Genomic DNA, 72089 nt, shown 5'->3' with positions numbered 1-72089 from the left:
TCTTATAGCCCTCCAGATCTGAGTCAGGGGCATGAGCGATCCATTTATAAGCTTGAGATGTGGTTTTAAAGCAAAGTCTTTTTTCCCCGCAGATTTTCTCAAAAGCAGTTGCCGGTTTTGAAAAAAGGGACCTGCGCCTGTTATTCTGAATAAAATTGTGTAGTTGTATGTAGTTCCAGTGTGAAATTGTGTAACCCTTAGGTTTGATCTCATTGAACTCCTGCAGGGATAGCAATCTCGAGTTCGTCATGCAATCTTTCACCCTCAACGTGGTGCTGATCTGTTGTGTATTTGTTAAATGTGCTTTAAACTCCAAACCAGGGGGAAAGTCTGGGTTTCCGGTGATTGGGGTCATAGGGCCAGGGTTGGTAACCAATTGGTGTCCCGGGGCTATTTTATTGAAAATTGACAAGGTGGTAGAGACTAGGGGATGTTTCTTGACCTCAGCTGGATAGTTCGAGGGATCTGTCCATATTAATTGGTGGGCTGGGTACCTCGCTAAGCCTATCTCTAGATCTACCCAATCTTTGTGATGGGAATGGCAGTGCCAATCAACCACCCTAGTTATGTGGGATGCTTGGTGATATTTGATGAAGTCGGGTAGGCCTATTCCACCCTTGATCTTAGGTAGCTGTAAGAATTTCAGCTTGATTCTGGGTTTTCTAAGGGCCCAGATAAATTGTCTCTGTATGGAGAGAAGGTTGCGGAAGAAAGCGTTCGGGATTTTAATCGGAAGAGCGTGAAACAAATAAAGTAACCTTGGTAGAATAACCATTTTCAAGATGGCCGCTCTTCCGAACCAGGAGAAATTCTTAGTGTTCCAGCTACGTAGATCTTTCTTTATGTTTCTTAAGAGTGGAATAAAATTTGCTTCAAAGAGAGATTCTATTTTAGGGGTGAGCTGGATGCCTAGGTAAGTGAGGGACTTAGTTTCCCATTTATAGGGGCAATTGCGTTGGGTTAGTGACTTTAGATCTGTGGGCAATGATACATCTAGGGCCTCTGATTTAGAATGATTTATTTTAAAATTAGATAAAAATCTGAATGTTTGAAATTTCAAATTAAGGTTTGGTATCGAAATGTGTGGCTGTGTAATATAGAAAAGTAGGTCGTCTGCGTATGCAGAAACTTTATAATCTCTGGACCCAATCCGGAAGCCATGAATTGCCGGTTCTGCGTTGACATGTCTTATTAGCGGTTCTAAGGCCAAAATAAAGAGTATTGGTGATAGGGGGCACCCTTGCCTTGTTCCATTTTTCAAATGTAAGGGCGTGGAGAAAGTGTTATTAACCTTCACTTTGGCAATGGGGTCTGCATATAGTGCTCCTATCCAGCCCATCATGTTGGAGCCAAGGCCTACATGGCGACATGTGGCCTGGAGATAATCCCAGGCCACTCTGTCAAAAGCCTTTTCGGCATCCGTTGACAGAAGTAGCCCTTCTAAATTGTTTTTGCGTGTTTCATGTATCAGATTCAGTGTTTTTATGATGTTGTCTCTGGCTTCCCGGCCCGGCATAAAGCCCACCTGTTCTGGCCCAATGATGAGGTGTAACAGGGGTCTAAGTCTATTTGCTAATATTTTTGCCAGCAGCTTGACATCCAGATTGAGTAGAGAGATGGGCCTGTAGTTGGCACATAAAGTTGGGTCTTTATCCTTTTTGGGGATCACTGTTATGTGTGCAGTTAGAAATTCAGGGGATGGTTTACCGTTTTTGGCGAGGACGTTCAAAGCTTTAGTTAAGGGGGTAGTTAAGGCAGATTCAAACGTTTTAAAGTATTGGGAGGTCAGTCCATCAGGCCCAGGGCTTTTGCCACTTTTCATGGAACTGATAGCTTGATGAACCTCGTCAGTAGAGATGTTTTTTTCAAGATTGGCAATATCCGACTCGGGTAAATTAGGGAGACCGCTTTGTTGGATATATTGGTAAATGAGGGAGGATCTCGAACCTTTAAGATCTGCAGGGCGCGTTTGCTGTGGCAAATTATATAAATTCTCGTAAAATGAGCGGAAGGATTCTGCAATGAACCTGGAATCGTGTATCTTATTATTTTGTTTGTCTCTCAGGCAGGAGATGGTAGAGGCAGATTGGAGATCCTTGAGGGCTCTAGCAAGATATTTGCCACCCTTATCCCCATGCTCATAGTAAATTGCCCTATTGAAGTAGAGGGCTCTTTTAGTTTTATTGTTGAGAATATTTGCCAACTCTTTTCTAGCATCCGTCAGCTCCCGCCTGAGAGATTCTGCAAGTGAGAGTTTGTGTTGGGTCTCTAGCCGTGTGATTTTGGCAATAAGGTCATTTATTTGTTTTTCCTTCTCTCTTTTTTTCCTTGCTCCATACTTGATAAACTCACCCCTTATTACGGTTTTATGGGCTTCCCAGGTAATTATTGGGGAAACGTCCGCCGTGGAGTTTTCATTGAAATAATTTATTATGGAATCTGAGATTTTCTCTTTGACTGTAGGATCAGTTAGCAGGGAGGGATTTAATCTCCAGTTAAATATTGGTTTACTGACTTTATCTGTAGCAATTGTTATTGAAACAGGAGCATGATCAGATAACGCCGCTACCCCAATCTCGGCTTCTGTTAGTTCTGGTATATCTCTCTGAGAAATAAAAAGAAGATCAATCCTGGCGTATTTGTTGTGTGGTGCGGAGAAGTGTGTAAAATCCCTGTCTGTAGGATGTAGCGAGCGCCAAGTGTCTACTAGGGTCAATGATCTCAGTAAGGTCCTAATTTTTTTGATCTTTTTGAATGTCACACTGGATTTACCAGTAGAAGAGTCCTGAAGCGGGTCCAGTGGTATATTGAAATCTCCCCTCAGCACTATGCATCCCACTGCAAAACTCTTCAGATCCTCAATGAGCCTAGTGCAAAAGGACACATGGGCCTTATTTGGGAAATAGGCATTAGCTAAAGTTATCGGACGACCTTTTAGGGTCCCTGCCAAGAAGATATATCTACCCTCAGGATCCGCATAATGCTTATCTATATTAAAGGGGGCATTTTTACTAATTAAAATGGCGACTCCTTTTGTTTTTGCAAGTGGATTTGACGCGGTGTAAATCGTGGGGAAATGCTTGTCCGTTAATTTTGGTGTTTTGTTCCCATGAAAGTGAGTTTCCTGCACGAAAACAAATTGAGCTCTACTTTTTCTAAGTTCGTTTAGTAACTTCCTCCTTTTTTCGGGGATGTTGAGTCCCAAAATATATTATGCTACCTGTGGATGTTTTCCATTGGTTGCATAATTGAATACATACTTGTAACATATGTGTCTGCTCCTGGAACCTTGCGTCTGATCTATTAAGTTAATCACACAGGAATTGATAAGGATGCTGCTTCTGTGGTGTATAACATAGTGAATATGCGATAGCAGCTATTTACAAATACAGACAGTAGTAGTCAGAAGACCCCTACAAATAACATTTTTTAAATATACTCTTGGGCTTTCAGCACATATGATCCAAAGCAGGACTGAACATAGTGATCATTATAGTAATTTACTAACAGTATTAAAGACAGTGTTAAAGTGTTCTTTATTAGTAAACTTCTATAATGATGACAGACAGGGAGCAGTGGAGTGTGTCCCATAATCAGTGCCCATTCACAATTTGTAATGTAATATAGTAATACTGAAGTTCTTTCCTACTGGCTGGGAACTCTGCTCTTTCTCCTTCCTCTCTCTTTTAAACAAAAGGCTGCTGTCTTTCAAAGTCTGACAGACTGTAACTCGTAAGGCGCTGTACTGAACTGTTAAAGCAGAACTCCAGCCAAAACTAACAGGATAAAATAACAAAACCACTTTTAGCTGCAATATTTACTTTCAATCTGAAGATCCCCTCCCCGTATATCTTTTTTCTGCCACTAGATGTCCTCAGTCTGAAGGCCAACATCATTCAACCCACTTCCTCTAAGATCAAGTCATCCAGCACCACCCCCAGTCTGTGATTAGATAGTAAAAGGAGAAGCAGCCCAGTGATGATTTTATCTCTCTGTAACTCAGCTGTAGAGTTGGGCCGAACACCCCCCCTGTTCGGTTTGCACCAGAACTCTCGAACATTGCAAAAACTTGCACCCGAACCCCATTGAAGGCTATGGGACCTGAATTTTAAAAATCCAAAGTCCTCATTTTGAAGGCTTATGTGCTGGATACTGCCGTGGGGGACATGTATCAATGCAAAAATGTTTTTTAAAAAAGTTAGTTTTTACAGAAGCACTGATTTTAACCACTTTAGCTCCGGAAGGTTTTACCCCCTTAATGACCAGGCCATTCTTTAAGATTCGGCACTGCATTAGTTTAATTAAAAATTGCGCGTTCGTGCAATGCTGTACCCAAATAAAATTGATGTCTTTTTTTCCCTCACAAATAGAGCTTTCTTTTGGTGGTATTTGATCACGTCTGAACATTCCCAAAAAATGTAAAAGATCACATTTTTTTATAAGTTTAGGCCAATTTGTATTCTGCTACATATTTTTGGTAAAAAAATATCCCAAAAAGCGTATTTTAATTAGTTTGCGCAAAAGTTATAGCGTTTACAAACTACGGAATAGATTTTTGGACTTTTTATTTATGTTTTTGTTTTTATTAGTAATGGCGGCGATCAGCGATTTTTGGCGGGACTTAGACATTGCGGCGGACAGTTTAGACCCCTAAATTACATTTTTGACACTTACTCCCTCAGGACTCAGTAAGGAGATTACACAGGTGCAGGCCATGCTTCAGCTGATTGGCAGCTCTTCCATTCTCTGACTTGCACTATGTGAAGTGGCTGTTTGAGCCGGACACTCTGCATCTGGTACCGCCTCTGAATCCTGGGAACGCTCTCTGGGTCCACTTTACACATTGATTTGACCGAGATCTATCAGGTGTTTTGTCTGGTGGATGTCGTTTTCCTGTGGAGATCCGATGATCGATTTTCAGCCGGAGATTGGCTTATGTTGTGGGCTCGTTTTGACCAGATTTCTAGTGAGTGCATTTCCTTAAGGGTGAGCACCTTGGTGAGGTGGAGGGTCCGGTGTGGTGTATATCAAAAGCATTTCCTGTTCGTGTAGGACTGCCGTCAGTGGACACCATTTGGGCACTGTGCATGAACTCGATTGACTCTATTCCCTATCCCAGTGGACTGCACTTTATTTGAGCGCTGCTAGTGCGTTTTAGTCTGCCACAATTGATGATTGCAATCTTTATATGCACCTTTATTTACATTTACTCATGTATTTATGATTACAAAGATGCAATATTTTGTATCTGCCAAGAGTTTAGGTTAGGGGGTTCTATCAACTCCATTACTACTTCACTAGTAGGGTCTTTTTTTAGTTCATTATCTCTTTTACTGGAAACCTTTACTAAGGAAGCATGAAGATTGTTACTGTTGACCTTCTAAAAATACCAATGCTTGGATTTAATGTCCATACTGTTTAGCTGTACATGTTTGTTCTGAGACGCTGACCAGAGGCCAGAGTCAGAGGCAGCTAAGCAAAATAACATTTATAAAAAAAAATCAACAATGGCAGCCCCCATATTTCTCGCGGTACATGTGTAATGTTTAGAATTTAGGAATGAAAGCAACGCTGTCACTAAAATAAAATAATCAACAAAGAGTAACAGAAATCTAAAATACTTACCTTTTCTAATGCTCCTCCATACTCCCATCTGTTCTAGCAACACAACCAAAAACAAAAGCTACCAATCATGAGATCTCTGCTAAATGGGAGGATAAAATTTGGTTGATCTTCTACAGCAGAGACCATAGTGCCAAACATTTTGGTTTTTGTGGACAGTACTTAGGGGACGGGGGAACAGCATTTTAACAAGGAAAGTTGTGTTATTACTTTAATTACTCTTTATTTATCCATCCAAATAGACTGTAGGCATTTAAGAATCAGGATGCTTTAACTGCCTAAATGAAATGTGTTAGCAGATTTGTCTTCTCGTCTTTTAAGGTGCAGAGGTTAACTTACCCTTTAAAGTGAACTGGCACCCTATGGCTCACAGTGTGCAACTGTCTACAGGTCGTGCTGACAAGAGGAGAGGCATATGCTTTGAACTGTGGGATGCATGGTGCATATCAAGATCATAACATCCAACTGGAAGCAATTATTCATCGCGTTTAATATTCTGCCTAAGCACGTCAGCTGTCACATGGAGAGAGAGTAGCAGTGACCGCTCTTTATTGTAGGATGCTTCTGAACAAAGGCAAAATTTCACTCAGGTTACTGTACAGCTATTATTGTAAAGATCTGGAGGCTATAGTACACCAAGATTTAAATAATAATACACATGACTCTTATATTTAGACAATATTTGCTTATCCCAAAGTTCAGCTTTGAGTGAGGCAGTATAACAATGGTTGTATGCGTCATACTGGTTCATTAACAGATCCACTAAAATTACAACCAAAATATATTTTGTTTGTGATATGAATACATTTTGTATTTATAGTGTAGCACGTAAAGTGTAATTTTAATAGAAAATATAAAAAAGCACTCACAAAGATAAAATAGAGCTCAGCATGACAGTCAGGTAGTCTCTAAGACAGAGATTAGACACACAACCCGGATGCCTTGTCTTGGCCACTGGCTAAGGAGCGGAGATGGAATGGAAACAGGGAACCGCTGTCACTGGAAAGCCAAAGCCATGGATGGAACACAGGGCCCAGGGTATGAAGCCACCTTATCTAGTAAGAAAATGCTGGAGCTGGAACCAGGACACGTTTCAAAGCAACCCTGCTTCTCCTTCAGCCTCAGAGGCATTCTCAATGCATCCTGGTTGGATGTCTGATCTCTGTCCCAGAGGCTACCTGACTGCCATGCTGAGCTCTATTTTATCTTTGTGAGTGCTTTTTTAATACTTTCTATTAAAATTACACTTTACATGCTACCCTATGATTGTTGCGCTTCTATCCACCTCCCATGCTGGAACGAAGCAGCACTTCCAGAGTTAGATGCGTATTGTGTTACTCAGGGCTACCCACAGCATCTAGCTTACATAAGCTTCATCTGTCATTTTGTTTCATATTGTATCATACAGCTTTATATTGTTTCACATTGTTTTACATTGCTTCCCACATCTAGCTCATCAGGGCACCGATTTCTGACTGGCGCCCATCTGTGTATGGGGGTGGTTTCAGTTCAAGGGGTTGGTGCGCTGTGATTGATCTTGTCCCTCATTTTGGTCTAATCTATATAGTTGTATATAAAATGCACTATTTATCTTTCAAAAAGTTTCCCATTGCTAAACTATTCATCCAATTTCTAAATTGCCACATTTGTAATGGTCAAAAGCCAATATAAAGGAATAATAGTGGTTGAAAAAAAGCACTTGTGGGTTTAATGAATACTTTTTTTGTAGAATTCTCTTTTAAGGGGGTGTGGTAGGGGGTGTGTCATATGCCTACATATTTTTACTAATAGGTGTCTCTCATTCCCATCTCATAATGTTGAGAGGTATTGTTTTTATTTGAGAACAATTTTGGATTTGGTTTGGACCAAATTTTGCTTGTTCTGAGGTTCGGCAAAAGACCAAACTAAATTGTCAAACCTCTGGCGGCAGCAGGAAGTGATACATTTAGCAGCAGTTTTATTACTGCTGCTAAATGTGACAGCCTTCCCTAAGGTTGGCTGTTAGGAAGCCTACAGCTGCTGGCATCCAAACAACCATGACTCATCTCCATTCAGCTGTCAGCAGACTGTAAACACAGGATTGTGTAAATTTCAGTTTTGAAATATAGGAAAGGATTTGAGGAAAGAGTCCTCAATCCCCTTCTTTATTGCACTCACACACTGAACAGGAAGTGCTCTGTACAAAGTGCTTCCTGTTCATTCATAGAAGAGGAGATAGTAAACAATGAATTGCCAATCCTCTGCTCATCTTGAACATTTGATTTGCTGGTACTCTTTTCCTTGCACAGCACACTATCTTTGCCGCTACAAGCAGGAAGAGCAGCTGGGGGATCGTGGGGAAAAGTGGAGACAGTGGGCTGTGCAGGGGAAACAAACTGATGTTGTATGTTGGCACCCAGGGGAGGACTGGGCCAGGGAGCAGGGGGGGGCAATTGCCCCCTGGGCCGCTTTGAAGCCCCAAAAAAAGGCTGCACCACTTTTGCCACAGACATACCTAAAGGATTCCTAAAGGATACCGGTTCCGACCAGCCCCACCTGAGCTGCCCCAGCTCCCCCCAACCGCCCCTGCTGGCCAGGTCAGAAACCTAAATTCAGCCGGTGAGTACAGAGTACCTGGAGCAGAGCTTCAGCCAAGAATAGGGGAAAGGAGGAGGGCGGGAAGAGGGAGAGTGGGAGGGGGGCCGAGCTGCTGCACCATGGGCCTCTGGTTTGTACTTGTCACTTGGGTCAAAAGTTGCCAGTCAGCCCAACAAGCCAAATCCCCTCATTTCACTGGTCTCTGTTTAGTGTTGAATATAAGCAACCACTGCCCTGCTGACCAACTGTACAGGGACTGGTTTTCCCCTGATTTTGTGTAGCAAGGTTGAAAAGTGCTAAAAAGGTTGCTTAAACTTCCAGCACATTTGAGACCATTCCCCTTGGTTGGAAATCTCCACTTGCCTTGACCGACAGTCCTTCATGGTGCGCCTTCCAGTCTTTCTTGCTGACATGATCTGTAACAGTGATCTAGTCTAATGACTCTAACGGGATGTGACTTCGTCAAGGTCTTTCTCTTTGGCCACCACAGCAGACTCCTACTCATATTGAGTGACACTGATTTTAACTGTGCTAGATTCTGTTTCCTCCATTGAGCTAAGGATTCCAGCTGAAACTTGCACCGCCAGTGCACCCAGGGGATGACGACATTGTGCTCAAAAGATTGAGGCACTGAGAAGCCGTCAAAAAGCGGAGGCTACTGTCCTTAGAATTCCCTTACTGACTTTCCCCGTTTTCTCTGGAGGAGGCAAAAACCGAGGAATTGGCAGAGCGCCCCCAGGTACACCAACTGTTGAGTCGGAGAGAGTTGGCTTTTTTTTTTTGAGTTAATGATCCGGCCATATCTGAAGATGTGTCTCAATGATTGCAACGCTTACATATTTTGGAGAGAAGGAAAAAGCTTGAGCTGTAAAGATAGGATCCTGAGGGTCCAGTAATAGCATCTAGTCATCTGGCTGCACTCTTTGAATGGACTCTGTCTTCAAGTTCCCTAAGTGGATAAAACAGTTCAACTTCTTCGGATCTGTAATTGGACACCAGCCACCATCCTTTGCGAACCACAAACAGTGTAGAATAGAAACCTGTAAATTTTCTGTGAATAGAACTGGGATGATGCCCTCTGAAGTGTCTGTGTGTATTGTACCTGCCCACCTGATTTTGTGGTGAATCTGGCCGCCTAGTGGTAGAGAACTGGTCTGGAGAAGGAGCAGTTAGGAATCTCACAAAATGATCATATTTGACTGATGCCTTCACCCAAGAATTTGCACAACTTGCTGTCCAGGTACCCGTGCAGCATGCCAATCTGGCACCTACCACGAGAGTTGGGGCGTGCACTCATCAAAGGGCTTAGTGGGTTTGTCAGAATATTTATACTGCTCTGAATATAACAGTGTCTATTGATGTCAATAAGCAAAGATCTGTGAGGTAGGAGAATCTCCACTTATTTCCACAAATCAATATGTAGCGAATTCTTTTTATCGATTAATTTCTTTTTAAAAGCATATTCCAATCTTAGTGAAAACAGTCTACAGTAGGGAATATATAAGAATATTTATTCACAAGACATGTATTCACAATAAATGATCAGACTTGAGATGACACAAAAAGATAACTTTACATAAAATACAAACTTCAAACAATAAATGCAATGTGATGTGTAGCTCAATAATGAAAGTAAAAATAAAGCAAGATTACGTTTTCTCTAGGTATAGTATAAACCATAAATGAATGTTCTATATAATCAGACCACAGTTGTCTGCGCAATGCACAGCCGATAGTCACTTCACTGCAGATGAAGCGAGAATAGGCCATGCAAAACGTGAGACTAATACGCTAATATGCGCTAAATCTGACATTAATAAAAATGTATAAAAAGCAAAAATCAGCTCTTAGAGAAAAATCTACATATGGTTAATACGACTGGGACTGTAATCTTGTTACCCTTAAATATGAAATGTAAAACATGTAAGGAAGGAAATAAATGATAGTAAATAATATCAAATAAACGGCAAGTATATTTACCATATTTAAAATGGCTGCTAGCTTAAAATGGTCGTTACCAGAGTGCTTAAGATGGCTACCTTCCCAAGATTGTGGCCAGTTAGGGAGGAGTTTAGTTTGACGTCCTTCCAAGTTTCAGATACATGATGGAGCAAAATGGAGTATGTATAGATTAGTCTATGCATGGCTGTAGTAGCGTGTGTGTTGTATGTGTAATGTATGTTGTGTAATGTCCTGTCTCACATCTGGGTTCTCCTTTTTATATGGTATTGAACAAAGGACTATTAAAATTACCATAAGTTGAACCCAGAGGGAGTAACATTATCCCCATTGGTTGGGACATATTATTCATTAACTGGTGAGGTCATTGGGTGACACCTCTTGGTTGACCAGTATATTAAAATTAAATGATGATTTCTCCATTTAAGACTATCATAAAACAACATAATCATTTATCCATACTCTTATCTATTACATGTCCATTTAATGTATCCATCATGTATCTAAATAAAGGATTAAATCTGGTAACACCATAATATAATTAATATATCTTATTTAATATATATATCTATATATATTGGAAATGACTGTCTAAACCTAAGACTTCAATTAGTAGTAGTCAGTCACCAGAGATGGCAGTATTGTATTGCTCTTAGCTTCAGTACACAGAATATAGCAGCATTATTTATCTTCAAATAAACTTTGCACCTTATATTGACAAAGAGCTTACAATCTCAGACCTTCTAGAGTCTGGCAAGGTTAGAAAAGTTTTATGATGCTTCTTACAAAGGATTAACATGAAGTCTTTCTTGACATACAGAGATGAGTCATCAATATCAGTTAAAACTTTTCTTTAGCAAGAATATGAAACAACTTTAATATAGAAGGTTTTCTTACATATCTATGTATGTTATTCATATATATCTTTAAATGTTAATATTCTTTTACACATAGGATTATAATATATCTGTAAATCTTATTTTTAAATGGGTCTAAACACAGAAAATACTGACTTGTGTTTTATGGTCCCACACACGGATAAGATTACCTTGGTATAACGTCCTAGACTTTAACTAAAGAAAGTTAAACAGACTATTTATTTATTACCTTAGGTCAACACAGCATGTTTGGGTAAACCTGTTTAAAAATCTCCTGAATAGACACTTTTTGTTAAAGGAGATTTAACCTTTCAGCAACCTTAACAAAAATGGATGTCACTGCTTAATATTTCTATATAGAACAAAATATGGCATTTCCATTTTTTTTTTATTTTTTTTAAATGTAATCTCCCCCAATAATTCTGACAGGTTCCTGTGGCATATTCAGGGTTTTTGACTTATGGGCCTTGAGAAAGGTTGTCTGTTTCCTTCCATTCTCTATCTGGGACCCTGGCTTGACAACAGGCTCTAGGCTCCCTGGACCTAGGGGAGTGTATCCTGCTGGGAGAAACATGTTTTGATTCCTTTTGATTACCGTCTTGTGGGAGCAGACTGGACTTGCTACCTGTCACTCCTGATATGGCTGTCTCCAATTTACTACAGAACAGAGATTTTCTGTCATACATTATCTTACGCAAATTTTGCTTTGAAGAAGCAAACACAGTCCGAGGTTTCAACCATAGGGCCCTCTTAGCCATGACCTGACTGAACACCTGATTGAGTCCATTTCCACCTCTCCAATAGAGTTCGCTGACACATTCATTTCGGCCAAGGCCTGAATGATATCAGCTTTAGGGATTCCCTCTTCAAATGCTGCCTTTATGTCCTGGGTCCAGAACTCTTGACCACCAGCCGCCGAGGTAGAGGTCACTGCCTAATGGCCGCCCCCCCTAGCCACCTCTTTACTAGACTACTGCCGCATCTACTGTAGGCAGAGATTCAAGCAATGCTATATCCAATTCCTGACAAGGATAAGATTGAATAGACTGTTGTCCCTTTTGCAACTCCTGCTTTTCTTTTTTTAATTAACGGAAAAAGAATTGCCATTTTGAAGAAAGGAGAAATACAACCTTGTTTTTTAAAGCCTTGCTTGACTGCCTGGGTATATGGTTCCCAGGCAACTGAAACCAAGCAACTCCGGGTCTTCCTCTGAAGAAGAGGAGCTACTATTGTCTGCAGGCTGCCCTCTTGGCAGGGTAGCAGAACTAAGTGAGTAAGGGCTACCTGCCTAGGTGCCGGGTTGCTTTTCCAGTGGCCTGACTGACATCTCAAGGGACTGCCTGGCCGGGATTATTGATGTATTCAACATTCGCTTTGCTAAGTTGTCAGGTATCAGGCTGGAGGCTGAGGTGACGAGAGGGCTCCCCTTGCAGAGGAAAAAGAGTGCCTCCTTATGCGGATTGGCTGAAAGAGTGCAGAGTACCACTGGAGATGGTGACAGAGGTTGCTATGCCCAAAGGTGCACGGGTTGCCTGCAAGTGAAGCTGCTTAAAGAATCAGATCCGCAGTGGAGAAGGTGGTCACAACCAATGGATCTCTGGAAGTGAAGGCGAGTTTAAGGCAAAAGCAAGGTCAGAAGCCAGGCCGAGGGTCAAACACTGGAGGTCAATAAGGGAACTGAGGCAAGTAGAGTAGTCGGGGTCAAGCCAGGGTCAAACACGGGAAGGCAATCAGAAATAGGCTGGAGCAAGTCCGTAAAGCAAGTCGGGTTCAGAGCCAGGAGAGAAGCCAGAGCAGATCAGGGTTAAGCCGGGGTCGGTAACAGGTAATCAAGCTGAAGTTCAAGGCACAGGGAACACAGGATACTAGCTGAAGATAATCCAGCAATGAGTGATAGCCAGTACTGACTTTGTATAGGCCAGTGAATGCTGGTAATTAGGATGCACCGCAGCGTATGCCAATGTGCCGTTGCGTACTGCGATTCGCCATAGCGTACTTTTCACTAACGCGCATGCGCGCATTAGCGCGGCCATTTTGGGCATTAGCGTATCTGCCTGTTTTCCTCAAACATCTTTCCTGACTAAGTGAATAGCAGTGCCAGGAATTGAATGCCTGGATCTTGAACTTGGGTCCTCCACAGACTGGATCATGACTTACCAGGTCTGCCACTGCAGCCTTTCCACCCTCTTTAATAATTATGACATTTTGGGCGTTGCATGTTGACTGCGAACTCTATCAATCTGTTGGGCATAGGTACTGTGCCACAGGCCCGCAGAACTTTTGTAGGATTCAGACTCGCATTCACTTGAAAGATGCATTTGTCCACTCAGCCATAGCCAGAGCTGCTTCTATCGGGGCTCTGGCGTTGCTCTGGGGAAGAGGAGGTAAGATGTCTTCCTTGGAATTTTTCCCTTGAGTTGGAGCGGCATCTAGGGCTACGCTCCACTGAAGAACGTCTGTCCTCTCTGGTTCTTGATCTTTTAGAGCGTCAGCATGTGGGGCTGAAACTAATCAAAGCAATCCGCATAAGGAGGCACTCTTTTTCCTTAAAACTTACTAACGCGGTGGTCCCCTACCTTTGAGCTTGAGGGTTTTTTTTGCATTAGTGGTGACCGACTCGTGGTTGAGGAAAATAGGACAGCCAGCTGAAATGAGGATAACTGAAAGGAAAACAGTAACAGAGAGTGGATTTTAGACAAAAAAAAAAAAGAAAAACATTTTTTTGTTTGGGTGCTATACAGCCAGGAGCCAAATCTAGGAGGCTGTGCATTATCCAACCAACAATGGCAGTCTGGGCCTTCTGAATTGTCCAGGCAGAGTGAGAAACTCCCCAGGACTCCTCCATCCACAAGAAAGCGGCAGAGCTCTATCACTAGTATGCTGCCATGTTGGCGTCAGGAAATTACATTTTCAAAAGACTCACTTTGCCTTTCAGAAAATACCTTTGAGCGTTTGCTTTCCAAAATAGGGTTATTTTGTGGGTGTTTCCACCGTCTTGGTGCTCCTGGGCCTCCAAAAATTTGATAGGAATTTGAAAGGAAATTACAGTGCATTCGGAAAGTATTCACAGCACTTTACTTTTTCCACATTTTGTTATGTTACAGCCTTATTTCAAAATGGATTAAATTCATTATTTTCCTCAAAATTTTACAAACAATCCCCCATAATAACATTGTGAAAGAAGTTTGTTTGAAATCTTTGCAAATTTATTAAAAATAAAAAATCACACATACATACTGTAAGTATTCACAGCTTTTGCCATGACACTCAAAACTGAGCTTAGGTGCATTCTGTTTCCACTGATCATCCTTGAGATGTTTCTACAACTTGATTGGAGTCTACTTGTGGTAAATTCAGTTGATTGTACATGATTTGAAAAGGCACACACCTGTCAATTAAGGTTTCCACAGTTAACAGTGCATGTCAGCGCACAAACCAAGCCATGAAGTTTAAGGAATTGTCTGAAGACCTCCGAGACAGGATTGTATAGAGGCACAGATCTGGGGAAGGGTACAGAAAAATTTCTGCAGCACTGAAGGTCCCAATGAGCACAGTGGCCTCCATCATCTGTTAATGAAAGACGTTTGGAACCACCAGGTCTCTTCCTAGAGCTGGCCGCCTGGCCAAACTAAGCGTTCGGGGGAGAAGTGCCTCAGTCAGGGAGGTGACCAACAACCCGGTGGTCACTCTGACAAAGCTCCAGCGTTTCTCTGTGGAGAGAGGAGAACCTTCCAGAAGAATAACCATCTCTGCAGCACTCCACCAATCAGGCCTGTATGGTAGAATGGCCAGACAGAAGCCACTCCTCAGTAAAAGGCACATGACAGCCTGCCTGGAGTTTGCCAAAAGGCACCTGAAGGACTCTCAGACCATGAGAAACAAAATTCTCTGGTCTGATGAAACAAAGATTGAACTCTTTGGCCTGAATGGCAAGAAGTAATGTCTGAAGGAATCCAGGCACTGCTCATCACCTGGCCAATACCTTGCCTACATTGAAGCATGGTGGTGGCAGCATCATGCTGTGGGGATGTTTTTTAGCGGAAGGAACTGGGAGACTAGTCAGGATCGAGGGAAAGATAAATGCAGCAATGTACAGAGACATCATCGATGAAAACCTGTTCCAGAGAGTTCTGAACCTCAGACTGGGGCGAAGGTTCATCTTTTAACAGGACAATGACACTAAGTACACAGCTAAGATAACAAAAGAGTGGCTACGGGACAACTCAGTGAATGTCCTTATGTGGCCCAGCCAGAGCCCAGACTCGAACCTGATTGAACATCTTTGAAGAGATCTGAAAATGGCTGTGCACCGACGCTCCCCATTCAACCTGATGGAGCTTAAGTGGTCCTGCAAAGAAGAATGGGAGAAACTGCCCAAAAAATAGGCATGCCAAGCTTGTAGCATAATACTCAAAAAGACTTGAGGCTGTAATTGGTGCCAATGGTGCTTCAACAAAGTATTGAACAAAGACTGTGAATACTTATCCACATGTGATTTATTTTTTTTGTTTTTTTGTGTTTTTTTTTTTTTAAATTTGCAAAGATTTCCATCAAATTTCATTAATGTTGTCAATATGGGGTATTGTTTGTAGGATTTTGAGGAAAATAATGAATTGAATCAATTTTGGAATAAGGCTGTAACGTAACAAAATGTGGAAAAAGTGAAGCGCTGTAAAGTGCTGTAAATACTTTAATAAAAAAATGTTTAAAGGATAAGTTCACCTTTGTACAAAACATAATAAATGCACATCTTTTTGCAGGTAAAAAAATGTGCATTTATTATTTTTTTGTATTAGGAGCCTGTAAAGCATTGCACCAGCGATCAGGAGATCGCTGATGCCATACAGGTCTCCTCTACACTATCAGTGTATCTGCTTACCGGTATATCCCGTACAGGGAAGCCGATACTCATTGACAGGAAGATTCAATGAACTACCACAGTGCTCTACAGTGCCGTGGTGGTTCATTGGGAATGATGCAGCCGTGTGAGTGGAGCCGCGCTGCTTTCAAAAACTATACATCAAAGTGTACGTGCACTATGCGTGTACATGAAATCCCACAAATGAACATGTGCAGTATTCTATCTAAAAACCAAATATAACCAACATATTGTCCAATTATACAAATAATGCAACACCAGTGCTTGTGAAATATGAATAATAAGTGAACAAATGTCCAACACAATAATCCAAATAAGTCCACCGCCATGTATATATCCTCCACCAAGACAGGATGTCTACTTACCAGAATGATAGACCTTAACAGGTCAACAGTGCTTGCGGCTTACACCCAGCCAGGACCTTGGTCACCAAAAGGATTAACGGACTGGTTGAATCCCATAAGCTTTGGTCAAATCAGTAGTCCAAATCCAAAGTTGTTAGAGGTAACACTCCCCATAAAAGCAATACAAATTCGTCATAGTGTAAAATGTATTAGGCTTTAATAAAGTTAAAAATTCCAATACATTTACAATGCCGCGGATTAAAACCGCATATACAAACAGCTGGCTGGCAGTACCATGTTTGCCCATCTTTCCGGGATCACAGTAGCACGGTAACATCAGCATGTTGCTTAACCGATGCGTTTCGTCACAAGCTGATGTCGTCCTGGGGCACGGGCCCCGTGCTTACTCACCACAATAAATATTACATCCATAACAACCATGCCTCGGTCTGAGCCTAGGGCAGTCCTTTCTTGATCCACCATTTTGAATATGGGAAGTAATACTATCCAAATTGGTTAATTGGTGGAGGATATATACGTGGTGGTGGACTTTCTTACCGCCAAGGGGAGGACTCACTTGGGTTATTGTGTTGGACATTTGTTCACTTATTATTCATATTTCACAAGCACTGGTGTTCAACTATTAGTATAAATAAACTATATGTTGATTATATTTAGTTTTTAGATAGAATATTGCAAATGTTCATTTGTGCGATTTCAAATACATGCACAGCGCAACTACACTTTGATGTATTATTTGTTTTGTGTCTATCTCACAATTTAGTTGCTGCACTTTTGATTATTGTACATAGTGCAGTTTTCTTCCCTCCTTTTTGATGCTTTCAAAAACTGGCAGCTAGTAAGGGGAACTTCCCCGTACTGCTGCCACGGGGGGGGGGGGAGGATTCAGCGCTCGGTGGCTGCAGCACTGGGATGATGTTACATGTTCCACCCTAATATCGTGTGGAACATGTAACACATTCCCAAAGGCAGTGGCGGCTGATAATACGGGCCTGCCCTCCCTCATCCATGCGTCCGGCCCCCTAATCTACATGCGGGGCGCCGGACACATGGAGTTCAATGGGGCTTTTTTTGTGATTAGAGCCAGAGGTTCTCACATGCTAAAAAAAAGGTGGGCTCGGGGCGTAGAGCAGTGCGCCCCGAGCCCATCCAGTTGTGTTACAATAGCAAATGAAAATTCGCTATTGTCACATGGATCCTCTTCCTGGCCAATCAGGAAGCAGGTATTGAGACCCGTTTCCCGATTGGACGAAAGGAGAAGGAGGGAGGAGACGCAGAAGAGGGAGGAAGAAGCCGAAGCCGCTGCCACCTGCTGCTGCATCCAGGCAGGGTGAGGGGGGGGGGTCCTGCCTGTCCTGTCTGTTCTCTCCTCTCCTGTGTCTCCTGTCACCAGCCGCCACTGGCCAAAGGTGGCTCTTATGTTTACATTCTGCTGTCAGCCCGAATGCCCCGCTGACAGCAGGGATGTCTCGCTGTTAGGATGCGGCTGGATGCTGGCTCCTTAACAACTGATGACTCATCCCTGCTGCTGACAGCAGAGATGAGTCGCTGGCTGTTAGGATGCCAATGGGTGCCTTCTCCTAACAACCAGCATTAATTGCAGACAAAAACACATCAAGAAATGCATGTAGATGCGATTTTGATGCATTTCCAGTGAAGGTTATAAACCACAAAATCGTACTGCATCACACCAAAATAGCACAGGAACTTTCCGCAGTATCGCAGCTGCACTACTTTGATTTCAACAAGTACCATTGTAAGCAATGTTATTTCCATTGTCATGTGATTCAGTGTGACCCAAGTCACATCTGAAATCACATCTGTGTGAGCCAGGCCTAAAGGTGAACTTCTCTGCAACTCAATTTATAAACTGGTTAGATTTTACAGATCGCTACTGTGACAGCTCATCTGTCTTGTGCTGGGAAATGGCTTGACTTTGATTAATTTAAAGGAAATCTAAACTAAAAAAAAGGCAGAAAGCTGCCTTTGCTGACCTCTTTCTGAAAATGCCAGTTCCCTGGCTGCCACTGCCTTTAATAACTTTCAAGTCTCTGAGCTGTCTGACTTGTTAAGTCACTGAAGTCAGATTTTCTGATCTGCATACTTGTTCTGGGCAATAAACTGAAGGTACCGAAGGCAATGGGCCAGCATGACAACAAGGCAGCTAGCATTTTCAGAAAGAGGTGAGCAATGGCAGCCTCAACCTATCACTAAAAATTTTCTTTAAAACAACCCAAACAAATCAGAGATTGTGAAAAAATTAGGTTGATACCTACCTGCCTGATTTGCTGAAACATGTTTTCTCTTTTTTTTTTTTTGCTGATTCCTGTATGCCAATACTATCCAATGGACCGCCCCCCCCCCCCCCCCCCTCCAGCCACTCTGGTTCTTTCTGCTGTCATTGCAGGACACCATAGAGATGTAGAAAAATTAGCACCCCAGGAAGGAAGCCTGTACTGAGGATGGTGGATGTCATTACTGTCACTCCTAAAAATGCTCATATCGAAAGCCAATAGGTTACTAAAGGTCCGAAAATTCTAGTAGGACAGAATACAACTTCGGAAGTAATGTAATGTATTGTTTTGTACTGTAATGCAATATGTCTTTAACCACTTAAGGCCTGGAAGGTTTTACCCCCTTAATGACCAGGGCATATATTTTTTACATTCTGCTATAAAACTTTCCCAATAAAAAAAAAAAAAATTAAAAATCAAAATTTTTCATCAATTTAAGCCAATATGTATTCTGCTACATATTTTTGGCAAAAATCCAATAAGTGTATATTGATTGGTTTGCGCAAAAGTTATCGTGTCTACAAACTAGGGAAAAGATTTATGTTATTTTTATTTATTTAGTTATTTTTTTACTAGTAATGGCAGCTATCAGCGATTTTTAGCAGGACTGCGACATTGCAGCGGACAGATCGGACCCCTAACTGACACTTTTGAGGGGACCAGTGACATTACTACAGCTGTACACCTTTGCATTTTATTTTTATATGGTCTGATCTTACCCATGTACTGGCTGCCTTTATTTGACTAAGCACGGTTATTTCTGGCTTACATTACTACAGTAATCAGTGCTAAAAATATGCACTGTTACTGTACTGGCAGGGAAGGGGTTAACACCAGGGGCGATCAAAGGGGTAAATGTGTGCCTAGGGCAGCCGTCACTAAATGGCGGCCGCGGTCCATTGGCAGACCGCACGATGCTTTCGTCCGGACCGCGAGGCCGCTACCTGTATTCAGTCATTGGTTTGCTAGGACCGCGGGTGTCCCAGCAACCAGTGACGTGCTGTGTGTGCGCCACGCCCCCTCCTTACTGCGGCTCCCGGCCGGTGTCCTGTCGGGCCACAAGTAGGGGCGTGACGTCACACGAGCACCCCGCCCCCTGCTCCTGACTGCGGCTCCCATTCAGCCAGGCAGCGAGTTGGGGCGTGATATTATGTGCGCGCCCCGCCCCCCTGCTCGTGGCTTCTGGCTCGGCTCCTGGCTCCAGGTATGCGGAGCACATTTTTAAGGGGAGAAAGCAATGTGGTCCCCAATGTAATAGCTGCACTTTAAAAAAACCTCTCATTATCTTTAACAAGCGTGCAGACTGATGGGCATATTTTGTTGTGCTCATTAGAGTGCCCCATAAAAAAAAAAAATGTGCCCATCAGAGTGCCCCTAACATAAAATACGCCCATCAGCATGCCCCTTTTTTTATGCTAAGGGACACGCTGATGGGCATATTTTATGTTAAGGGGCACTCTAATGGGCATATTTTATGTTAAACGTAACGCTGATTTACACGTTTATTTTTGCCCATCAGCGTGCCCCCTAACATAAAATGTGCCCATCAGCGTGCCCCCTAACATAAAATGTGCCCATCAGCATGCCCCCTAACATAAAATATGCCCATCATCGTGCACCTTTTTTTATGTTAAGGGTCACTCTGATGGGTATATTTTATGTTAAGGGGCACTCTAATGGGCATATTTTATGTTAAGAGCAACGCTGATTTACACATTTTGTTTTGCCCATCAGCGTGCTCCCTAACATAAATGTGCCCATCAGCGTGACCCTTATTTTATGTTAAGGGGCATGCTGATGGGCATATTTTATGTTAGGGGTCACGCTGGTGGACACATTTTGTTCTGCCCATCAGAGTGCCCCTAACATAAAACGTACCCATCAGCTTGCCCCTTATTTTATGTTAAGGGTCACACTGATGGGAATATTTTATGTTAAGGGGCATGCTGATGTGCATATTTATGCTGTGGTACACACTGATGGGCATATTTTATGTTAAGGGGCACTCTGATGGGCATATGTATGCTATGGGGCACACAGATGGGCATATTTTATGTTAAGGGGCACTCTAATGGGCATATTTTATGTTAAGAGCAACGCTGATTTACACGTTTTGTTTTGCCCATCAGCGTGCCCCCTAACATAAAATGTGCCCATCAGAGTGTCCCATAACATAAAATGTGCCTATCAGCGTGCCCCTTATTTTATGTTAAGGGTCATGCTGATGGGCAAATTTGATGCTAAGGGTCACGCTGATGGGCATATTTTATATTAAGGGTCACACTGGTGGACACATTTTGTTCTGCCCATCAGAGTGCCCCCTAACATAAAATGTGCTTGCCCCTTATTTTATGTTAAGGGTCACGCTGATGGGCATATTTTATGTTAAGGGTCATGCTGATGGGCATATTTTATGTTAAGGGGCAATCTAATGGGCATATTTTATGTTAAGAGCAACGCTGATGGACACGTTTTGTTTTGCCCATCATCAGCGTGCCCCTTAACATAAAATGTGCCCATCAGAGTGCCCCCTAACATAAAATATGCCCATCAGAGTGCCCCCTAACATAAAATGTGTCCACCTGAGTGGCCCCTAACATAAAATGTGCCCATCAGCGTGCCCCTTATTTTATGTTAAGGGTCACGCTGATGGGCAAATTTTATGCTAAGGGTCACGCTGATGAGCACATTTTATGTTAAGGGGCACTGTAATGGGCATATTTTATGTTAGGGGGCACTCTGATGGGCATATTTTATGTTAGGGGCACTCTATTGGGCATATTTTATGTTAAGAGCAACGCTGATGGACACGTTTTGTTTTGCCCATCTTTCTGATTCATAGCACAGACTTCAGATACGGTCCTCGGCCCAAAGAAAATTTTAGCCACCGGACCTCCTTGAATTTTAATTCATTACCCCTTGCCTAGGGGATGCTTTCTAATTGTGTGGGGGTTTTACTCCCTGGATAAACACAGAGACCCGTGTTCCTAAATAGGAGGAACACAGGATCCCTGTGTTCATCACTGACAGAGCAGCGGTGTGCTTTGTTTACTTTGTTCAGTCTCCACAGCGAAGGATTGCGGGTGTCCAGGGGACATCGCATCGGCCGGACTCGCTGATTGGCTCCCCCACTAGCTAGTAGGTGTGTGCGCGTGCGCGCCCCCACTATCTGCTACACGAAACGACGTACAGGTTGGTCGTTTCACTTAACAGAGCCAACCTGCCACTGTATAACTACGGTGGCTGGTCGGCAAGTGGTTCATTTCCAAGCACGAGTGGTCTTGATCACACCATTTTTTTTCAAACAAATACCATACTAATTACAGGAAAATCATCCGTTCTGTTATCGAGAAAAATTTTAATGCGTGTCCCTTCGGGTACTTTCGCATGAACTGTCATGATCGGTTCTCGAAAACTGTGTACTAATGATCAGATTACCAGACGATTGCTCCGAAAGAGTTATTTTTCTTCCAATTTTCTCATTGTGTGCACTAAGCATTAGGCTGCAGAGAATTTTTTTTTACATTTTTAGCTAGACTTCACCTTAATATGTATAATATTGAGGAAGGAAGGGAAAGGAGGGGCATAATTAAAACCTTTAAATGCATTAAAGCTGATCTCCAGCTTTTAGCCAAATGTAAAGTTTATATATATAGTTTATTTGGACCAAGCTGCGGCTCTTAGCTACATACAGTATACAGTACAGTATACAGTGCTGTGATCCGATAGCGAGATGGGAACGTCCCACCCCATACCTGTAACAAATCTGAGTCTGTAAAAAAAAAATCAGGAACAATACTGGGTAAAGCAATAGGTAAGACTCTACAGGAGGGACCATATGCAGTACACACTTTTTTACCTAGCCTATCGTATCTGATTTCCTCTATGTCCCCCATGTGACTTAATTTGGGCCTGTCAATTATCTGCTCTGGCAATAGGCACTGCATTGTAGGGGGAAAACTGCATAACCTGATAGTTATTTATTAACTCATTTATTTATTTTAGTGGTCTGGCAGTGGGAATATTTGTCTAAACATGTATATTAGTTATGAGCTACATGTATCTGGGTCAGCCCAGGGCAGGTTCAGAGAACAGTACTAAAGTTCGAGTGTTCAATCTGAACCCCATTGAAGTCAATAGGTGCTAAAATGTTCAAAAATAGTAATGGCTTTTTCTAGGCTAACAAACAAGGATTGTCAAACTAATGGTATGGGTGCTGAGCACTACCATTGGGAACATGTACCAAATGAAAAAAAATGTAAAAATTCAGATTGATAGGAAAAAGCTGTTATATTATTTAGGGCCGGAATAACATAGGGGCTGTTGGAGCAGCAGCTCCAGGCTCCTTTCTTAAGATAGGCCCAGCCCAGTGGTGTGAGTGAGTCACTAATGCTGCCCAGACCTGCTCTATATGCAGTGTGAACTTGATTGATATGTTTATCGCAGGGGCATTGATATGTAAATCGCCTGTTACATAGTTAGTAAGTGAAAGGGTCTATTCACATCATGCAGATGTGACACAGCGCACACATTCCCATGCATCGCACGTAGAGCAGCCCCTCCCATTCACAATGTTTTTATCTGCTCCTTGTTTCTCAACAGATCTCACCTTTATGGTAAAGCTCAAATGCAAAACTATATAAATACCTTTAACTTACTGTGTGGACATATTGTAAATTATAATGTGTTCTCTCTAGACAAAACAGTCCCCCTGAGGAAGACCTCTCACAGGTCGAAACGCGTTGGGGTGTGTGCTCCCCCAGCATTTGTTCTGGTGTTGAAGTGATTAACCATCATGTCATCATGTTATTTTATGTTATGAGTCATTGAGATCGATTGATATTGAAGTTACTGGAGCCTTCATGTCTCCCCTTGTTGAGGTTTTAATGTTTGTACATGTAATTTGTCAATAAAGTACATTTTTATCATATATTTTTTTCATTCACTTACTACTTACTGTGCTGCCTAAAAACCCACTGGGGGTAGATACTTCGGTATCAATTGTTTTCCAGCCCCTCCCACTCTTACCACAATGTGGCTCTACCCACAGTTTGCCATGGTGCACAATGCACACCACATTACTACCCTATTAGGACTACCCAAAGGCACCCTCCCTTTCTATCTCACCCTCTCTTTCTCCCACCCCCACCCTCTCCAATCTTTCTCTAACCCCCTCTCTCTCTCACTCCCTCTCTCTTTCACCCCCCTCTCTTTCACAATTCCCTCTCTCTCTCAATCCCTCTCTTTCTCTCTCTCACACCCCCCTCTCACCCTATTTTATTTCTCTCACCCCCACCACAACCCCCTATCCCCTCTCTCCCTCATTCCCCCATTTCCTCTCTCTCTCTCACCCCCGCTCTCTCTCTCTCCCTTCCTCTTTCTCTTTCCCTTCCTCTTTCTCTCACCCCTCTCTCTCACCCTCCCTCTTTTTCTCACCCCTCTCTCTCACCCCCATCCCCCCTCTCTCTCACCCCTCTCTCACCCTTCCTCTCTCTCTAACCCTTCCTCTTTCTCCCACCCCTCTCTCTCTCTCTCTCTCTCTCTCTCTCTCTCTCCCTTCCTCTTTCTCTTTCTCTCACCCCTCTCTCTCACCCTCCCTCTTTTTCTCACCCCTCTCTCTCACCCCCCATCCCCTCTTTCTCTCACCACTCTTTCACCCTCTCTCCCCCTTCCTCTCTCTCTGACCCTTCCTCTTTCTCCCACCCCTCTCTCTCTCTCTCTCTCTCTCTCTTACCCTCCATCTCTCACTCCCATCTCCCTCTCACCCCCCTCTCTCTCTCTCTCTCTCTCACCTCCCCTCTCTCTCACCTCCGCTCTATTTAATTTAATTTGTTTAAATATTTACTTTGTTTTAACAAAAATTGTTTGCATTTTCATTTTATTTATTTCCATTTCCATTTATTTATTTCCATAAAAAGTCCCACCAAAATCCTCAGCTCCAGGCTTAATCCGGCCCTGGTATTAATGCTTAATGTGGAACATTAAAAATTCACAATAGCATTTAATAACATGCCTGGAGGTTGCTCTGACCCTTCTTGTGAAGTTGTGCATCTGTGATATGTATACAACCTAATACAACAAAACTGACATTTACAAAGGATAAAATGTTTAAATTGGTAGCAGATTGACAGCTCCCAGCCACATACTTCTGCTTGTATATAGAGCAGCTGAGGATTCCCTTCATCTATACCAGACCCTTATTCTAGATGAGAGTCTGATATAGACGTTAATGGGGGTCACTCACAAAAATAAAAACAGCATGAGGTCCCCCCCTCCTCCTCCACCAATTTATACCAGGCTCAAGGGGGACCCCGCACAAGAGAAAAAAAAAAACAGTGTGAAGTTCCCCTCCATGTTTCCATTTTGTCACTATGTTGATGAGGACAAAAGCCTTTTCCCCACAACCCTTGTATGTTGGTCAATGATGTCCAAGAAACCCCACCTCTTTCTCTTTTTTTATCCACTGTCATCCACCAGTGATTATTCAAAGGAAGTAGAGCGATAGGAACAGACTTTTGTTAGCTTTTTTTTTTAAATTTCGGCAGGCATTGGGCATCATGATTGACATGTATCTCCACCATTGATCAACAAAAGACTTCCTGGCAAGGCATCCTTTCCATGTTAAGGGCATGTGGCCTGGTACGGTTTAGTAGGTGTATCCCTCCCCCCTTTCCTGACCTGCCAGGCTGCATGTTCAGATAAGGGTCTAGTGTGGAGTCTTGGTGAGACCTTACACTTTTTTCTTCTGCATTTTTGCATGGGATTCCCTCTTAAAATCCATACCAGATGCTAAGGATCTGGTATAGAATTTTGGGATTTCACACCGACACCCCCACAGCCATGTAAGCGAGTGAAGCTGGTGACATCATTGGTTGACATGGACATGGCAGGAGGCTGTCATGTATAATAGCAGTAGTAATATCATTTTAAGGTTATGTCAACTCCTGTTGGATGGGTAAATGTTTGGGCTTTCTTCTAAACACCTGAACAGAAGATTCAGTCCTAACTTGTATTTGGACCAAACCTTGAGCTCATCACTAATATGTATACTATAGAAGTATTCATCAAGCAACAATTGGGCTGATTTATACTCATATTTAGCTTCACCACCAATTAGAAAAGGGGGACTTTTCCTCTTTTGTTGTTTCCTCTTTTGACATCCTGCGCAGGGGCGACCTACGGGGCACATTTTTTTTAAACATTGTGGTAACATGGAAGATAAGTATTCATTCAAATAAGAACATGAAAGTGTATTTTCTAGGTGTGACTATATGTGGTCTTAATACTGTTTCCTACCTACATGCTTAAAATCAGGTTATCAGAGACAGGCCAACAAACCTTACTACCAATGGAAGGTGTGTAGGTGACATAAAAACTCCTTTCCCCTTTGAGTTACTGACTCAGTACTAGGAACCGGCTATTTTTTCTTTTTTCGGTAACTTCAGCCCCTGCTACTAGGGCCTCTGTTAGAAACCACAGGGGCCAACTGGCTTCTCTGCCGTCCCCCCTTCTTCAGGTGATCGACAGCCCTGATTTCTCAACGGGGATTGACCGCCCGGGATTTCGGTCTTTGAAGGATGCCGGACTCAGCCAGGCTCGCCATTTTGTGCGGAATAGAGAGTGGGTCGCTAGATCCCTCCTTCATTCCGATGCTACCTTTTCTGCGCTGTCCTTTTGGCAGCAGGTCCAACTTTTCCACTTTTTGCGGTCCCTGCCTTCGGCACATCTGTTCACCAGACGTCTCACCTACTTTGAGGAGCTCTGCTCAGACCCATCTCCTCTGCGACACACTATCTCCATGGTGTACAGAGCTCTGGTAACGCCTGAGGCACCATTCCGTCCTCCGTACATTGCGCGTTGGGAGAGAGATCTCGGCCTGACCTTCACGGATCACCAAGTCGACCGCCTACTGTTCTTCACATACAAAACCTCAATATGCTCTCGTTACCAGGAGGTGGGATACAAATGCTTAACCCGGTGGCATTACACCCCGACGCGGCTACGTCGGATGTTCCCGACCTGTACTGGAGTGTGCTGGAGATGCGGTGAGGAGGAGGGGACGTACCTTCACGTCTTTTGGTCCTGTGAACGGCTGCAGCCCTTCTGGACTTCGGTGCTTCGCATCGCTCAAAAATTCACAGATCACCCCCTTGTGATGGACCCGGCCCTCTTCCTTCTTCACCATCACGAGTTTCCGAGGGCGTCTTACCGGAAATCAATCCTGCCGCTTCTGTTTACGGCGGCGAAAAGCTGCATCCCCCCTCTTTGGAAACAGACTCAGCCCCCCACTGTGGCCATGTGGCTCCATAAAGTGAAATGCATTAATGAAATGGAAGACCTGATGGCGACGGAACACGGAGATAGAGAGAAATTTTTGAAGCGCTGGTACTACTGGCATGAATTCACGTTCACGGCGGAATACCGTGATCTATTGATCTGATGGCGTGGGTGGTGTCGGGCTGGGCGATTCCCCCCCCCCTCCTTCTCCTCCCCTTCTCCGTCTAGTCACCCTTCTGCTCCCCCCCTTTCTGTTCCCCCCTCCCGTTTCTTTCCTCTCTCCCCTCTATTCTACTGATTCTAATCTGTTTTGTCTCTGGATGAAGCAGATTGGACTTTCTCCCTTTGTTTCCTTGCTCACTTCTGGATTTACCTTCTAGGTGTGTTTATTTAGTTCTCTGTTCGCTCCTCTTCCTGAAGAGAATACCTACATAGTTCCCCTCGGAGGCCGCTGAGCAGTCGAGTGACTGTCTGGGCGATGCCCCCCACGCACCTGTATCCGGCCAGGTGATAGATGCCGGTGGGTGCTGGGAGTTGCTTACGGATGGTCCCTACACCAAATGTCATACCTTGCACTATGTTCCTCTCTGTGGCGGGCTCTCAGGGGTTCACTCAGGCATATTAAGTTATTTTTATGATATCCATGCTCGTGTTCCAGTTCCTTATCAGCACGATATCTTATTTCATGCTCTTCAACTGTTGGATATGTACTTTCTATTTTCTCTCGATGTCATTCAATGTATTCCTCTGTGGAATTTGTTACATGCCTTTTCTATTTTCTTCAATAAACGAATTTATAAAAAAGAAACCACAGGGGGGTGGCCTATATATACAGGCAACCTGACAGGGCCCCCCTCCCAAATAAATAAAATTTACTATGCTTCAGTTATGAACGAACACAATGTTCATTCAGGAAAGGAAGGGGCTGGTAAATGTGACACATTTATTGGACTCTTCCCCAACTCTCCATCCTGAAGTATCCTATTGTGTCCTTGCAGCTGCGGGTGGAAAAGGAAGGGAGGGAAGCTGGCAGCATGGTGGAAAGGGGGGAGGGGCACACATGGAGGCCTGTGCAGCAGGGAAAAACATATGGTGCACAAGGAGCGTGAGTGGTACGGCAGGAGGGCAATTACTGGAATCAATCCCCTGTGTGGCTCTCTGCAGCAGCTGAAAGCCGGTGGGAGAGAGAAGAGAAGAAGCCAGTTTTTGGCTGCTGCAGCTAGAGCCATACAGGGAATCGGCTCCAGTAATTGCCCCCCCCCCCCCGCAACCCACTATATAAATTACCCTCTCTACCTGCTTTTGATTCACCCAGCTGCCTGAGCCCCCCTACTGGCTTGGGCCCAGTACAGGAGACCTGGTGGTACCTTCTTATCCACGGCCCTGCCTGCTACTATGCAATTCAATTTCAATTTTAAATGTAATAACAGCCATTCAAAGTACTTATGTCATTTAAAACTATCATGGCTACATGTCTACATGTCCCTAGTGGTGAGCCAATGGCAGCCTGCAGTGGGTTAGATGACACTGGCCACCAGTTATAGTGGAGACAAGACACAAATTTGTAAAACCATTTTACTTTTGTCTGTGTTTTTTTTTTGTTTTTTTGTAGCAGGATGAACCTCATGGAAATAAATATAATCTTCCATAAAATGTTGGGACTGTAACAGGAAATGAAGCCTATATAGCCTATATTTCATTTCAATGTGAAGAAGCTAGCCTCACCAGGGCTGTGCAGTTTATAGAGAAGAAGCTTGGTCAAGCTGAGAGGACTGAGCTGGATGCTCACTTTGAGAACCTATTGACAAGAGCTGACGGTACAAAGAACTGGACTGAGAAGATCCTGTGCCCGACAGAGGTCTCTTACATCCCAATCCTAGTGCACGAGTTGAAGAGTTTTTGTATGAGAAGTTGGACAGAAAAATCCCCTCTTGAGTGACCAATGGAGAATTGCTGGGCCAGCACATGACAGAGGCTGCCAATGGCTTTGAACCAAGCTCCCATTATGCCTGACAACATGGACACTCCAGTCGGAAGACTCTATCTGTGGCCCAGTGAAATTTTGTAGGAACACCTTCTAAAGGCCCTGGCAGGGTATTCAGCCAAAAACGTTATTGGCCTTTTGTAAAAAAGAGGTCAATTACTGCCAGTAAGCAGGCATTTTTTCCATCTAAGATGGCGGTGTCTTGTGGTTAGCTGCACACGGGGATCGATGCAGGCTGCATTAAATTCTGATCATGTGTGGCGAAGTGTCTCTGAGCTAAACCTTTGATTTCCTCCTAAATCACCCATTGAGAACTCTCACCTATATGACATCTCTTTGGACTCCACATTTGGACCTCTTACGTTTAAGCAGTTATTTACTGATTGTGTTCAATTGTAACTGCTATTGCGACTCTGTTTTCTATATATGCTTATTTACTGTGTCTGTATCACGCAGTGGAGTTGCAGCTTACCATTTTGTCGTTTCTATTTGTATTCATCATCTTAAGTGCAGTTTTTCCCCTTGAGAAAGAAAATTAAGCCTGTCTTTCACAATGTTATGTTTCTGTGATGAGATGTCATTATAAGAAATGCACTCTAATCAAGCAATGAATTCTCCCCAATCCAAGAACACACAACTTGATTATTACCTACACTAACTTCACTAACTTGTAAATTGGGTTCTGAAATTTCTTCTTGAAGTAAACCTGAGAGGCTGCTGCCATTGCTGACGTCCTATTAGAAATGCTAGTTTCTTAGGTATTATGCTGACCTACTGGCCTTAATAAATTATTATGTTTATGTTGGGGTTGGAGGTGTATGCTTCTCAGCTGGTCGTTTTCAGTTTGTACCATCGCAATAACATCGCTATTTAGAGTTTTGAGATACTAGACCAGTCATGGATGGGGGTGGGTTGGAGGAGGTTTGGGCTGCTCCCTCCCACGTGCCTCCTATCCATCGATTAGCAGCCATGTGCTTCCATTGTGGAGACACTCAAATTAAAAGTGTTAGGACTGCAGATAAAACAGGGTGCCGTGTAGTGGCCCTGCAGCTTACACATGCGTTTGCAAATGCGTGTCAACTAAACCCCTGTTCTTTATTTATATCATGAGACAGGTCTACTTGGTTGGTGGCAGACTGGAGGGTGAGTACATCAGACTGGGGGCTGGCTGGCTTCCATGCACCTCTTTTAATCCTTTTCAACCTTTGTTTTTTCTGATACAGGGATGGAGACGCTGGGCATTACCTGCTGGTGTCTCACCTAAAGTCCCACATAGCCTACATTGTTTATGTTTATGTTATGAATCTTTCCCAAGAACAACTGTTGTTCTGGATGAGTGATTAAGAGCCGGTTCACACTACCGCGACCAGAAAGTCGCCCCATGAAGGAGCGACTTAAAGGAATGAAGAGACTTGTTTAGAGACTTGGAAGAGACATGTGCACTACTTTGAAGAGACTTACATGATAGGCGACTTTGTCTGTGGGGAATGCCTGGGTAATCTCTTTCTTCTTCCTGGAAAGTCTGATAACAAGGATCCGACTTAGAGGCGACTCCCATTGAAGTCTATGTGCACAAGTCGGATAGAGGTCGCCTTGAAGTAGTACAGGAACCTTTTCTGAAGTCGGAGCGACTTCAGTAGTGCATGTTAAGACGGCTCTCATTCATTTACATTGAATTTGTGATGACAAGCGACTTGGGGCAACTTGAGGGCACACAAGTCGTATCCCAAGTCGGAGTAGTGTGAACCGGATCTTAATGCAAAGAGACAGATATAGTATGGCACCCAGGTTACTAAAATTTTAGGAAGGAAATCTTAGCAATGGCGGCCTCTATCATATGTCTTATGACAGCTGAACAGGCAAATCAAGGAAACATCGGAAAGAAGTACAGCAATTGCCCATATCATTCAATCTGATTTTCCCAGTAAAACTAGATTAAAGAATGAATGCGATTGCTTGCATGCTTTTTGCAGCATAAAGGTAGAATGACCTTTAGCTGATATCTCTGCAGTTGTCCTGGTAAAGGTCAGCCTCAGCTGTCAGTGTAAGGGTAAAGCTATTTTAGGTCCTCTCTACTGCTGCCATTGGACACCTGTTGCTGCAGCTTGATTGGATACTGGGATAGTGTTCCCCTGGGTATATAAGACTGATATACTAAGTGTGACGAGGGGCCATTTCAGGGACCAGGACATCTAACTGACTAATCCATTCAAGCCACAAAGTACATTTAGTGGATATTAGCCCCTTGTGACATTTAGGTTTACCAGCTACAATGCCTCACCGTCTTGTAATTGTAAGACATGGAGAAAGCTCCTGGAACCAAGAGAACCGGTTCTGTGGCTGGTTCGATGCAGATTTGAGTGAGAAGGGAAGAGAGGAGGCTAAAAGGGGCGCTGCGGCAATTAAAGAAGCAAAAATGGAGTTTGACGTGTGCCACACATCAGTTCTGAAGAGGGCAGTGCACACCCTGTGGTATATACTGGATGGCACAGACCAGATGTGGCTGCCAGTGCACAGATCCTGGAGGCTGAATGAACGTCATTATGGGGGCCTGACAGGACTCAACAAAGCAGAAACAGCTGAAAAGCATGGAGAGGAACAGGTGAAGATCTGGAGGCGATCCTTTGATATCCCTCCACCACCAATGGGAGAAGACCACCCATACTTCAAGTTCATCAGTAAGGTAGGAAACTGCAGTAACCTATGTCTGCTTACTAATAGCACTCTCCATTCCTGATGGCTTTCTCCATTAGATACTGAAAAATGTTCTTACCCTATTATATACAGTATATGCTGTACACATAAGGACATTTTATATTTAATTGTAAAATTTTCACATTGCATTTTATCTAATAGAACACCTCTCATTATGGCAGAAAAAAACGGGCCCTGAGACCAATAATATTCGTTGAGATATGATACATTTTTAGAGGATTTAAAGATGAGCTCTAACGTAGCCTTAACACAGTGCTAAGGCATCTATCCAGTTAGACCGTAGATAATGTGTTTTCAGTATTCTAGATGCCTTACAATTGCAAACGTTCACCTGAGAGACTATTGCAAGGGCTCTATTTCCAGCACGCAATCTTATCCTTATGCACTGGAACTCTGTAGAACCCCCTACACATGCAGAGTGGCTAAAGCATAGAAGGGATACACCAAAAGAGGAGCTCCAGCCCTTTGCAAGAACAAAGGGCGGTAAAAATGTGGGACTATCTTCCACAATTGGTGATATCAGCGGGGAGTATTGATATTTTCAAAAGACTCTTGGATGTGCATTTTAAAGAACACAACATACAGGGATACGGGTCGGGAAATGATTATCGACACTGACACACACCTACACAGGTTAAAGCGGAGTTCCGGCCTATTTTGCAACTTTAGTGATTCCTGGAGCGCTCGCTATGCTGATCAACAATTTGGCATTGTCAATTTTTTTCGGGGGTCCCTTACCTTATTTTCAGGGCATTTTCCCCCCTCTGTGGCCGCGGCCACCTACATCACTTCCGCCTTTGCATTGCATCCTGGGAGCTGTTTGTCATCACTCCCAGGAGGCTGGAATCAGGAAGAACTCCCAGAACGCTCCCTGGAATCAGGAAGAAGGACACAGCAGATTACACTGAGGCTTCAGATGCCCACATCCAAGATGGCCACGCCGAGACAGCGTTTTTAAAATTTAGATTTTTACTAAAATCCAATACTGTACAGCTTGTAAGTATGAGAATAGCGGTTCTGTAAAGGGCGATGGATTAGTATTATAGGGGTATTTTTAGTTAAAAAAGGTATTTGAGGCTGGAACTCCGCTTTAAAGAGGAAGTAAACCCTCCTCTGCAAGTTGTACCTATAGGTAAGCCTATAATAAGGCTTACCTATAGGTACTGTAAATATCTACTAAACATGTACCGTTTAGGAGATATTTACCTTACATGCAGCCAGTGACGTCACTGGCGCATGTGCTCTGAAGGAACGGCCGCTGGTGCCGTTCCTTCAGAGCCCCGTGCCGTGACCGTCGGCTCCCGCGCACGTGCGTGGGAGTGACATCACCGCGGCTCCGGCCAATCAGATGGCCAGATGCCGCGATCCCGGAAGACGAGCGACTGAACATGTCACCCGTCATAGAGGTAAGCGGGCGACACGGCGGGGGCTCGTTCTAAGGTAAGTATTTGATAATGAGCTAGTATGCGATGCATACTAGCTCATTATGTGTTTCTCTTTCAAGGTGAAAAAAAAATGGGTTTACAACCTCTTTAAACTAGATGGACTATTGTCCTTATTCAACCTTAACTACTATATAACTTTGTAACTATGTTACACATGTACTAATGTGCGATATACTGCTGTATTGTTGGCGGATCTATGCACTGCTTACTTGTGAAGTTTTTGTAAACTGCCCGCTCTGGAATTGAATCAAACCTTTTTTCTAAATTAAAAAAAAAAGATGAGCTCCAGCCTTATCTTTACTGACTCCTCTTCTGTACTAGATTTCTTATTCTGGTTTCCCTGCACACTGTGAACTTCTCACTGTGTGTATTAGAAGCTGCAGCTAGTCAGACAGCAAGACCTCATTTCCTGGCTGGCAGACACCCAGCATCATCTAGCCCTTTTTATTCCACAGCCCGACAGCCCCTGGCCAACCCATTTAATTCCCTGGAATCCAGGTCTTTCAATCATGGAGTTTCAGCATCACAAGTAAGGCTGTGCTCACACTATTGCGATGACAGACATCACATGTGATTCGCAACGCATTGCTGTGCAGATCACATGCGATGTCTGTGCGATGCAAATTCGGCCTTATGCCCCGTACACACGCATCGATTGTTGGCCGTGAATTTTCGGCCAACGTCCGATCTGCAGATTTTCGGCTTGTTAGTATGATGCTTTTGACAACCGACTTTTCGGCCGAAAAAAATCTGGTGTGCATGCTATAAAATTTTTGTTGGCCATCAACAGAACGGCCGACTTTCCGTCAGTCAGTACAGATTTCGGCAGACAAAAATCAGAAGAGCAAGACTGGGCATGCTCAGAGAAGAAAAAACACACGGAAAGTAAACCAGCACATGACATCACTTCTGAAGTTGGTTTTTGTTGGCCGAGAAAATTTGTGTGCAGTCTAGAGCACATTTCAACCAACACAACAACACTGGACAAAAGACGGCCGATCGGTCGGCCGATAATCGTTGCGTGTGTACGAGGCAATACAGTGTGTACGGCTGAATTCACATCGCATTCGGACAAAAATGGTGCAGGACCCTTTTTTGGTCTGCACTGGAATTGGATCGCATGGGTATTCACACCCATGCAATCCGATTCCTGTCCGATTTGACAGTTCGCACTGCAATCTGCGAACTGATTTGTGGCGTCAAATAACTTTACATTGACTGCCGCAGTTTGCAGAGAGCAGTGTGAACTGCCTGTGGGTGAGATGTGATGCGATGCGGGAACCTGCACTGTAACTGCGCTGGTTCCTGCATCACACAAGTGTGAACCCAGGCTACGTGTAAAGGCTCGTACACACTTGACGAAAATCGGACGAAATATCCTCCGATTTTTCTCTCTCTTGCTCAGCGTTCATTACCGTTTTTAGTTGATAGTGCATAAATGTTCACAAAATTTCTCGTCCGATTTTTTATTTTTTGGCACATTTGTTCCTAGACTTCTGGGTCGTCAGCAACTTCAGATAATGCGCGGTCTTTTGTATCCGATTTTTCGCGGACGTACTGCATACACAATAAACTAAAATTGGTCGTCTGGGGACGGACGATAAAAATTTTGGTGTTCGTCCCTCCGTTTTTTTTCGTTGAAATTGTCGACATCGGCTGCTGAAAGTTGTGTACACACTAGCCGAAAATCGTACGATTTTACCTCGGACGGGAATCTTCGGCAGATTTTCTACTAGTGTGTACCCCACTTTACCTAGGGCAGTCTGCATGCAAAAAGAAACGTGCCCAGGAAAGCTTCTCTTCCTGACATCCTCCCATGAAAGTATATAACTCCACCCCACTGCTTGCACCATGACTGAAGGCTTTTGATGGGAGTACTGATGCAGGGCACTGTTATGTTATCATGGAGTTATGTACAGTCCTTTTTTTTATCAGCCATTATGAGTCCGCATTGCATAGAGAAGCACATAGACCCAGTGATGACATCAGTGGGCCAACAAAATGTATGCAATGAAAAGGAAAGGTTTTATTCAACAATTGCAGTTGCATGTTGATTATGATGATGGAGGAGGGAACCAGGGAAGGCAAAGTATAAGGATATTAATCTTCTGCTTAACTTGCTGGCATCTATACAAAATTGAAATCTCAGGTTTGGGTAGACTGACCATAAAGTGCCAGGTCACATATATGCGATGCGGGAACCCTGCAAATCCACTGTGGGTTTCCGCATCGCATTAAACTCGCAGGCAGTTCACACTGCCATATGCGAATCGCTGGGGGTGTCAATACAAAGTTAACGACACCCCCCAGATCAGATCGCATATCGCAGTGTGAACTGTCAGTTCGGACATGAATAGGATCGCATAGGTGTGAACACCCATGAGATCTGATTGTGGTGCGGACCCAAAAAAGGGTCCTGTGCAAGTTGTGTCCGAATGTGATGCGAATTCAGCCATACAATCTGTATGGCTGAATTCGCATTGCACAGACATCGCATGTGATTTTCAGAGCAGTGCGCCAGTGCCATCTTAAGAGCATTATAGGCCCCTGGGCAATGCAGTGCACTGAGGCCCCACCTACACAATCACCCACAAGAATAAAAATGAAAATTATCGATAAGGTGATATTTATTGGTACAGCAGTGCCAGGCTAATGACAGCTTCCAAGTTGGGCTGCTGGGTCCGGTGAACACACACACGGACGGGGGTTCCGACTCCACTGTCCTGTGTGTGCCCGTTCACGTGGAGGCCTGTCCTGCAGTTGTGGGCTTCCCCTCCATGGCCCAAGTGGCCTGACAGCAGCACAGGGCCGACAGGCGCTTTCCACCTGCTAAATTTGGTGGTTGGATGCACACAGGAATTGGGACTAATTCTTGGCTGGGGCTGGGTCACTTGGCAGGTGGGGCCCCCTGAGCAAGTGGGGCCCCCAGGCAACTGCCCAGCACGCCCATTCGGTAAGATGGCCCTGCAGTGCGCTCAGAATCACATGCGATGTCTGACATCGCACATATGTGAACAGGGACTTAAGGTGCTCATACACTTTAAGATGACAAGCATTGCATGTATATCTTACTCTTGTTAATTTGAGGAACCATCTAGCGGATTAATATGAGGGTATTATGATTACAAAGACATCACTCAAGAAATAAAGACAGAGGTATAGGAAGAGTGTGTTTCAAAGACAAATTACAGGGTAAAACATTCACTCAAAATATATCAATCAAAAGTTCTGTAGAAACCAATGAAATATTTTCTGACTTTAAAGAAGCAATTAGTCTACATCACAACTGCTTAGGCTCTTCATAAGCATTTTGATGTTTTCCCATTAGGCAACAGCCCCCTCATTTATCCTTTGGGAGTGATAAGGGCCTCTGTGAGCATGAAGAGGCTGTTAAAAGCACAGACAAACCATTGATTGCAGCAAAATTATAACGTTTAACACATATATGCGAAGCCAATTAAAATATGCATCTCCTCATAATGGAATTCTGAGTCATAAATAAAAAGGCCGTTACCAATTGTATACAGTATTCAAGGTAATTCCTCTGCACCGCAAAGTTATACCAAGAGGCTCATTTAGATATCATTATTAAATGCTATTTACATCTTCAGATTTCTGTTATCCTGCTTCGAGAAAGGCACATTTCAGCAGATTTCTTTCTGAAATACCATTGAGCAGAGGATGCATTAATCACATATTTTATAATGGATCAAAATAATCCATTTTATAATAATCATTTAATTTAATTTAATTAGGTCCATTGGGATTCGTACTATTTCCCAGTTACTGGTGCCAAGAAGTTCCAATGACTCTGACTGTGATGGCAAGTGGCAAGCATTAGCTTCTTATGTCTGTGAAATTCGGATTTCACTGTCCTTCAGGGTTTCTGGGTGGCAGAATTGGGCCTGGCACAGACAGACAACGCGGTACCCTAGCCTGATCTACAACATGGTAGTTGGCGAATTTGACAGATAAGGGAATGGACATATGTATCACATGCTGGACAACAATTATGTTAGTGGTTAACAAACCTAAATGGAACCCGCCATACACGGTTCAAATCTCGGCCGGTTCAGCAGGAGCTGGCCAATGTTCTAACCGGTAATGGGCAGGCTGAATGTACCAAGTTGATCGATCACTTTGGGTACAACCAGCCTGCCGGCTTCTCCTGAAAATTATCATTAGCGGCTGCTATAGCCACTAGCGATATTCACTGTCTTCCCCCAGAAGGGACGGCATCCCCCCACCGGGAGAATAAAATGGCTCGGCAGGAGGGATTCCCCATGTCAGCACTGCCTGTGTTGATGGGGGAATAGCGGGAATTTCTTTCCTGCAACCCGCAGTTGCAGGAAAGAAATTTGCATTGTGTATAGCCTGCTATACTCTTACACCACATTATCAATTGACTTTGGGGTTCCTTGCTTACTATCTGTGCTTCCTACTACAAAGAGGGTTGTGTGTCATTGTTTTTTAAACCAATCACAAGCATGAGGCCTAACTGACTTAAAGTGGATAAACCCTTACATATACCCAGTGAAGTGACTGGCCTAAGGTGATAGGCCAGCCATACACAGTGCAAATGTCTTTCCTGCAACCACGGGTTCTGATTGAGATTCATACTTCCGGCACTTTTTTATTGGACATTTTGTTATATATATTTGTTTGCATTGTTTGGGACTTTGTTATATAGATTTAGAACTCTTTTGCTCTTTATACATTTGCACTTTTTATATTTTAGGACTTTTTTGAATCATGTTTATATTATGTTGATGGTATTTCTTTTTTATTTATTCATATGGTTGATTGAGCGGGTAAACGCACCCGTCTTTCCTAAACTACATTGTCTGAGCAGGATATTCAGGCTTTTCAGGTGCTGCTGCAAATTTAGATCTTAGCACAGGTTTTTGTTTTATTTTGAACAAACTAGTTAAGTTGTACCTGCCTTCTCTTCTCTGCATCTGTTCAAAGTTCAGAGTTCAGAAAAAATTGAAGTTACACTCTGCAGAGCTCAGTGAGGAGAGCTCTGAGCGATGATTGGATGGGAGGGGCACAACCCCCTTCACACAGTACACAGGAAAAGAAGTGAGACTGTCAATCACAGGCGGTGTGCTGGAGCTCTCTCCCCTGTCACCCTTTTTTCTCTTGCTGTCAGAAAAATTTGTCAGAAGTGATTTAAGCTGATAGCAGAGGAAGAAAGACAGAAATTACACTGAGTGCTCTGGACTGAGACAAGTACACACTATAGTTAGATTAACCAGCAGGGGATTGGTTGCTAGGTGGTCCTAGCAACCAATCACTATGTGCAAACTGCATACTATAGCCCCAAGTTCCCAGCCAACCCCAGGCCTTGGGACTCAGGGCTAATAAGTTCTCATGAGCAATACGAGACCCAGGACTGTTTGGGGGCCCACTTGGGGCTATAGCCTGGGTCAGCCCCCCACCCAATGCCATTGGCTGCGTGTGCACTAAATGCTCATGATCGCCCCTGTAGTTACAGATATTCATGACATGCTAAAAAATTGTAAAAGAATATAGAGTTGGGGGGTAGGACACATTTGTTCTAAGTTATTTACTATTTAAACTTCTAAAACATTTTTTTTAAATTTAACCCTATACATTTGCCCTTAGGTGAAATTAGTTCTGGGTAATATTCCAGTGAAATCTAAAACCATTAAAATCAGAGGAAGCTTGCATGATTAGCAGAGTATCCCCATGATCAGAGAATTATATTGAGTACAACAAATGTACCGGTAGTTACTGCTTTAAAAGTAATAAAAATTCAACCTTATTCCCACTGATTTATAGTACTAAATTTACTGCCTTTAAACAAGGAAATGGCACTGGTCCCATTCATCTCAATACAAATTATCTGCAAAAAAAATGTATTTCCATAGTTACCTGCATTAGGAAATTAAAAGAGAACCTGAAAGACTAAAAACAATCTTACGAGTTGTTCATTTCTCCATAACTACATTTGGATATAACTGTGTTTATGCAAATAAACACCAATTTTTCCTTTTTTTATTCCCCTTAGGACAGGCGCTATGCTGACCTCAGTGCATCTGACTTGCCATCATGTGAGAGTCTGAAGGACACAATTGCTCGTGCCCTTCCCTACTGGAATGACGTGATCGCCCCACAGATCCGGGCTGGCAAACGAGTGCTAATTGCAGCTCATGGTAACAGCTTGAGAGGCATCGTCAAGCACCTGGAAGGTGAGAAGTATATGTAATATTTTGTCTTTTTTTAGTTTTCAGTGAATTCGACCTGAGCATTAAAAACCATCTGTTATAGAATATTTCAGTGCTGCATTACTGGATAGCACACATGCCTAACTTTTAACCCTAACCATGTTTATTCCTCTGGACTAGAATTAATATTTCACGAAAAGTGAATATATAGAGTAAACCCAGTTGGGAAGCATACTAAATGTGTTGTAGAATTATATTGTACATAGCATTGTCCCTAAGCACTGCTCCATCAAATCATCCTGCTGACATTACGAGGACATTTGGAAATAATAATGCTGTTTACTTTGCATCTTATAGACCTGTGGCTGGGTGACAACGCAGTGGAGAGATAGGTGTGCTGAGCAGACAACCGGACTGGGTCAATGTCATTTAAAAAAGTGGAGTGCAAACTGGGATGCACTCTACTTTAAAGAGCCTATAATGTATTTTGAAGGTCTTTATCTATACATGAATGTGTAAATAATTGCATCAATGTGTAGAAAAATAAAAAATAAAAACTTTTTTCTGTTCACATATCGAAATTATAGATGTGAACAGGACAGCCATTTATGCATACAATGCTGCCTACTTAGTAATGCTGCTCAGACTCTTGATTTACTAAGACCGGGTTCACACCTATGCGTTTTCTGGTGCTTTTTACAGAAATGCACTGCAGTCCATTCAATATGGTTTCCTATGGGACACTTTCACACTGATGTTTTTTTCAGTTGCTGCATTTTTGGAAAGGGTCAGGGAATTTTTTAAACGCAAAACTATGCATTTTTGGTTCAATAGACTTCATTAAAGACATTGCAGAAGAGCGTGTAGTGTTTTTTTACACGTTTTTGAAGCATTTCGCATTTTCTAACCCCTTCAGCCCACACTAAGACAGCTACAGCGCGGGCTTTCCTTGCCGGGATGGTGTCCATAGATGTCCTCCTGTGATCGCACAGACTTAGCTGATCACAGATCCAAGTAAAGGGCCAATCACAGTTGCCCCTTACCACGTGATCAGCTGAACACAAATGTAAACACAAGCCGGTTATCAGCTTTTCTTTCCTTATGCTGGCAATGCAAAGGGGAGGAGAGAGCCGGTGTTGTAAAATTTTGTCGGACCCGTGAAAAAATCGGACCTCGTCACTTCCGGCTGGTGCGAGCCCTGGTGCGCATGCGCACATGGTCCGAGGAAATTCTAAGACTTGGCGAACAGCTGATTGAGAGGAGGAGGGGCTGAGGTGGGACGCACACACCTCCGCGGGAAAATTGCTGTCACGGGCGAAACAAAGCTGCTAGAGACCCCAAAATTCTATCGCAGGTAGCCAAGACGCTCCCCTATAGCTGATAGAAATTTGATGTCTCGGGGATGAAAGGGTGCGGAGCAGTGACCCCGTGGGTCTCGGGGATAAAAAGGGCGCGGAGCCGTGACCCAGAGAACCGGGGACCACTGCTCCGCACCCTTTCATCCCCAAGACCCCAAATTTTTAACAGCTGTAGGGGAGCGTATTGGCTACCTGCGATACAATTTTGGGGTCTCTAGCACATATGGTTCGCCCGTGACATAAATTATCCCGCGGCGGTGTGTGCGTCCCACCTCAGCCCCTCCTCCTCTCAATCAGCTGTTCTCTAAGTCTTAGAATTTCCTCGGACCTTGTGCGCATGCGCACCGGGGCTCGCACCAGCCGGAAGTGACGAGGTCCGGAATTTTCATGGGTCCGATAAAATTTTAGAACACCGGCTTGTGTTAAAGGGACATCTGCACTGATAATCAGGGCACTAATTATCAGTGTCCTGATTATCAGTGCAGTCCCAACAGTGCCCACCAGTGCTGCCAATCAGTGCTCACCAGTGCTGCCAATCAGTTCTCATCAGTGCTGCCAATCATTGGCTCCTCATCAGTGTCACCTATCAGTGCTGCCTAACAGTGGCTATCAGTACCGCCCATCAGTGCCACCTATCAGTGCCGCCCATTATTGCCACCTATCAGTGCCCTTCAGTAAAAAAGCCAGTGGTTATTGAATACTACTGAAAGAAAGCTCTATTTGTGTGAAAAAAATAATAAAAAAAATTCATATGGGTACAGTGTTGCATGACCGTGCCATTGTCATTCAAAGAGTGACAGAACTGAACCCTGAAAATTGGCCTTGGCAGGAAGGGGGTAAAAGTGCCCAGTAGGTAAGTAGTTAATCTGCCCAACATCAATTTGGCCAAAAAAAAGCATAAAAACGCTTAAAAAACCTGAAATATGCATGTGCAAAAGTGCAAATGCACATCAAAAAGCACTGCAGAAACGGCATAGGTGTGAACCAGGCTTAAGAGAAGAAGCTATTCAATTATCTTACTAAATAAGGAGGAGTTGTGTTCAATCTGAATATCCAATCATGTGCACACAAAAAAAAAATGGATTTTTTTCTTACACACAATTGAATGATTCTAATGACCACATTTTAGCTAAGTTAACAGTGCCCACATCTATTAGTTAATATACCCTTCTGTGCCTCTCTTGGCAACTAATTTACCTTAGCATTGTGCACAGAAGCCGACCATATTGCTTGATGTACCGATTGAGAGTAGAGTAAAGCCCCGTACACACGCACCGATTGTTGGCCGACCGATCGGCCGTCTTTTGTCCAGGGATGTCCTGTTGGTTGAAAAGCGCTAAAGACTGCACACAAATTTTGTCGGCCAACAACAACCAACTGCAGAAGTGATGTCATGTGCTGGTTTACTTTCTGTGTGTTTTTTCTTCTCTGAGCATGCCCAGTCTTGCTCATCTGATTTTTGTCTGCCGAAATCTGTACTGGCTGAGGAACAATCGGCCGTTCTGTTGACGGCCAACAAAAATTTTATAGCATGCACACCAGATTTTGTTCGGCCGAAAAGTCGCAGTCGGAAGCATCATACTAACAAGCCGACAATCGGCCGATCGGACGTTGGCCGAAAATTTACGGCCAACAATCGGTGCGTGTGTACGGGGCTTTATACTCAATATTAACCACTATCATGAACATATGAAGGAATAAACATATGTTAATAAACAGTACAACCATATACATCTACTAAAAGTACACTAGAGGTTCCCTTGAATGTGGAAAACATACATGTTAATGCAACCAAACACACCATGGACATGAAATAGCCATACAATAAAACCAGCAAGATCCACTTTTAGCATCTGAGAAAAAATACATGTGTAAATGACTTCCAATGTACGTGCACAGCACTTGTAACTAAAGTATAAAGGCACTTTTTGCCCTGAAGGACACATATAAATAGTGCACATTGTTGGGCTGTGACCACCTCTACCATGCCAGTTTTAGGTGTCCCGCTAGGTCAGACCCTGCACACCCCCCTCTCAGCTGGCTGCTTCAGTTACTCTGACCTTTTTACAATGACCTTACAGTGACATTTCTGAAATGACCCTATTCTTGGAATGCCATAAGGGTTAGAAATAAGTATATCTAACCTTCTGCCATGCAGTCCTTTTCTATTCAGCTACTGCAAAACCTTGCAACTGCCTTTATATAACTTTTCACATTTACATACTGAAGTTTCTTCTCCTATTTAAACTAGAGATTGGCAACACATAGCGTTTCATATACAGTATGAAGGGTTTCCACCTTCTGGTTTGCAATGTCAATGCAATATGTTTGTGTTGCATGTCTGCCTCAAAGGCAGCCTGTGCTGAAATAAAGTTCACCATGGCAAACTCAGCCGGAAGTGAAAGTGGGTACCTGTCAAAACCAGGTACCCTCCCCCCCCCCCCTAAAAGGAGGGGGAGGAGGCAGACAAGTGGAGCTTCCCCTTTAGGGTGGTGCTCGGCTTTAACGTAATTTTCAAAAGTAACTTTCAATATTTTTAAATGTGAAGCTTTTCTTAAAATAATACTTGGTTTACTTACTATGAAGGTCCATTGCCTGTCCCTTTTTCACCCAGTCATCATTGTGATTAGTTTTTACAAATCCATAATAACCTGGGTTCAGCAGAAGTTGCAGCAATAGCACATCTTGATCTAATATTGGTCTAAAAAAATTGCATGTTTTGTGCTTTCTCTTAAGCGCATTTAAAACCACTTAAGCCCCGGAAGATTTCACCCCCTTCCTGACCAGGGTTTTTTTTTTGAGATTTTTTACTGCGTGAATTTAACGGATAATTGCGCGGTCGTGCGACGCTGTACCTAAACTAATTTGACGTCCTTTTTTTCCCACAAACAGAGCTTTCTTTTGGTGGTATTTGATCACCTGTGCGATTTTTACTTTTTGTGCTATAAACAAAAAAAAGAGCGTAAATTTTGCAAAAACAACAATATTTTTCACATTTTTTTATATGAAATTCCCCAAAAAAATTAAAAAATCAAAATTTTTTAACATTTTTGGCCAATTTGTTTTCTGCTACATATTTTTGGTAAAAAAAATCGCAAAAAGCGTATTTTGATTGGTTTGCGCAAAAGTTATTGCGTTTACTAACTAAGGGAAAGATTTCTGTCATTTTTGGTGTTTTTTTTTTAACGCGTAATGGCGACGATCTGCGATTTTTTTTGCGGTACTGCGACATTGCGGCGGACAGATCGGACCCTTGACTGACATTTTTGACACTTTTGGGGTTACCAGTGACATTACTGCAGTAATCAGTGCTATACATATGCACTGTTACTGCAAAATGACACTGGTAGTGAAGGGGTTAACTTTATTTGAGAGGGAGGGGTGGTGTGTGTCCCTAGGGGCGTGATTGGCTGTGGCTTGAGCTGTAGGAACAGTGATCAACGGTCCTACATGGTAGAACCGTATGATCACTGTTTCTACACAGGGGAGAATGACAGGCGGCTTGTTTACGTCAGCCGCCTGACTTTCTCCCTCTGCACCGACGATCGGCGAGTGACCGGCGGACATCGGGTCCGCCGGTCACACGCACGGACTTGCTGGGGAACGAGCCGGGGCTATTGGCTCCCAAGCAAGTGACAGGCTAGTGACGTATATATACAGTGGGTACGGAAAGTATTCAGACCCCCTTAAATTTTTCACTCTTTGTTATATTGCAGCCATTTGCTAAAATCATTTAAGTTCATTCTTCTTCCTCATGAATGTACACATAGCACCCCATACTGACAGAAATACACAGAATTGTTGACATTGTTGCAGATTTATTAAAAAAGAAAAACTGAAATATCACATGGTCCTAAGTATTCAGACCCTTTGCTCAGTATTTAGTAGAAGCCCCCTTTTGATCTAATACAGCCAGGAGTCTTTTTGGGAAAGATGCAACAAGTCTTTCACACCTGGATTTGGGGATCCTCTGCCATTCCTCCTTGCAGATCCTCTCCAGTTCTGTCAGGTTGGATGGTAAACGTTGGTGGACAGCCATTTTTAGGTCTCTCCAGAGATGCTCAATTGGGTTTAAGTCAGGGCTCTGGCTGGGCCATTCAAGAACAGTCACGGAGTTGTTGTGAAGCCACTCCTTCGTTATTTTAGCTGTGTGCTTAGGGTCATTGTCTTGTTGGAAGGTAAACCTTCGGCCCAGTCTGAGGTCCAGAGCACTCTGGAGAAGGTTTTTGTCCAGGATATCCCTGTACTTGGCCGCATTCATCTTTCCCTCAATTTCAACCAGTCGTCCTGTCCCTGCAGCTGAAAAACACCCCCACAGCATGATGCTGCCACCACCATGCTTCACTGTTGGGACTGTATTGAACAGGTGATGAGCAGTGCCTGGTTTTCTCCACACATACCGCTTAGAATTAAGGCCAAAAAGTTCTATTTTGGTCTCATCAGACCAGAGAATCTTATTTCTCACCATCTTGGAGTCCTTCAGGTGTTTTTTAGCAAACTCCATGCAGGCTTTCATGTGTCTTACACTGAGGAGAGGCTTCCATCGGGCCACTCTGCCATAAAGCCCCGACTGGTGGAGGGCTGCAGTGATGGTTGACTTTCTACAACTTTCTCCCATCTCCTGACTGTATCTCTGGAGCTCAGCCACAGTGATCTTTGGGTTCTTCTTTACCTCTCTCACCAAGGCTCTTCTCCCCCGATAGCTCAGTTTGGCCGGACGGCCAGCTCTAGGAAGGGTTCTGGTCGTCCCAAACGTCTTCCATTTGAGGATTATGGAGGCCACTGTGCTCTTAGGAACCTTAAGTGCAGCAGAAATCTTTTTGTAACCTTGGCCAGATCTGTGCCTTGCCACAATTCTGTCTCTGAGCTCTTCAGGCAGTTCCTTTGACCTCATGATTCTCATTTGCTCTGACATGCATTGTGATCTGGAAGGTCTTATATAGACAGGTGTGTGGCTTTCCTAATCAAGTCCAATCAGTATAATCAAACACAGCTGGACTCAAATGAAGGTGTAGAACCATCTCAAGGATGATCAGAAGAAATAGAAAGCACCTGAGTTAAATATATGAGTGTCACAGCAAAGGGTCTGAATACTTAGGACCATGTGATATTTCAGTTTTTCTTTTTTAATAAATCTGCAACAATGTCAACAATTCTGTGTTTTTCTGTCAGTATGGGGTGCTATGTGTACATTCATGAGGAAGAAGAATGAACTTAAATGATTTTAGCAAATGGCTGCAATATAACAAAGAGTGAAAAATTTAAGGGGGTCTGAATACTTTCCGTACCCACTGTACGTCACTTTGCCTGGCCGGGGCTGACTGCTGACGTATATCGTCGTGCGGCGGTCGGCAACCGGTTAAATTATCATTTTTGCATGTCAGTTTGTTAAAAAAAAGTAATCAGTTGCATGACTGTGCAATTATACCAGACCAACTGTGCACAGCAGTACTAATATCTATATTGTTCCTATCTTTACAGACTGTGATATTACACGTTTCCAAATGTAGTTTGCTAAACTGCGCCCAAAGAAACAAATAATGACACACAGCACTAGACTGTTATCTCTGTATTCACTATTTGTGCTTATCTTTGTTCGGGTCCTATGGATGAATTTTGCCCAGATTGAATCGCTGACAGCTGTAGACCAGGTGGAGGCAGTTTTTAGGACAACAGCTGAAAAGCAATTTACTTGATAGAAGGTTTTTGTACTCTCTCACCAACCAGCTGAACAGCTGCTTAAAGCTTAGGGTGAGCTCACGTGGGTTCTGTTTTTTCAGCATGCTTAATTGCTACCGGGAAGAAAATCGCCATTTCACATCTGTTTACAAAGAAACGGTGGACAGCTGTTTCCACTAAAATTCTCCTACAAAGAAGTACAAAGATAAGCCGTTTCAGTAAAAAGTGTGAAGGCAAAGTGTTAAATGCAGAACTCATGGCTGCCAATAAGAATTCATCTTGGTTTGTTCTACCTGATAATTTACTATGGATTAATGCACTTTGATTATCACTACAAATGCGCTGAAGAAGCGTTCTGCAAATTTGATGATAGACACTATACCAAGTTCTTTCGTAGATGTAAGAAAGAAAAAATATGCTCCATTTTTGGAAACTATCCTTTCTAGCTGTATCATATCTTTTTTCATATTGTATGACGTGACCAATGTGGTTCCTTTGTAGGGGGTTCTGGGTACAGACAGAAGTTGCAAGAGGTTTTCACAGCTCAGGTGACACTCACCACTTAACTCAATTTCTTTGAGCTCCTAAAGCCTTGTACACACGCAACGATTATCGGCCGACTGATCGGCCGACTTTTGTCCAGTGTTGTTGTGTTGGTTGAAATGTGCTCTAGACTGCACACGAATTTTCTCGGCCAACAAAAATCTACTTCAGAAGTGATGTCATGTGCTGGTTTACTTTCCGTGTGTTTTTTCTTCTCTGAGCATGCCCAGTCTTGCTCATCAGATTTTTGTCTGCCGAAATCTGTACTGACTGACGGAAAATCGGCCGTTGTGTTGACGGCCAACAAAAATTTTATAGCCTCCACACCAGATTTTATTCGGCCGAAAATTCGGAGTTGGTTGTCGAAAGCATCATACTAACAAGCCGAAAATCGGCCGATCGGACGTTGGCCGAAAATTCACGGCCAACTATCGACGCGTGTGTACGAGGCATTACTGACACCCCAAAAAATAGAGCTCTGTGTGAGTTGGATACTCATGGAGAACTCACAATGTAGAGTAGGTATTGGGCAGGTAAAATAGTCATTGGCTGCAAGCACTGATCGGATGCCAATCGGCAACTGTTTTTCCAGAATGCCCGTTCAACCACTGTAGCCTGGCCAACTTCTGTTGGACAGGCTGCTGCAAACACAGGCCAACTGTCATTTCTGACAAACCGGCCGATAATTGGCCAGTGCGTACCAGGCTTTAGATAAATCAGTTTGCAGGACAGGTTGCTGTACTACGGTGAACTGGATTGGGGACATGATTGCTACTTAGTATACATTCCAAGTATGCAAGGAAGCTTGGCTTTGGCTTAGGTTAAACGGGTTGTAAAGTGAGAAGGTTTTTATTTTTTTTATTTTAATGTATTCTATGCATTAACATAAAAAGCCTTCTGTGTGCAGCAGCTTCCCTCAGCCCCCCTAATACTTACCTGAGCCCCATCTCAATCCATCAATGTCCACAATTGCCTCAGCCATCCGGGAATCTCTCTCCTGATTGGCTGAGACACAACTGTGGCGCCATTGGCTCCTGCTGCCAATCAAACCTAGTTAGCCAATCAGGAGAGAGAGGAAGGTGGGGCTGAACAGCAGCTCCGTGTCTAATGAATACACAGACCTGCAGCTCGGCTCAGGTGCCCCCATAGCAAGCTGCTTACTGTAGGAGCACTCAACAGAAGGGAAGGGTCAAGAGCTCCAGCCAGGGACCCGAGAAAAGGACGATCTGGGCTGCCCTGAGCAAAACCACTGCATAGATGGAGTAAGCATAACATGTTTGTTATATTAATAGAAAATTCCCCCTCCCGCCGCCTTCCGTGGCTTTGCCCGGGTCTAGCACTATTTATTTATTTAAAACATTCGTTTTCAAGCAGTTACAAGAAATTTAAAGGAGCAGGATGGTATTTTTTTCTCTAAAATACACATTTTCAACAGTGAATGTGATTTGTGCTCGGGAAAGTCCATTCACTCCAAAATCAATTGTTAGGAAAAAGGTATTCTTAAAGTAGTTTCGAACACTCGAAAATCTTCTAGTGTATGGCCAGCTTTAGCCCAAGCCTTGCCACTCAACTGTCATATGTCAAAGCCTAAACTGTCTACTGCAGACTTGACATTTAAAGTGGAACTGTTACCAATGTATATAAAATTTGCAGACAGGTTGGATTTTTAATGCAGAAGGGACAGTCTTTGTCTCTTCTGCATTAACCACTGCCGATTGCCCGCCACAGATATACTGCGGCAGGCCGGCTCAGCTGCGTGAACGGACATATAGGTATGTCGGTTCGCAGGAGCACTCCTGGGGGGGCGAACGCACCCTCATTAAGCAGCAGGGAAGCCGATCCACGTGGCTGGCAGCTGCGATTGCCACTGGGCACCCACAATCGCTTCCCGTGGAGAGAGAACGACGGTCTGCTGTTGTAAACACAGAAGACCGTTGTTCTCTCTGGAATGAACACAGAGCACCTGTGATCCTCCTATTTAGGATCACAGGTCTCTGTGTTGATTCCACAAGACCCTCCCCCTCACAATTAGTAAACACCTCCCTAGGCTCACACTTAACCTTTTGATCGCCCCTGAGTTAACCCCTTCCCTGCCAGTGTCATTATTACAGGAACAGTGCATATTTTTAGCACTGATTACTGTTGTAATGTCACTGATCCCCCCCCAAAAGTGTAAAAAATGTCAGTTAGGTGTCTGATCTGTCTGCCGCAATGTCACAGTCCTGCTAAAAATCACATATCGCCACCATTACTAGTAAAAAAATATATAAAATGACATAAATCTTTCCCCAAATTTGTAGATGCAATAACTTTTTTTTTATTGGGAATGTTATATAGCAGAATGTGAAAAATATTGTTTTTTTTTCCCAGAAATGTCGCTCTTTTTTTAAAAAAAATCACACAGGTGATCAAATACCACCAAAAGAAAGCGCTATTTGTGGGAAAAAAGGACATACATTTTATTTGGGTGTAGCGTCGCTCGGCTGTGCAATTGTCCGGTAAAGTGACGCAGTGCTGAATTGCAAAAAATGGCCTGGTCATTAAGGGGATGAAACCTTCTGGTCCAGAAGTGGTTAAAGCTACTTACATGCCTGCCCACCCATGTACAGTAAGCCGTACACATGCAGCTCACTGCACCAAATCTGTGTAAACTCCTGCAGTGGCGGCATTTAGCGGCCGACTATCAAGACCTGGAAGCCACTCGAAGATGTCAGCAGCTGGTGGAGAGCTCAAGGATGCTGCATTGCTGGAGCTGAGGTGAGTATTCTTCCGCTTTAAATTTTTAGGATGGAGGAGGGCATACTTTTTTTACTTGTAAGGCCTCTTTCACATGGAGCGGACCGTATTTCGATCCGCTCCGGCACTTTTTTTTTTTTTTTTTACGGACACGGGTGACACTTGTGTCATATCATCCCATCCGTTTGCGGATGATATACGGACATAATGTATGTCAATGCGATTGCGGATGTCAGCGGATGACACAGCTGACATCCGATTTAGCGTCCTTTCCGTTTTTTAAACGGAAGAAAAAAAAGGGTTCTGTTCCGTTCCAACGGAACAGAACTGAAAGGACGCAAATCGGATGTCAGAGGATGGTCATCCGCTGACATCCGCAATCTCATTGACATGCATTATGTCCGTATATCATCCGCAAAAAAATGGGATGATATACGGAAATGCGGAACACCCGTGTGAAAGAGGCCTAAGGTTGCTTTAACTGACATCCTGTGGAGATGGATGAAATAAATGATACAAAAGTAACAATATGTTACATTGTATCTTTCTGTAGTCTGAGCAAGTACAGTAAAACCTTGGATTGCGAGCATAATTCGTTCTGGAAACATGCCTGTAATCCAAAGCACTCTTATATCAAAGCGAATTTCCCCATAAGAAATAATGGAAACTCAGATGATTTGTTCCACAAGTCCTTCAGTTTATAGTCTATATACAAAGATTATAGCAATGTGATAGGTTGTGTAACCATAAAATGTCCATCCACAATATGCAGCCTTCCCAAGGGGATTAGAAGCAAAATCTAGCAGAGCTACAGAATATAAGAGAGATGAGAGGAGCCTCTAAGTGTAGCAATATGGTTACATTTAATGAAGGTTCAACATTTAGCAACTCGCATGTTTGATTATTAAAATAGGCACACCTAAGTATGCAGGCATCCGGGGTAAAGCTGTCCACATAGACCATCTTCTGAACCACCGGCTCTCACCACTGTCAGTCTGCAATCGTGACCGGGAAGAATAGCCTGCAGTAGAGTGATCTGAAAGTGAGGCTTTGAATCACTCGTGAAGTGCAGCGGGGAAGGGATGATGAAGATGGCTGTGCAGAGGGTGGTCTGTGTGGACAGTTTTACCCCAGATGCCTGCATACTTAGATGTGCCTGTTTTAATCATCAACCATGTGAGTTGCTATATATTGAACCTTCATTAAATGTAACCATATTGCTACACTTTAGAGGCTTCTCTCTTCTTTTTTATACATGACACTACTTGTATATCAAGACATCGCTTGTATATCAAGTCAAAATTTATTTAAAAAATTTGCTTGTCTTGCAAAGCGCTCTCAAACCAAGTTACTCTCAAACCAAGGTTTTACTGTATTATTTATAAACACTGTCAGACTGCTTTTTTTGACAGCTGAAGCTGCCGACCTTCTCTGTGCACACAACCAGTGCCGGTGTTCCGTGAAAAAACCCTACCCATGAAAATTCCCTACCCCCGTCACTTCCTGTGCACGTACGTCATTCAACAGCTGAGCCGCTTTCCACTGCGCATGCTCACAGCTGCGGAGGGTAGGGAATTTTCACGGTAGTGTTTTGTAACGTTACACCGCATCAGCTGTTGCCGCGGGTACATGAAAACATCTCCGCTGCAACATTAATCATCTCCGCTCCAACCCCTCTGACTTCCCTGATCTCAGCTCCAAAATATATAAGCGGCGGCGGGTCTATGAAAATATAATTCATGGAGCTGAGATCTCTGTGAGTTATATTTTCATAGACCCGCCGTCGCTTTTACATTTTGGAGCCAAGATCAGGGAAGTCAGAGGGATTGCAGCGGAGATGATTTAATGTAACCGTGGCAACAGCTGATGCGGTGTACAAAACACTACCCCGTGAAAATTCCCTACCCTCCGCAGCTATGAGCATGAGCAGTGGGAAGCTGCTCAGCTGTTCCATGACGTATGTGACAGGAAGTGACAAGGGTAGGGAATTTTCACAGGTAGGGTTTTTTAATGTTACACGGTGTTACAAGGTCATCCAGTGCCCAGAGCGAAGATTCCAAACTGCGCACTCCCTTTCCCTTAGGGTTAGGGTCAGGGCGCCCCTATCCCTGCAATAAATCATTGCGCCCAGGACAGCCAACCCTTCTGCCCACCCCTTTTTCCGGCCCTGCACACAACCATACCAGCTTTGATCAATCAATCATTGACTAGTTGTTCACTGGAAGAGGGGGGGGGGGGAATCAGGCAAACAGGCAGAGAGACTGGACATTTTTCAGGAGTGTGTAGCATGACCAAAGTCTACAACTAGTTATACAAATGCTTTTACATTTCACGGTAGGATTTACATTATATACTTACAAATGCATGTAGCCTATACATTTTGCCTGGAACATCAAGACACCTTCAGTGAAAAACTGACTGGTTATCATCTTTGTGAGCTGTTCAGCCTATGGGTAATTTTCACCATTTATTCCATTATTATAACAGGAAATTATGCAAGAGTTCAGAGGAAGAGGCTTTATTTTTATGCGGGACAGTTAATGGTTATAGCTGTTTCCTCTCCTGAAAAAAACACATTGACATTCGCCAAATAATAAGAGCCAGTTATATCATGTTTTATATTTTTTTTTATTATTATTCGTAGAATGCTTAATAAAATCATTTTTGTGAGCGTTGGTCTCTCTGGCTCAAACGGCTTTTTCATTACCTTTTTCTTGCGAAAGCTTTCAGTTAAGGCAAAAATCGAGTTTTTGTCCATGCTGGACAAAGGCAGATTATTATCCTGCTTTTCTTTCATTGCAGATCAATATTATTTTAAAATTGTTTTAGTACACTAAAATATTAAGTCTCAGTTAGGAATATGTACCCAAGTGGGTGCGCCTTATGTGTTTGCAGCAATGTTGCGTTTCTTTAGTAAATTAAAAAAAAACAGTTTTTATTGTTTTGATTATTTATTACATTTTAATATAATGTGCAAAAAATGCAAACATTTATACAGAGCATACATAATGAAGATTATTCTATAGTATAATCAATATGTAATTAATATGAATCCAAATACATAACACAGTTATCCTTTCAGTAGTCACAGGTCATCCAGATGATGTAGCCACTCCTCCTGCACTGATTACAGTGCAGATGCAATGGCATTGGTTAAAAGTCACAGGACCATGCTGGGTGCTTGTATATACAATTAGGTATAGTGCACATGTAGCACTGCCCCCGTAAGGACTGCCAGAATCAACTTTTCGGGTCCCCCTGAGTTACCAGCATACAGTTCTTTTGTTCTCTATCCTTGGTTCGTTTCAATAATCAGTCCAGTGGTATTTGGTTATTTGTGTTTTATTATAAATTAGGGATAGGAGAAGTTAATAGTGGGATACTCCAAATTAACTATGCACAATATTGGAGGACTTCTATCTTCATGTACAGTCAGGCTGTTGATTCACCCTGCCACTGGAGGTGAATTAGAATTGTCTCTTTCCTAAGATGACTTGGTGAACTATTGATTATCTTCAGAACACTCTCCTCAGCATCCTCTCTCTCTCCTTACTGCTGACACCCGTCCTCTGACTATCCTACACGTGGGGTGGCCCCCTCAGGTTAGGCCCCTTGATATGAGTCCCTGTACTCACGATACTGTTTTTCCAGGTTCTCCAGTGTCCCCACTTCAGTCAGCTCTCCTGGACCTTTGTGTTCAGCTCCTCTCATCCATTCCAACGGTCCTCAGGATGACCTTCTGCGACCATGTGCCACTGTTACAGAGGAGGAGGCAGTCGCCACCCTCCCTCCGGGACTCTGCTCTCCAGCCAAAGACCCCGCAGCACATGTGCTCCTGGCTTTTATACACTATCCCAGAATGCACTGAAGCCACTTGCCACTGACAATTACCAGGACTGTATCAAAGCCTATGCATTCATTTTTCAGGTTTCCTCCACTGTCCAACATGCCTCCCTATTGGACCAGTGTGAAACACTCTCTAGACATAATGAATCACATACTGAGCACTATGAGCAGACCTCACTAACAGATCCTGCTCTCTGGTAGGCTAAGAGCAATATAGATTTGCCTGCAGCCCCTCTAATAAGTAGACAGAGCCAAAAACTACACTCTCTCACTAGCACCTACCTAGGAGGATGCTACATACACATTTAGGAAATGTTAAAAAAATGTACCAATGTGTAAATGTATTTAAGAATAGGTGGGCCAAAATAAATGTACTCTGGACACTTTGGCCTTGGTGAGCAGGTTAACAAAGTTGGAAAGCACAGCACCAAAAGAGCGCTATCCTGATGCTATGGAAGCAAGATAAAATATAAATATTCATATTGTAATTGTCATGATTGGAAACATTTGGATCAAGCCCAACTCTAGAATTTATTCCAACATTTTCTTTAGACTAATGCCACAAGTTTTTAATTCATGTCACAGATTTAGTTCACTGCATACATTTGGAAGATTCAAAGCTAAAGGGTAATTTTTTAGCGCACAATGTACTCTTAGCCAAAGTGAGACCCATATGTGAGTTGGGGCTTGGGTCAAATGGTCCTGCTGCTCCCCATCTCACAGGGGCGGTTACTGGCCCCTTGCTTGCACATTCATGACGCAGTAATTATGGCTCCGGCCACGCCTAGGACATGTGTCTGATTTCCGACTTTACAGTATACATGAACAATAACATACTTACACAAATAAATATTCATTGTTGCAAGACAAATTAACCACATGATCCTTGTGTTCCAAAATCACACATCAGATTCAACTTTTTTCGTCATTTATTATTTTAAGTCACTTAAAATATATATTTGTTTCTAATTGCATAATCAAAAGCACTTTTCTTCAAATGCCCATACTTATATCACCCTAGCCTGACCTCCACACAGCCCTTCCATCATTCTGAAGGTCATTCTGTTACTATTCTTAAATCACACCAATTCTAGAGGTCCATCTGGTTATAAATATCCTCAGCTGCTTTTCTGCATTCTCTCTGTTCACCCTGCCACCTTGTGGTTTGCTATGGTACTGCAGAACACAACTGCAATATGACAATGTGAAATCACTAAGAATGCAACACAACTAACATTCATTACACTGAATCAAATAATTCCTTCTTGGCTATGCAGTGTTGCACTCTCAGCAAAATGTCTTCTTAAAGGTGTTTTCCACTGTTGTCCACAAGCAAATCTCTGTCTCAGAGCTTTTGATATACATGTCCCAAGGCATCCCATGATGTCAGGAGGCATAATCCTAAATGTAAATAAATCTTTATGTTGTATAATTAACACCAGTCAAAGAAAGGCTTAACCCCATTATGGGGCATTAATCTATGGCCGTTCCTTCTCTAGCCACATTTTACCACTCCAAGGGGTTTTTATATACAAAAAAACTACCAAGTCTGACTGTTGCTGACTAATCTGAAAAATGTAGGCATTTCATGTAGGTGACAGCACAGGTGGCTGTATGATAACCACATAAATGGGCAGCTACCGTCGTGCAGAAATATATTTTTACTGGATTTTCATATCTGATCATTTGAATTTTCTAGTTCTAAAGAAGTTCTAAAATGCCCTTATCTGTCAAATAATCAATCTGTGTTTTAACTACTTTAATGCATACTTGCTGAAACTATTTCAGACCAGTTTCAGATAAATATACTTTACAGCTTCTTTTTTTTTATTATTGACATCAACAAATAAAAATGGTAATTTAGAGGTATGAAACTGATATGAACATATGGAGGAGCATGTGGTTAGATGTCAAACATACACATCACTGTTTGAAATAACTATATATATATGGATGGTGTGGTGATACAATACTGGATCTCTTCTTATGAAAATACTTTTTTTTCATATATATTCTGGGATTTGTTCTTTTCAATCGTTCTTTCTACATTATTCTGCTTTTTGGACATTTCTTTTGATAGGACTTAAGGCCCTGTGATGGTTGGTGGTTAAGTGGTTTCAAATGTATAGTCTTTCTATAAATGGTTATATTTTGGGAAAAACAAATATTTCATATATTTTTTTGTAAATTTGAGGGACTGTCCCTATAGACCAACAAATCTTTCCTTGTGTGCTTTATTTTGTCTTGTTAATTAATAGATTTGTCACTTGTTGAGATATGATTTTATGTATAGACATACAGTGCTTCCGAACGTATTCGGCCCCCTTGAACTTTGCGACCTTTTGACACATTTCAGGCTTCAAACATAAAGATATAAAACTGTAATTTGTGAAGAATCAAAAACAAGTGGGACACAATCATGAAGTGGAACGAAATTTATTGGATATTTCAAACTTTTTTAACAAATAAAAAACTGAAAAATTGGGCGTGCAAAATTATTCAGCCCCCTTAAGTTAATACTTTGTAGCGATTACAGCTGTAAGTCGCTTGGGGTATGTCTCTATCAGTTTTGCACATCGAGAGACTGAATTTTTTGCCCATTTCTCCTTGCAAAACAGCTAGAGCTCAGTGAGGTTGGATGGAGAGTGTTTGTGAACACAGCAGTTTTCAGGTCTTTCCACAGATTCTGGATTGGATTCAGGTCTGGACTTTGACTTGGCCATTCTAATGGGCCATACACACTATAAGATTTTCTGAAGACTTTTTCCTTTAGATTTACCAAAACCAGATAATATGAGGTCAAACCTGAAACACTTTCAATTTGTATGCAATCTGGTAGGCCCTTGCACTACATAGAAAAGGTAAATCTGAAGGAAAAAGTCTTCAGGAAATTTTATAGTGTGTATGGCCCTTAACACCTGGATATGTTTATTTGTGAACCATTCCATTGTAGATTTTGCTTTATGCTTTGGATCATTGTCTTGTTGGAAGACAAATCTCCGTCCCAGTCTCAGGTCTTTTGCAGACTCCATCAGGTTTTCTTCCAGAATGGTCCGGTATTTGGCTCCATCCAACTTCCCATCAATTTTAACCATCTTCCCTGTCCCTGAAGAAAAGCATGCCCAAACCATGATGCTGCCACCACCATGTTTGACAGTGGGGATGGTGTGTTCAGGGTGATGAGCTGTGTTGCTTTTACGCCAAACATAACATTTTGCATTGTTGCCAAAAAGTTAGATTTTGGTTTCATCTGACCAGAGCACCTTCTTCCACATGTTTGGTGTGTCTCCCAGGTGGCTTGTGGCAAACTTTAAACAATACTTTTTATGGATATCTTTAAGAAATGGCTTTCTTCTTGCCACTCTTCCATAAAGGCCAGATTTGTGTAGTATACGAATGATTGTTGTCCTATGGACAGAGTCTTCCACCTCAGCTGTAAATCTCTGCAGTTCATCCAGAGTGATCATGGGCCTCTTGGCTGCATCTCTGATCAGTCTTCTCCTTGTATGAGCTGAAAGTTTAGAGGGATGGCCAGGTCTTCGTAGATTTGCAGTGGTCTGATACTCCTTCCATTTTAATATTATCGCTTGCACAGTGCTCCTTGGGATGTTTAAAGCTTGAGAAATCTTTTTGTATCCAAATCCGGCTTTAAACTTCTCCACAACAGTATCTCGGACCTGCCTGGTGTGTTCCTTGTTCTTCATGATGCTCTCTGCACTTTAAACGGACCTCTGAGACTATCACAGTGCAGGTGCATTTATACGGAGACTTGATTACACACAGGTGGATTCTATTTATCATTGTTAGTCATTTAGGTCAACATTGGATCATTCAGAGATGCTCACTGAACTTCTGGAGAGAGTTTGCTGCACTGAAAGTAAAGGGGCTAAATAATTTTGCACGCCCAATTTTTTAGTTTTCATTTGTTAACAAAGTTTGAAATATCCAATAAATTTCATTCCACTTCATGATTGTGTCCCACTTGTTGTTGATTCTTCACAAAAAATTACAGTTTTATATGTTTATGTTTGAAGCCTGAAATGTGGCAAAAGGTCGCAAAGTTCAAGGGGGCCGAATACTTTCACAAGGCACTGTATACACATAGGTTGCATAGTTAACCTCTGTTAATAGGAAGGTGATATGACGCTATGTAATGCACACAAGCATTACCATCTTAGTTCAACACATTGCCACATACATGATATCAGTCATCTGGATCAAGAATTCAACTTGATGCAGTTGGCCAGCTTAACATATGTTGCAAAAGGGGAATGCTGCCGATGGATATCTATGCCATTGGAACAGTGGGTGGCTACATATATGCTCATTTATAAGTGAGTTGTTGAACTGCTGGGACCTCTTCACAACATTTGACCAATGCAGTGTTTTGATCTTTTTCTGTTTCTTATAGCAGTTCATTTTTTGGATATTGTTAAAAAGAATGCTGGAAAGTTTCTGGGTGAACTAAGAGATGAGAACAAAGACAGTTGTTATCCCTGCTATATGGGGTTATTAATGGTCCTTGAATCATGAGCATCTCTTGCAGAAATCACTCACTGTATGATCAACTTAAAGCTGAACTCCAACTTTCTTTTCACTATAACTGAATAGGATGATGAATCCCAGCATAGATCATTTCTCTGTATCATGTTGCTCAGTTCTCTGCAGATCCCCTGATATTCTGGGTTTAGTTGTTGCTTTGTATCATGTGACAATCTGTATCATAGGTGTGCGCAGGGAGTGTGTCTGGGCACACCCTAATCACTCTGTCCAGTTCCAATTCCCCCTACTGCCCAGGTGTCCCCCCCCCTTGTTGTGCCCCCCCCCCCCACTTCAGTGCTGCTGGCTTCCCTCATTTCCTCTCCTCTCCCCCTGGCGGCTGCAGGGGATGTTTCAGGATGAAGAGTGGAGGAAGGGGCTAATCAATATGCCATTTACCAGCCCCTTCCTTTTCTAAATGAACACAGTGAAGACACTCACTGTATTCAATCATAACTGAAGCATAGTAAACTCTGTTCACTATGCTTTTCCGTTTTTGAATGAACAGGAAGCCACTTAGCACAGAGCATTTCCCATTCATTCACTGTCCAGTGCAGCTGAGGATGCAGAGAAAGGCATGTGTGATGGAGCTTTGGGTTATATCATTTTCTGGCCCCTTACTTTTGTGAATGAATGCAGTGGGTGACCGGTACCGATCACTCACAGTGTTTATTTATAACTGAAGCATAGTAAACTGTTTTTACTTGGCTTCAGTTTTTGAATGAACAGGAAGCCACTTAGCACAGAGCACTTACCATTCATTCACTGTCCAGTGCAGCTGAGGCTGCAGAAAAAGGCATGTGTGTTTTAGCTTGTGTTTAATCTGTATATCCTGCTGATAGACTCTGTCCCCTTCCACAGCCACTTCCTGCAGCAGCTAGAGTCTGTAACACTCCCATTTGTAGTCTTTCAGACTGCAAATGATGTAACTTCCTTCACAGCTCTGATGGTGGGTTGGATGGAATACATCCTAATTAGCATTCAATCCCGCCCAGTCACACCTACAGGAAGAGTCCAAACCTCCAAATTCCCACATCACAGATCACAGCATTATTCAAGAAGGAAACACCTTCATACACAGCCTGTTATGAAAGCTAGCTGTTCTGCTGCTGGACAGGATTGAACTGATCGCAATTAGAATTCCATCCTGCCCAGTTAAATATTCTGACCAGTGAGAACAGGGAGAGTTCCACCCTTCAGATCCCGCCCTCCCAGAGCCGTGCTCTCTGTCAAGCGTTTCATTTACATATAATAACCTCCCATAGCCCTTCCTCTGTAGTCTTGCAGTAAGCCCTTATTCTCTGGCATGCTGCAAGACAGGAATGACACAGGGGGAGGTATGACACATTAAATCCTTTCACCACCCACACATAGGCCCAGAAAAACCCACACTAACCCTAGGACCCGCCCACATCAACTCCCAGATCTGGTACAAGTGACTCCAATAGCCCGCTCTGAAACTACAGAGGCTCAAAGGATCATGGGACATGTAGTATCAGGACTGGAAAAGGAAGGAAACAGGAGGTCGGAGAACTTTGAAACTTAGCCAGGAAAAGGAGTGACATCACAGACACAGAAACCTTCTGTATACACACAAACTGACAATGGGGTTGTGAATCATTTACATGCACAATTCATATGTTGTTTTGGGGAGGAAAAAATTGAGTTCTTTTTTAAGCTAGAAGTCTGTAGACATGTGGGAGGGTTACTGATAATGAGCATATAGGTCATTCTAAACCTTATACTACCCTGAACAATATTTCTCAACTTTCTAATATATTTATCCTGTATTGTAACACATTATTACATCAAATATTTTTCAAGTATCCCTCTGGCAAGGCTATACTGTATATCTCAGGTACCTTATACTGTACCTCATAAAACACAAATAAAATTCCCCCCACTCTCTACATTTGTAAAGGATTTCACTCAAATCCTGACGATTTAAAAAAAAAAAAAAAACATGGCTATACCAGTTCTGCTATAAAGCGTAAAAAGGGCACCAACAAAACTCCTTTCACCTGTCAGATGCCCCCATAGAGGTATCCAAAGCACATGCTGACCCCCTAAAAAAAAATAAAAGGCACATTAAGCTTTTTAAGTTCTGTAACTGGTTATAAGTGGAAATGTTTGCCCAAAAATGTATGTAGCATTTACTTGTTTTCTGCATGATAACAGACACATGAAAACCATATGACTCTGGATTCTGGGCACATTGGGGTAATAATATGAAATTATTGTTCTTAAACAGATTAATACTGTTTGCTTTAAGGTTATAGCAGACAGCTAATCTATACAAAAGGATAAACTTTTTTCATAAAATGTCATACAGGCACACTAACCTAAAATGATTTTATAATATAACATTTATGGAAAAACACTTTGCGCAAGAGACACCACCTTCTGAAACACTTCAACCCTAGTTATGAGATGCCTAAGCCTGGAAGTAATGTATTTTGTGATTGTGAAAACTGAATTACATTTTTAATTACTGCTTGAACTGTCACCATTGCAGACTAATAATATTCCTCAAACTGCAGTCCAACTCTGGTCAAAAAACATACCACAGTTTGAAATTGTACGTTGTAAGTTTTGGATAGCGTGGAGATGGGGTTAGAACCTTTGTTGGGATTTTACTGCTACCTGCAACCTCTCTGGGGGAGAAAGTTGAGGACATTTTTCCAATGAACTTACAAAACTCCAGTAAAACATTTTAAAGCAGTTGCTTTTTCTATTACAATGACAACCAGTGTGTCAGGATGTGTATGATTGGGACAGGAAGGGATGAAAAATATCCTCAGTGTGGAAAACAACAAAATTGTGGCTGTTATATCATTTTTGAGTACTACTGGTAGTGGTTACCACAGTTATCCTTCAATCTTTGTAGCAACGGTTCACACACTTTGTCTTGCAGTATGCCAAACCCCATCTTAACTGGGAGACCCTCACATGTAGAAAACTCTCAGGCGAACCTGGTCTCCCGAACCTGTCCAAATACTATACTACCATGAGGCTCAACTCTCTCAAATCCCCATATCTCATGCCCTATAAAAAAAAAACACTCCTCTAGGTAGACCTTTGAGAAGAAATATGTTGGATGATCTTAACATTGCTGAGTGCCCTTACTTGCTCAATACATGCTTTTCAACCTAAAACCTCCAGGCCGCTTCAAGAATCATTTTAAACTACTATTCTACTTCTTGACTGCAGCTAAGCAAATAACTGCTGACTTTGGCTGAAATTAAGAGTAGAATTCATGTAGTTTTGCTCTATGAGCCAGTTGACCGATACAGTAGACAAATATTAGGACATTGCATCATCTCCCAGTGGGAACTAAATGGGACCTTTAGAGCTTATGAATTAGGGCACATCTGTGGGGTGTGATAAAAAATATTGCAACGATCTCCATTTTATTTTCTAGGGTCTCTGCTAAATATATATAATGTTTGGGGGTTCTAAGTAATTTTCTAGCAAAAAGAAAAACTGATTTTACCTTGTAAACAGCAAGTTGTATAGTAAACACACCTGTGCCTGATGTAGCTTATCAAAAACCTGTTCCTATGTGAAAATATGTTTTGGTGATCCCTGTTAAGAAATCTCCATCACATTTGCATTTCTCTTTACAGGAATGTCCGATGCTGCCATCATGGAATTAAATCTCCCTACTGGAATCCCCATTGTGTATGAGCTGGATGACAATTTAAAACCTCTTAAACCCATGGCCTTCCTTGGAGATGAGGAGACAGTGAAGAAGGCTATGGAGGCAGTGGCTGCCCAGGGAAAGGTTAAGAAATAGAAACAATGTAAAGGCCATCAAAACAACAATGTGGACTGTTTTTGTGAAAAAACCAACTCTGCTACTTAAAATCGTATTCCTTCAATCCTGTTGTAATTAATTAGTGATCACTCTTATCACACACTGTCTTATTCTTACTGACGCCAGCCTTGTCATAGCACCCTATTTTGGTGAGCACTCTGTCTAAAACAGAGATGCATAAGTCACAGCTGGGGTCCCCAGCATACAAAATAGCATATATCATTCATTTTTCTGTGATCAATTGGAGACCGCATTTGGTTCTCCTGATGGCACAATGCCCCTTCCAAAATGTTTTAACATCTCTAGTCTACATGACAACCAAAGATAGACCCACGAAGATGTATACCCTAAACTCAAGGTCTCCACATACAACAAAATATATTGGACACAATAGAGCCTGGCAACTCTTCACAACCCTGCGATTTCCAATCTCTTCTGACTTAAAAATGAAAAACCATTTGGTTGTCTACCCTTTCACACACACACACAGGTCCTCATAATCAAAAGCATCTAAAAAAAGATCTGTCATCATTACCTGTAGGGAACAATCAGATTCATTTCATTCTCAAGTCATGTACTAGAAACATAAAAGAGACCATCTGAACAATAGTTCATCACACTTTTCTGATCCATCCACCACTCGTAGCATCATCTGTATCTATGTAGGTTATTATCATTGCCTCATATATGTGTTTTTCTATTAAAAAAAATGTTTTTTTTTGCGATCAGTAACAGTGTTCTAAATGTCATTTTTAAGAGCCAGGCCCTAAAAATCCGTGAAACATAAGTGCCCAATATGTTTTGTGTTTAGAACGTTTTGTCATACTCTTTTGTAATGTCCTTGACAAATCTGCAAATATGTTCTTGTACCCAAATAAACAAATGCTACACCCGGGCTCTATCGTATTGTGCTACAGTTGCGCATAGCAGTGTATTCAGAACTGAATTCAGTGATCTGTTGATGCTAGCCAGTTTGACCAACATCAGGCAAATATGAATGACATACAGTCAGGTCCATAAATATTGAGACATTGACACAATTCTAATCTTTTTGGCTCTATACACCACCACAATGGATTTGAAATGAAACAAACAAGACGTGCTTTAACTGCAGACTTTCAGCTTTAATTTGATGTTATTTACATCCAAATCAGGTGAACGGCATAGGAATTACAACAGTTTGTATATGTGCCTCCCACTTTTTAAGGGACCAAAAGTAATGAGACGGATTAACAATCATAAATCAAACTTTCACTTTTTAATACTTGGTTGCAAATCCTTTGCAGTCAATTACAGCCTGAAGTCTAGAAGGCATAGACATCACCAGGCGCTGGGTTTCATCCCTGGTGATGCCCTGCCAGGCCTCTACTGCAACTGTCTTCAGTTCCTGCTTGTTCTTGGGGCATTTTCCCTTCAGTTTTGTCTTCAGCAAGTGAAATGCATGCTCAATCGGATTCAGGTCAGGTGATTGACTTGGCCATTGCATAACATTCCACTTCTTTCCCTTAAAAAACTCTTTGGTTGCTTTCGCAGTATGCTTCGGGTCATTGTCCATCTGCACTGTGAAGCGCCTTTCAATGAGTTCTGAAGCATTTGGCTGAATATGAGCAGATAATATTGTCCAAAACACTTCAGAATTCATCCTGAATACAAGACATCAATAAATACAAGAGAACCAGTTCCATTGGCAGCCATACATGCCCACGCCATGACACTACCACCACCATGCTTCACTGATGAGGTGGTATGCTTTGGATCATGAGCAGTTTGTTTCCTTCTCCATACTCTTCTCTTCCCATCACTCTGGTAAAAGTTGATCTTGGTCTCATCTGTCCATAGGATGTTGTTCCAGAACTGTGAAGGCTTTTTTCGATGTTGTTTGGCAAACTCTAATCTGGCCTTCCTGTTTTTGAGGCTAACCAATGGTTTACATCTTGTGGTGAACCCTCTGTATTCACTCTGGTGATGTCTTCTCTTGATTGTTGACTTTGACACACATACACCTACCTCCTGGAGAGTGTTCTTGATCTGGCCAACTGTTGTGAAGGGTGTTTTCTTCCCCAGGGAAAGAATTCTTTGGTCATCCACCACAGTTGTTTTCCGTAGTCTTCCGGGTCTTTTGGTGTTGCTGAGCTCATCGGTGCGTTCTTTTTTTTTTAAGGATGTTACAAACAGATGATTTGTTCTCCACCTAATGTTTGCTATCTTTCTGATGGGTTTGTTTTGTTTTTTTCAGCCTAATGATGGCTTGCTTCACTGATAGTGACAGCTCTTTGGATCTCATATTGAGAGTTGACAGCAACAGATTCCAAATGCAAATAGCACACATGAAATGAACTGTGGACCTTTTATCTGCTCCTTGTAAATGGGATAATGAGGGAATAACACACACCTGGCCATGGAACAGCTGAGTAGCCAATTGTCCCATTACTTTTGGTCCCTTAAAAAGTGGGAGGCACATATACAAACTGTTGTAATTCCTACACCTATAACCTGATTTGGATGTAAATACCCTCAAATTAAAGCTGAAAGTCTGCAGTTAAGGCACATCTTGTTTATTTTATTTCAAATCCATTGTGGTGGTGTATAGAGCCAAAAAGATTAGAATTGTGTCGATGTCCCAATATTTATGGATCTGACTGTATGAAGAGCTATGGAGACTTAGGCATTCAATGTATGTGATAGAAAAGGGTTAGTGCTGACTGGACAAGGATGCCAGATGAAACATATTGACCTGTATATTATTTCATATGTTATCTAGAGAAACATCAACTCATTGGGGGATTGGGGTGCCTAAAGACATAAATCTATCCCCTTTTCATCCATTGAAAATGTGATTTTGGAGTTTTTGTGTGCCTGAAGGCCCTTCCTGGTTGTACCAGACATTTTCTGTTCAAGTCTTCTTGGAGAAAGAATTGATCATTTGGATTTGATTTTTTTAAGCTAATTGCTACTATTTACACCTAAGAAAGGCCAGCAGCAGGTATGTCTTATAGCATGTAGGCAAAAATGAATGTACATTCCCCCAATGCAAACATGCATGTTTGTAGAACAATCTTTTGCAACATTAATGTCTGCAGTTACCTTTAGGCTTGACTATTCTACTACAACGACCAAGGAAAATGATCTTTGCCTGTATGGAAAGATAGTTATGATTTGTCCCACTAATAACCAACAATCAGACACAAGGTCATGGGGAGTTACTGCGCAGTAGCTATGTGTTTAATGATGGGAGATGCCTCACAGTAGGATACTGGACTGTATAGGGTTGATTTATTAAAACTAAAGAGTGCAAAATCGAGTGCAGCTATGCAGAGAAACCAATCAGCTTTCAGGTTTTATTGTCAAAGCTTAATTGAAAAAGATGATGTTAGAAGCGGAAAGACTACCATGCACAGCTGCACCAGATTTTGCACTCTCTGGGTTTTAGTAAATCGCATATATATATATATATATATATATATATATATACACACACACACACACACACACACACACACACACTGTATTGTCAAAAGTATTGGGTTGCCTGCACTTACACACACACATAAACTTTAATGGCATCCCAGGCTTAGTCTGTAGGGGTCAATATTGAGTTGACCCACCTTTTTTTTTCAAATTTTTTATTTAAAGAATACAAAACAGGCAACAAGCAAATATGCAGATTCATGAAACATCAGGTTTGTCATCACAACACAAAAGTGCGGGGAACCAAAAGCGGACAGTATGAGTAAACATAAAAAGGTGGACCGCTACTTCAAATTGCATATATGAAGAGAACGCGCTATTCCCAGGGCCTCCGTGTAGGGGAGGCAAACTTACCCTGGGAAGGACGTCTCTAAAGTCAAACCAGCAAACCAACTAGCGAAGGAGGACAGGGGAACCGTCCTCCAAGTGGGCAGACGCCTGAGCCTGAGTGCATCCTGAAAATTTTTTTTTTCATTTTACGGTAACCAGGGTGAAAAAAAAAAAGGAAAGATACTATAAGAAAGATAGAAGGAAAACTTGAACAGAGGGAAAGGCAGGGGGGGGGGGGGGAAGGGAAAAGAAAAAAAAAAAAAAGGGTACAGATCCCCCATCCCCCATCCCCCACGCCAACCAGGATGGAATGAGAGGAATTCTCGAAGGGATCAATCAGGCCAGAAGGGTGCCCATAATGGGCTGCAAAAGTTGCTACAACCAGAGCGGCACCAACCCTCTATGGAGGGTCAGAGTATGGCAGGTACTCGTCGGAGACACGAAACAGGTTCCAATGTATCCACCTAGTCCTGTGCGCCTCTCTCGTCCCCCGAAGCTCGGACGTAAGTTCCTCCATATGCTCGAGTTCGTTCACCCTGGCAAGCCATTGCAAAACCGTGGGAGCAGATTGTTGCTTCCACATAGCTGGAATGCAGGCTCAGGCAGCGCTTAAGAGGTACTTGAGTAGGGATTTGCGGTATCTCTTCTTCGACATAGGCGTGAGGTTAAGCAGCACCGCCTTAGGATCCCCCTGCAAAGCCACATCCGTGAATCTCTGAATGAACTTCAGCACTGGGTCCCAAAAGGAGGCAAGGACAGGACAGTCCCAGAAAATGTGCAAGAGAGTGCCCTCCGAGGAATGACACCTCCAGCACCGGTCACTTTGTTGGGGAAAGCATTTGGCCAACATCGACGGCGTTCTGTACCATCTGGTCATCAATTTATAAGTGGTTTCCTGATATCGGCCGCTAAGTGCCGACTTGTGCGCAAAATACAATATGCGCTCCCACTGCGGTACAGAGAAAGTAGCTCCAAGCTCCCCTTCCCATTTAGCAAGAAAAGGGGGCTCAGATCCCGCCTTAATCTCCAAAAGTAGCTTATAGGAGGTAGAAAGGGATCCACGGATCGGTCCCTCCCCCAAACACAACTCCTCAAAGGCGTGCAGATCGCGCTGGAAAGACGGAGTTGACCCACCTTTTGCAGCTATAACAGCTTCAACTCTTCTGGTAAGGATGTCTACAAGGTTTAAGAGTGTGTCTATGGGAATGTTTGACCATTCTTTCAAAAGCGCATTTGTGAGGTCAGGCAGTGATATTAGACAAGAAGGCTGGCCGCTGCTTCCGCTCTAATTCATCCCAAAGGTGTTCTATCGTTCTATCAGGTTGAGGTCAGGACCCTGTGCAGGCCAGTCAAGTTCTTCCACCCCAAACTTGTTCATCCATGTCTTTATGGACCTTGCTTTGTGCACTGGTGCGCAGTCTTGTTGGAACAGGAAGGGCCATCCCCAAACTGGCTTGCACAGCTTTCCTTTTTTGTTGAGAAAGGTAACATTTTGGAAACATTAGGTAGAAACTTCCTACTTATTACTAATTATTAATAATTTTGTTTCCACTGAAATAAAGTCGTTGGTGAAAATAACATTCAGCATAGTACTATCCGAGTTCAGCATAAAATAGAATTTCTCTGGTAAAGATTTGGAGGTAATATGTTGGATTCTTGATGCCTAGATAACAAAGAGACATAATTCAGACTCATTTGAAAGGTATATCTGAAAGATGGGCATTGTATTATCTTTTAACTTTTTATTTATTTATATTGGGTACTAGTGTAGCACCCTCTAGCATGCTATTAGAATAGTGCAGGCAAATTTATTGACTCACGGTAAAGTGAGTCTGAATCTGGGTCAGGGTTTACTGCAGGTCAGGCTGGATGACTTACAGGGATTTAAAGACCTCCAGGCTGGGCTTGGGCTGGCTTAAGAAGGCCCCTACAGCATCACAGTTTGTCTAGGAGTCTTGCCTGAGAAGCAGTGGAAGCAAGGAGGACAGAGTGAGTACATCAGCACACCCAGGGATTTTCAAGGGGACAGACTGCCACATGTATCTGCCTTCTCCCCCCCCCACTGGTGCCACATTTGGCAGCATTCGGGGGGAGCAGGTAACTGGTTTTGACAGGTATCTGCTCCCACTTCTGGGTGATCTTGCCGTAGTTCAGCCCCCTTCCTTCTTCTCCCACTGTCGGGCCATTTAGAAGACACAGCGCACTTCGCGTATGCAAAGTAAGGAACTGGCTTTAAAGCCGCAAGGCTTCACTGCCGGCTTCCCTTAGAAGCAATGGCGGCAGCAGTTCCAAGAGCTAATGGAAAAATCAGCTGGGGCGAAGGCACCTCAGGATCCCTGGACAGGTAAGTGTCCTAATATTAAAAGTCAGCAGCTACAGTATTTGTAGCTGTTGACTTTTATTTTTTTCTGAAGGAGCCTGGAGCTCCTCTTTAACCCTTTTTATCATTACCATGGGAGACCCTCAGAGCAGCCAGGAGGGCTGGTAGAGCCTGCAAGCAGTGGAGCTGAGAGCAGTTCTACATCTGGAGAGGATACATTTCTGCATGCAATTTGTCTCATTTTTGTGCTGTTATCAAGAGAGGCTGAGAGCTCCTAGTCTGTAATGGACTTTCGCTGTTGATCCACAAAAGATTGTGTGTGTACAGGAAGGAAAGCAGTCCAGGGACTTTTGTACAGAGGAAGGAAGTTGTCCCCTTTGTTGTTCTTTGGTTCAAGTTGGGCATTCCATAAATCCCTTCACCATATCCAAAGTTACTACCCCTAATAAAACATAAAAAAAAAAGCCAAGGTATTGACTTCCTGTGTTTGGATGCAAGCGGAGAATGCATTTTGCCTGGCTGTGCAAGAGTTGGAGAGACAGTCACCAGAAGCCCCTGCAGGGGTATTGCTACACTTAGATAGCACCATCAATTTACACAGCACTTTACACATATATATTGTACATTCACATCAGTTCCTGCTCTCAATGAGCTTACAATCTAAGGCCCCTAACTCACATTCATGCATATACATACCATACTTGCCAACTGTCCCTTTTTTCCTGGGACAGTCCCTGCAAATAGGAGCCTGTCCCAGGTAATTTATATTGTCCCTGGAAGCGTCAGTCAATCGGGCTGCTCATAAATGTTACGCAGAAGTACTGCAGCTGAATGGGAGAATTATTCCAACTCTGCTACTGTGGCCTTAAGTTTGAAATTCCCTTTTTTTTTTTGTTTGTGGTTTGTGGTGCCTCAAGTCAGGTATGGGATTTTATGGGCAGGAGTAAGACTCATTGTCACATGTAACACACCTTATTCCTCCCTCTTCACTGGCACAATGGGACTTTACCCATTAATTCACCATCTAATCGTTGTATATATACCGTTATATTGTAAATAAATTCTACCTACTGCACTACTACTGCCTATTTTCTCTTACCCCTGCCCATAAAATCCCATACCTGACTTGAGGCACCACAAACCACAAACAATTTTTTCGGGATGGTGGCAGAAACGACTAACAACTTTCCAATGTAAGATCCAAAAACCTCTTTCAATGAAATTCCCTTTTTAATTTCCTGTAATTCTCTCTATATTGAGTAGACTCTATAATCTGATAAGTAGGCGGAGATTAATTATGCAGAGTGAGCGGAGCTTCAGGGAAGTGGGTGTGGTAATTGATAGCTGTGCTGCAAAGTGTCCCTGGAATTTTTTTTTAAATTTTGGCAACTATGTACATACCAGGCCAATCTAGACAGGAGCCAATCAACCTACCAGCATGTTTTTGGAGTGTGGGAGGGAATCCACGCATGCACAGGGAGAACACGCAAACTCCAGGCAGGTGGCACCATGGTCAGGATTCGAACCAACGACCTCAATGCAGGGAGGTGAAAGTGCTAACCATCTAGCCACTATGCTGAGCTCGGCAAAAACTATTTTCTGTATATATTTACGTGGCATGTATTTTACACCAGCTTTAGTGCAGATTACACCACTGAGACTAACAAATCTAGCTGTATCAGATCTATGTACACACATTAGTCAACCAGCAAGAAGAGCCACCCACACGTGCTTGACATAGCTGACACAAAGCCTTTCACACATCACTACACACCCTGCATGCTACAACCCCTGCCCCATACATTATTACTGTATTTTACTGAGAATGAGACTAATGAATTTTACTCTTCTATAATTACTCTCATGCATACGCTGCAAACCATTAACACCTCTCATCGTTTCTTTCTTACATTTTATCCACTTAGAAGGATGTAGAAAGCTCACCGAATTATAATTCTTAGAAAAGAAGGTACAGCAAGAGCACTTTAGTGCTCTTTATGGATTTTATCATTTAATAGAGATGTCATTTAACAAAGGTATAAGAAAGAAATGTCATTCACAATACCATTACCAAATTTGCACATATGTGATATTCTTCTGAGAGCTCTGAGAGTGTCAGGGCTAGTAAACAAAGCGTCAGTCCAGGCTGGCTGGTGAAAGGCAATTAAACCACCTTGGGCTTGTGTTTCATTTAGTTTTGGCAACAGAATCTGAAGGTATTCATACTGATTTTGTTACATACCCTACAACCACTTGAAAATCGAAACAATTTTGACGCGTCTCACAAACATGTAAAAATCTGCATTATTTTTGCTAAAAAATTACATAGAACCCCCAAACGTTATATATATTTTGTAGGAAGACACCCTGGAAAATAAAATGGTAGTTGTTGCAATTTTTTATGCAGCGCGATATTTGTCCAGCCATTTTTAAAATGCAAACTTTCAGGAAAAAATACTCTTTAATGAATTTTACTGCACACAAACACAATATAATACCCAACATTTTTGGTATAATATGAAAGATGATGTTACACTGAGCAAATAGATACCTAACATGTCACATGCCTTACTGACACCATCATTTACCATTCTGACAACATCCACTGCCCTACTGACTCATCCACTGCCGTATAGTCACCATCCACTGCCTTACTGACACCATCATTTACCATTCTGACAACATCCTCTGCCCTGCTGACACGTCCACTGCATTGCTGATAGCGTCCACTGCTCTACTAACACCATGCTGCATCCACCTAGGTAAGTGTGATTAAGAAAAAAGTAAAACACATACTTATCTTTTAAATGGGATGAATAAGGACTGTGAAAGTACCGTAAGTGCTGAAGCGTACATTGGTGCAGTGACAGACAGTGTGGAAAAGTGCATTAGTGCACTGGTGGCAAGTGAAGAAGTGTGTGTTGTTGCAGTGGCCGCTAGTGAAGAATTGTGTGTGGGTACAGTCATGGTGAATGAGGAAGCAGTGCAATGCAGTGTAGTAGCAGTAAGTGCATGGTCAGTGTAGTGGCGGGGAATGTGTGTGGTCGGTGTAGTGGAGGTGATGCAGTGAACAGGATGAACACAGAAATAGTGCCAGCAATGCACCCAGGTTTAATAGCCGGCAACGGGGGATGCAGAGAGTCATTGTACAAATGTCAGAGATCGGTGGGTTGACTTCCATTTCTTGTACTTTGCAATTAAACTTTTTCAGTAAAATGGTACATCACGATTTAACCCCTTGACACCAACGTAACGCAAATATGCGGCCTTCATCTTCAAGGTGTTGTACCAGGGTGATGCCTGCATCTGCAGCGGCTCGACTGTTATTACAAGACAGCGGGAGGGGACATCCCCCCTCCCACCGCATGTTGCCCGGGCTCTCCTGTTCCACCGGGAGGCCCAAGTGACCAGCTGGCACGTCCACTATCTGGCCAGAGACCCGAACAAAGATGGCGTTCTGTCAAAATAGCCAATTTGTCAAATTCTCCAACCTTGTCACTTTTGGTTACTCTCCAGCATCATTAATTGGAGATTTCGACGAGTTGGCTGTTTTGACAGAATACCGGCAGCGTATATATTACGGTACAAGATATGAGTAGAGATTGTTTGTTCGCCCGCTAGTAACCAACAACATGGCCTCCTCCAAGGCGGCGACAAATTTTTTCCTCCTTAGTCGGTGTTTTGTCAAAACAGCCAACTCGTCCTGTACCGTAATATATACGCTGCCGGTGTGTTCTGTCAAAACAGCCAACTCATCCTGTACTGTAATATATACGCTGCCAGTGTGTTCTGTCAAAACAGCCAACTCAACAAAATCTCCAATTACTAATGCTGGAGAGTCACCGGAAAGTGACGTGGTTGGATATTTTGATGAGTTGGCTATTTTGACAGAACATCGGAATCGGCTTTGATCGGGTCTCGGATCTAGTAACCTGGAAGCAACGTAATGACATCACTTCCTGTTTTACTAAAGACTTAAAGGCGCCAGATTTTAAAAAATTACAGTAATCAAAACAGCCAAACTTGGTGTTTTAAATGCTTTTAAGACCCCAGATCCCTCTATAAAGACTACCTGTCACTGCCTATTACTGTCACAAGGGATGTTTACATTCCTTGTGACAGCAATAAAAGTGATCAAAAATAAAAAATGTAAAGGGGCAGTGCAAAAAAAAAATAGAATAAATAAAAAAAAAAAAAATTTTTAAAGCCCCTATCCCTCCGTGCAGAAGCTAATGCATATTTAAGTCACGCCCCAAATGTAAACAGT

General features: G+C 42.7%; 1 protein-coding gene and 1 long non-coding RNA gene across 2 annotated transcripts; both read left to right on the top strand.

Moving 5' to 3' along the window:
* Positions 1-31100: 31100 nt before the first annotated feature.
* Positions 31101-61745, top strand: PGAM2 (phosphoglycerate mutase 2). Its single transcript, XM_082257258.1, has 3 exons — positions 31101-31518; positions 39030-39210; positions 61514-61745. Exons 1-3 carry the CDS (start codon positions 31108-31110, stop codon positions 61681-61683), a joined length of 762 nt encoding a protein of 253 aa, XP_082113384.1. The 5' UTR covers positions 31101-31107; the 3' UTR covers positions 61684-61745.
* A 24-nt stretch (positions 61746-61769) lies between these two features.
* On the top strand, positions 61770-62598 carry LOC309555310. The gene is made up of 2 exons (XR_014225261.1): positions 61770-62278; positions 62315-62598. It is a non-coding gene; the product is annotated as an uncharacterized lncRNA (long non-coding RNA).
* The last annotated feature ends 9491 nt before the right edge of the window (positions 62599-72089 follow it).

This window comes from Pelophylax lessonae (assembly GCF_965119305.1).
Source record: "Pelophylax lessonae genome assembly, chromosome: 4".
Classification (NCBI taxonomy): domain Eukaryota; kingdom Metazoa; phylum Chordata; class Amphibia; order Anura; family Ranidae; genus Pelophylax; species Pelophylax lessonae.
The sequence above is the reverse complement of the archived record's forward strand: the minus strand, read 5'-3'. Positions and strand labels throughout refer to the sequence as shown.

Bases quoted from the DNA above. Each gene is read 5' to 3' on its own strand.
- PGAM2 (XM_082257258.1), top strand. From the start codon at position 31,108: ATGCCTCACCGTCTTGTAATTGTAAGACATGGAGAAAGCTCCTGGAAC. The intron at 31,519-39,029 runs GTAGGAAACTGC...TATTCCCCTTAG, and splicing joins ACTTCAAGTTCATCAGTAAG to GACAGGCGCTATGCTGACCT. The intron at 39,211-61,513 runs GTGAGAAGTATA...TTCTCTTTACAG, and splicing joins CATCGTCAAGCACCTGGAAG to GAATGTCCGATGCTGCCATC.